At 42.3% G+C, this 72089-nt stretch overlaps 1 protein-coding gene across 3 annotated transcripts; it reads left to right on the top strand.

Moving 5' to 3' along the window:
- The first annotated feature begins 24135 nt into the window (after positions 1–24135).
- Positions 24136–69073, top strand: AK4 (adenylate kinase 4). Of its 3 annotated transcripts, none has more exons than XM_084852288.1 (6): positions 24136–24471; positions 25284–25434; positions 47956–48075; positions 57043–57215; positions 58784–58902; positions 62014–69073. In XM_084852288.1, exons 2-6 carry the CDS (start codon positions 25290–25292, stop codon positions 62126–62128), a joined length of 672 nt encoding a protein of 223 aa, XP_084708414.1. In that variant the 5' UTR covers positions 24136–24471; positions 25284–25289; the 3' UTR covers positions 62129–69073. The 3 variants fall into 3 exon arrangements, with proteins under 3 accessions (XP_084708414.1, XP_084708413.1, XP_084708415.1); XM_084852287.1 differs by lacking the exon at positions 24136–24471 and adding an exon at positions 24896–25057 and having other exon boundaries at positions 62014–69067; XM_084852289.1 differs by lacking the exon at positions 24136–24471 and adding an exon at positions 25051–25198 and having other exon boundaries at positions 62014–69067.
- The last annotated feature ends 3016 nt before the right edge of the window (positions 69074–72089 follow it).

Here is a 72089-nt window from a genome sequence, read left to right as displayed (position 1 = left end):
CGAGTAATCACGGCATTGTTGTCAAGGTGCTTCCAGATGGATTGCTTTATGATCTGCTCCAGAATTTTCCCAGGGATTGATGTCAGACTGACTGGTCTGTAGTTCCCAGGTTCCTCCTTTTTACCCTTTTTGAAGATAGGGACAAGGTTAGCCCTCCTCCAGTCATCTGGCACTTCCCCCGTCCTCCATGATTTCTCAAAGAGAATAGACAGCGGTTCTGAGAGTTCTTCTGCCAGTTCCTTTATGACTCTAGGATGCAGTTCATCTGGCCCTGGAGATTTGAACTCATTCAAAGTAATGAGGTGTTCCTTGACCATATGCCTGTCGATCTCAAGCTGCAATCCTGCCCCTTCAGCCTGTACTTCGCCTTTGCCAGGGGGGTCATAGACCCTCTTTTGGGAGAAGACTGAGCCAAAGTAGGAATTGAACACCTCTGCCTTTTCTTTGTCATCTGTTATCGTTTTGCCATCCTTATTTAATAGCTGAACAACCATTTCTTTCCTCTGCCTTTTACTATTCATGTAGCTGAAGAAAGCCTTTTTGTTGTTTTTAGCATCCCTCGCTAACCTCAGCTCGTTCTCCGCTTTAGCCTTCCTGACGCCATCCCTGCAATTCTGTGCTACCTGCCTGTACTCTTCCTTTGTTACTTGGCCTTCTTTCCACTTCCTATATGTGTCCTTTTTTGTTTTCAGGTCATCCCTAAGCTTTTTGTGAAGCCACATTGTCTTCTTCTGTTGTCTTCCACCTTTTCTCCTTGTTGGAATTGTTTGTGATTGTGCTTTGAGAATTTCCTTTTTTAAAAGTTCCCACCCATCTTGGACTCCTTTTCTCGGGTCTGGACTGACTTCTGCTGTGTGTGGATACACTCAGTGCTTGTTCAACATGGAGTGGCTATTATACTTATTTACTGTGTTGATATCCTGCTATTCCTCACAAAGGGCATTTCTACACCTACCTAAAATCCTGCATTTAAACTGTGGCTTTCTGCTTCCGTTTTAAATGCAGGATCACAACTGACTCCCTTTACATGTACTTCCTCCCCCCACCTTCTCCCCGTATCTGAGTCTTCCATTATCTTTCATTGATCTCGCTCCCCTTGAACTTTAACTTTAAAGTTAACTTTGCCACTTTAACTCTTTGCATGGAGGAAACTGAAGTGGAACACAACGGAACACAATGGGGTAATTTGATAGCTCATTATCTGTGATCTATTTAAAAACAGGACAAAGGGCATTTAGCGCAGGAGGGTCACGGCGTCATGTAAAGAGCCGGCAAACTTCCATGAAGGAGCAATCTCAATTGCAGGATAAAAGCTCCGTGTGCTGAAGCCCAAAGAGCCCAGGGTGGCTTGATCTGCCCTAGCGAAATGGTTTGTCCTGGGGAATTACTCTGGAAATGTATGGCATTACTGCCCAGGCCAGCTGACCAGGACAGCATGCAAAGTTACAAGCAAAGCACTATGGCTGAAGAGTGGGTGTCAATGTTGTTGTTCAGTCGTTAAGTCATGTCTGACTCTTCGTGACCCCATGGACCATAGCACGCCAGGCCTTCCTATCCTCCGCTGTCTCCCGGAGTGTGCTCAAGTTCATATTCTTTGCATCGGTGATGCTATCTAGCCATCTCATCCTCTGCCATCCCTTTCTCCTTTTGCCTTCAATCTGAGACTGATCAGGAACTCTTTTCTGTGTAAATGTAAAAAAGAAATAACGAAAGAAAACAAAGCAAAAGAAGACACGCCAATTATCTTTAAGAGATGGAAACAAGTCACATCAAACACACAATAATGTAGGACTGGATCATGATAGGAGGAGGGCAAGGACGAGTGGTCAGAAAGCAAAGACACCGAAAGGCTTTTGTGCCAATTGTGTTCTTATTTGTTTTAGCCTTGAGGGCAGTGTGCTCTGAAAGGTGGGTTAAACATATTTTAAATAAATAATAATTTGCAGATATCATTGCAGTCCAGCCTACAAACATTTATGCCATAATGCATTTTTTAGCCTTTAAGGTGCCACAAGACTCTTTGTTGTTTTCATTGTACAGAACTCAGTCCTTTATAGAGTTGCCATGGAAAAGAACCTTTTGTTGCTTTCCATTCTTGCATTTGACACTGGTAATTTAACTATAGTACCGAGATGAAAGGTAACAGTATCCTGTTCAGGACACCAAGACCTGTGTGCAGGAAGGATGAGTTACAGACCAGGTTGTGGACAGGTTTGCCCACTGACTAGAGAGGAAATGGCCTCCATTGCTCTACCCCTTTAATAGTAGTCTGATAAGCAGAAATCAGGAGAGAAACTTTTCATTGTAAGGCATTGAACTGCTAATTGCTGCAGAAATCTCTGTTAAAGGTACAAGGGACAGTTCAACCGTTGACAGCTTTAGGTATAGATCAGCACTTGAGGGCTGAAATTAGGGTTGTTGGATTTGGAACTTCAGAGGTCACTTCTGCCTTTAAGATTTGTGCAGAAATGAATACTACCAGGAACATCTTTTACATGATGCATGCTGGCTTTTCCTCCTGTGTCTATTTATTTAAATTGTAAACCTGCAGGAGGGGGTCAGATGCCTTTTCATTTTATATTGTACAGTGCCTTATCTCTTTCAGAACTTAAGAATATTATTAAATATGTAATGTTCTCTCTTCTATGCCACTTTTGTGACTTCTCAGCATTTGGAAGTGCTTGGTGGAACATGAGCTATATTAGTTTAAGGTGGGCTAAATTTACATCATAATGAATCCAGGTTGTAATGTTGCTCACAGCAGCCTAAGAACGCCCGTAAGATTATGGCGAAACTCTCAGAAACCACTCAAATCCATACTGACATATGAGCAAGATGCCATACCTTGATCTTTTTGTTTTTGCATTTGTAAGCTTGTTGTAATCTATATACAAAATGTTCAAGATCCGAGTGAGTGAAATTCGCACCTTTTCTTTTGTGGTGTCTTCAGCTCTGGCGTGTCTGCTGCCATGGCAGACCATGTCTGCAGCAAGCCTGCTTTTCACCAGTGAGGCTTCAGGTATTTTTTTTGTTTTCATGCTTTGCACCCCTGTAAGAAAACCGATAGCACTTCGTTGGTCCCTCTCTGCTGAATGAAGGCCAGCTAAACTGTATCTCAGACACTGGCAGCTTTTACTTCTCATCCCATATCATTACTGAAATGGTGTAGTATAGACTTCCCTGACCTGGTATCCTCCAGGTGTGTTGAGCCGTGCTGGCTGGGGATCATGGGAACTGTAGTCCAAACACATGCAAAAGACACCAGGTTGGGGGAGGTTGGTCTACTCTGTTTAAAAAGCAAACCTCCCCTTACATCCATGAACAGGATTAATTTGAAACTATGTAGCAAATTGTTATGATTGTTAGAAACAATGTTATCTGAATAGTCTAACTACTCAGCTAAATATTTTAGGTTGCAATCTTAAACACACTTACTAGGGAGCAAGTCCGAAAGGATATAATAGTCTTACTACGTGCATAGGATTGCACTGTCAGGCACCATATCCACAGCTTTTGCAGCAGAGAGATCTGGGAAGCAGGGCCCGCTCTGTCAGCTAGGGACCAGTTCTATTTGTCTCCTCCCCTCTCTGACTGGTCATTATAACAACTTTGTATCTTTAAGAACAGGTGCCTGAAATGGATAGCATGTAGCTGATCCTAACTTTAAAAAAAAAAAATAGTGTAAGCACACAGGACCGCATTCTAGATTGGGACCACTGGACGTTTGTGTGTGTGTGTATGTGTGTGTGTGTGTGTATGTTAAATCTTCCCATGAAGCTGCTTACAGCCCTCCTAAATTCCCCCCTCTTGTGTATTATGCCAATGGAGATGTTTTTTCCTTTCTTTAGGTCCTGCACTTGGGGGCGGGGGGCAGCTGCATGGGAATGTTTAACACCCCTATCCACATGTAGCAGTCCCATACCAGGTCAGGGACCCACATGCTTACACTAAAGTTAAAAAAAAGTTAGGATCAACAACACACTGCACATTTAATGTAGTGTGCAGTCTAGCCCAGCGCTTGCTTATTTTTCTCTTTACTCTCTAATTCTTTTTGTGTCTTATCTTTTGGATTGTAAACCTGCGACCATAGACTGTCTTGTTATTGCCATTACGTAAACTACTGGGACATTTTGACTGAAGAGAGGGTTAAAACTGCTTACAAATAAATAAAACAGGTATAGACCATAGCTTCACTCGCCCCACACATACACAACTCTAAAGTACAAATTCCTTAACCACGCTAACAATTACATTGGCAGCAAGAGAAACAGTAGTTAGGACAAAGCAGGTTTCCTGCTTAATCTAGGATCTGAAGCCAGCTTTAAACCATAGTTTTGGATCCTGTGTTAAATGGAACCTAGTTAGTCTTAATCTCAGTTAATGTTGCTGCTGCTTTAGTCTGGCACAGGAAATGTTTAATTCCAGAAGTTACTGAGGGGAAACAATATATTGTGGCTCACCCCAATAGGATAATCGTGGCTAAGCAATTGGCAGCATGAAGTCAGTACCGTACCTAACAAAATGCCTGCAGAGACTATATTTTCTTTGTTTCCACAACATGTAAAAAGGACACATTAATTTTAAATGACTGAATTTAAAATGTGTAAAATAGTCACCATGGGAAGCAGAGATTACTTCGAACGGAATGGCCACACTTTCAATGCTAGATCTGTATCCTTTAACAACTGGGTAGACTAGGGAACCTTGGCAGGTTCTGGTTTTCAAACTGTGACGTGTTGCACTTCGTCTGCAGAATTGTTAAAAGCTGTCTAATGTTGAAAAGTTGACTATTCCTAGTGTATGATGTTCATCTTCTGGAGAGGAATCAACCCCATCAAAGAATCACATTTATCAACTTCCACTCGTTATTTTATAACTTCTAAGAGAAATTCCAAATAGCAAAAACGAGTTACAACAGATGCGTGCCTTTTTTTCTTTCAAAATTTTATTGTACACCTAACCAGTGATCAGTCTCTTTCCTTAAAGTGAACTATTAAGCTACAAAATTATTAACATAGGTTTTCCAGCTTCAGTAGTGCTTGCTTTGGTTTTCATCAATAAAGCATAGCCAGCTTCTCAGAACAGAATAACACAGTTGTCTTTGATCTCCGCTTGTCAAGTTCCTGTGAAGCTAAGATGGCTGCCATCCTTCAGTTATCACAGTACTGTACCTTTAGTATAGACAGCATCAGCACAGTGATAACTGAGCCAGGGCAGCCTGTCAGTCATTGCCTGCCCCTACACTTGGGATAACTGTACTTCCATTTACTGGATGCAGTTTTTCCCAAGAGTCAAAAGGCTTTACCTCTCCACAGTTGTTGTTCCAAAAAGGTCACAGTGAACATTGGTGCTTGGCTCTTGAATGCTATTGCTGGGTTGACACTGTTGAATCTGACATAATAAATATTACACAGAAAGAAATGCTGCCTAGGAGTTTATTTTGTAAGTCATCCACAGCACTGCAGGCACTCTAGTTAATTGCGCATTGTATGACTGAACACAAACTGTCCAAGAAACCATAAATAAATAAATAAATAAATTGACATTGCGTTTATTAAAACAATAGTCGATAAATCATTCCAGAGAGAGTGTAAAAGCAAAACAGCACTGCAACTAGAGCTATTCACACACAAGACAATATAGCCCAGATATTCTTTGATAGCTCTGATGACAAGGACTAAGATGTTGGCCATGACTGAGTATGTTCGCTCAGCATTCATACTGGGCTTTATTATGCTATTTCTCTAAACAGCTTCTCAGACCAAACCATGTTTTACATAACCCCAATTTTAAAAAGCAGCTTTGGGGCTCAGAATGGGAACATCTTGGAATAAGAAATATGATACACCCTGTAGGAGAATGGGCCTCAGCAAATTCCCAACATGTCAGTTTCTGACACCAATTTAGTTATCTGGATTATTTATAGAGCAACAAAAAGTTAACCAGGAAGCTCACAAAAATAAAAAAGCCCAGTAAAACTACAATAAGCTAAGAATGTACCATAGTTTAAACTGCTGTTCCAATACTCTTACTATTCTACCTGGTACAGAAAGCAATTTCCTTGATCAAAAGCTCATCCATGAGTACATACTTCCAGCAATAATGAAGCAAAACTCTCAGGAAGCACTCCCAACAGAACTCAATCTTTAGCATTACTCTCCAAAGGAAAGCCAGTGTTGTTCAGCAACTGATGTGCTATACTTCGTATGCGAAGTGTCAATTCAAATCTCAGATGAGAGATCAGAGATAGTCACTACTCTCTAGCACAGTGGCTAAGGGTTCAATCCAATGCATGTTTAGACAGAAAGCAGTGGCTCAGGCATGCTGGGAGTTGTAGGACTTTTTTCTGCATGTATAAGATTGTGCCTTTAGAGGCTATTAATTTGACAGGTGACCTTAGGCAAGCTGCTATCTCTCAAGGTCCTCCCTCCTCACCCAATCTGCAACATGGAAAGAATAATAGCGACCTACCTTATAGGTCCACCATAAAGAGTACTGAGCTAAGGATGTAAAGGTGCCATAGAAGTGCTAAATAATATTTGCAAGTCTTTGGATCCATCCCATTTCACATGCCCCATTCCCTGGTGGGTGAATGGTGTGAAGAGGCTCTGGGACTGTAGCACACTTTCTATCCTAAAAGTGTTAGGCAGGGGTTGCCATATTTTCACTATTACAACTTCTACTGCTGTAATAGTTGTCAAGATTGGGTCCGTGCATTTTATTCCAACCTGCTACAGCAAGGGTGGACAACTTGTTCCCCTCCAGATGTTTTGGCCTACAATGCTCATCAGCACTAGTCAACATAGCCAATGGTGAGGGATGATGGGAGTTGTAGGACAAAGCATCTGGAGGGGTACAGGTTTCCCTCCTGCCCTACAGCATCCTGATATAGAAAATGCTCCTGCTGAAATTCTCTCATAGCAAAGATACATAGTTCTGGGATTGTACGGCAGAAGGAAAATGCATTCTGGCTTCTGCCATCAACCAGGGAACCAAGGGCTGCTGGGAAGTTACACCCCCTGCCTCCCTGAGAAACATCATGGCAAGGCCAAGGGGGAGACCAGCCTGATCCCACAGACTGGCCAGAGAAGGAGCAGCTGCTGCAGGGAGCTTATGCTCCGCTCCAACTGCTAGTTGCCTGGGGCTGTAGAGCTCCAGGGGAGGACTCTCTGGCCACAGTCACTGGCCTGGGGACTAAGCGCTGCTGGTGTGTGTGTGTGTATTATTACAATCTACTGGAAGCCACCTTGACAATCATTCAGTCATGTCAGGTTTTAGGCATCATGAAAGGGTGCCAAATTGTCAATATCATTATACATATATACACACACACACATATAAACTGCATCTGCTCATGTTCACGCCATGTTACCTTTGTCTCTCTCCCCTCTTACCTCCTTCCCTTTGTTGTTGCTTCCCTCACTTTTCTACGATTTTTGATTGGAAGCTTGTCAGGGCAGGGACCTATGCTTTGCTTATATTTCTCTGCAAAGCACCATGTATAGTTATGGCTCTGTATAAACAAATGAGCAAACAATATGTTCTTAATATGAGAAGGGGGTACTGGTGGAACTCCGATATGAGTTTATCTTAAGCCAGCTCTGCCAATCACCTGGAGCAGGAAAATTCAAAGGGTGCCTGCCACACTTGTTCCATTCACAAATCAAGACTGCGTCCCAGAGTACTCTGGACATCTCAGGGGGCTCAGGAGATATATTCTAGCCCAGAGATACAGAACCTCAGTCCCAGGGGCCAAATACACCTCTCCTGGGCTGGAGTAAAGCCATTATCAAATTCAACTTAACTAACATAGCAGAAACCAGAGGTAGTTCTGTCTCCACTGAAGACAGTAATTTAACAATGAATGGAATGCAAGCAGAATTGAAAAGAAGACCTACAGAGGAATTAAATACCATTTTATACATCAAGACCAAAGCTAAAGAAGACTTAATAAGAGTGCTTATATAAGTGGTGATTTAGGATGCAAACCAACCACTCAAATCAATGGCTGCTTGGCCATTAACTTCAGTGGGATGCAGATTGTAACCTGAGGCTACAATGTTCTTTGACATTTAGATCCAGAATATAAAATGCTAAATCAGTATCTCTAGAAAGTGAAGGAATTGAGCTGCAAATAAATAAATAAAAACTGTATCTGTATCTACAACTGTAGAAATGTAAATATCAGTGAATTTTGTACATTGCAATACTGAGATCACAGAAGTCATCAAGTACTACACAGAAATTCCTATACCAATTTTTTTTGCTTACGCACATCTTGCTTTAGAAAAACACACAAGAGGGCAATAAGGAGACAAAAACGTTTTGGAAAAATACTTTAAAAACAAATCACAAACAAACATTACATAAGAAGAGTCTTTTACACAGTGGAACATGAAGCTCCACCCACCCAATTACCCAATCTTGGTCACTTGAGACCTGGAGTGATTTGACAAATCTATTTACCCAGTTTTTCTGAGGACCTCCCCAAATGTCAATGTAAGAGGAGATAGTCATGTAACACAGTAGCCCCAATCTAGAGATCCTTCTGTATAAACAGCTATGCATGACCTGATAGATGCAGGTGTTTTCCTCACTCATCCTCACCATGGAACAGACAGGTGATGCAGTTCAGATAATGATCACCTATTGGGGGAGGAGGCAGTGACTATAATCAGTCCCTCATGCCAGCCCCCACCCTCAGTCAGTACTACATGCACACTTCCAGGTTTTCCTCTTGCACAGCAGTCTTGTGTTTATGCTGGTCAGCATCCAGAGGAGTGATTCACACATGGAAGGCATTTTCTATATACAGATTGTCCTTGATGAATCAGGGCATATGTAAATATGATTGCCACTTCCCTTAATACCAAACCACTGAATTTCAGAAAACTGGAATTCCTATGCAAATAAAAGACTGCATGGGATTGTTCTGGATCTGGCTAATTATTTTCTATCAGTTGCTCATTTGTATGTGCTTTTATTCTGATGTTGATACTTTCAGCATTTTTTTTAAACTCAGTGCCAACTTAACTGGATAACAACCTAAGCAAGTAAATAGGTAACTGATATTTTTTAATTTAAAAAAAAAATAAACCTCAGTAAACTATGATTCACTATGACTTTTACTATCAATTCCATCAAGTCAGATTGTCACCATTTGTTTCCTTGCATCTCGTCTTTGATACTGACAAAGTATATGAATTTTTGATGTCTATAATGATCAACTGCAAAATATACAAACTCATTTCCAGATGGTATCACAGACACTAGTATATGAGTTTCATGCTTAAGCATGGGTCAGAATATCAGCAGATTCTGATCTGAACCTTAATATGAGAGAAAGGAGAAGAAAACTCATTTACAAGATATGGCACTAGGGAGCCTACGACACACCTATGGGCAAAAATAGGTAAATTATTTTATGCTGTCTGTGAATAATGGACAGTAAAGCAAGAACTAGGTGAGGGGCAGAAGTATGGCTTTTTCCCCATTCCCTACCAAAAAGCTGCTGGTGGTAAACCCACATTTGCTCCTTAAGTCTTCACGTACCCTTTACTTTTTTAATGCTTTTTTTTTTTTTGTCAGCAATGGAATTAATGTTCATGCTTTTCACTGGATACCTCCTCAGTCATGCTACACTTTTTATAAATGCATCCTTTCTCCAAGCTGGTTAGGATTATGCCAGAAGATGGAAATGTTCAATTGGACTCAATGGTCTTACAGGTCCCTTCCAACCTTACTAGTCTATGAGTCTATGAATAACTGGATGGGGAAGAAGGAGCACTCTTATGTGAGACCTGCAGCAAGGGGGGGAAAAACCCAAAATACTGCCAGTAAAAGAGAAAGAGAGTGACATTTTGAATGAACTCACAGAAAGGTATAATTCACAACACAATAATCTGCAAATGAAATCTTTTGAAAGAAGAAATACTAATTCTTCCTGAAATCCAACTAAGCTTGCCAATTGATTTCTTCTTCCTTCCCCGCCCTCCACTTCACCTTTGCATTATCTAGTACATGTACATGAAGTATGTGCTGTGATTGAATCTTAAAAGCAGTTTACTGGTAAACGTCATATTCTGGACTATGTCAATTCAACTAAATTCAAGTGAAGAACTGAGTGTCTTGAACCTTGCCACTTAATGCCTTTTAGGTTGGAGAGTTAAAGCCTTATTGTCCCTCTCATTTTTCTTTCAAAATCAAAGTGCAGCAAACTCTGCAAAATGATGCAAAAAATATTAACTGCTTGCTGTAAAGAGACTACATTAAACAACACCTGGAGTCTTGAGAAAACAGCTGTGCCATATTACAGGTCAGCTACGCCATATTTCATAAATATAATTTCTTTAAAATAATGTAATAATATTCATGAAAACACTTCTCTTTATTGAAGTGAAAAACACATATAGTTTAGAAATGCATATCGTTTAGGAAAATGCTTTAATAGATACTGGGCCAGATCGCACTACACAAGAGCCCATCATGGATTATGTGAGGGTTGTTTAACCCTCCAATAATCCCCGCTCCCTGGTTCAGATGAAATGACAAGCCATGGCAACCCCCAGCCAGGGCTTGCATATTTAGGAAGGCAGGTTGCATGAGCTGCGGTGCCCCAACAGATAATTAACGCACAGCGGGCTGTTGTATTGTGAATCAGGTCACTGAAAATCATTATATAAAGATTTCTCATTACCAGTATTGTTATAAGGTCCTAGTTTATAAATGGCACTCTATTTTTAAAAAAATTAGGTGGTAGTACTTGTACTGGTAGACCAAGGTACAAAGTCTCATTCAGTCGTCGTCATCTTTCAGCATAGCCTAACTCATAGCATAGTTGTGTGTATGGCATGGGATAACCTCATAAAAACATAACAGCCCTGCTGGATCAGACCACAGGTCCATCTAGTCCAGCATTCTGTTCACACAGTGGCCAACCAGCCATTGACCAGGAACCCACAAGCCGGACACGAGTACAACAGCACCCTCTATGTATCCTCCTGAGCTCCTTGGAGGAAGAGCTGTAGTTCTGGGCCATAACTCAGTGGTAGAACACAGGCTTTGCATACACAAGGCCCCAGGTCCAGTCTCTGAGATCTTCAGGTAGGGCTGGAAAAGGCTCCTCTCTGAAACCGCAGAAAACCGCTGCCAGTAAGTACAAACAATACTGAGTAAGATGGACCAATGATCTAAGGCAGCTTCATACGTTCTTACAAATGTGATAAACTCTAATTGAGATGCTTTTTAGACTTCAGCTTCTATAATGCTGGACCAGGGTGGGCAGTGTCAGGGGGTCCAGGAGCCATTTTTGCTCCCCAGATGCCTCCCCCATGGGTCACACCCTGCAGAGTGCCATGCCCTCCCAAAAGGCTTTTTACAAAATGAAATGGCCATGTTAGCACTACAGTGTGCTAAACAAGTCAAATATAGTGTGTTTTGATGCTAAATTTGATCTGTATAGTGCTGCACAGTGGCTATGGAGTGCTATAAGGGTCAAATTTAGCTTCAAAACAAGCTAACTTTGGCTCATTTAGTACTCTGTAGTGCTAACATGGCTAGTTTTTGGTAAAATAAATTTTGGGGTGGCTGCAGTGGGGGCCACACTAGGGGGTGGGGTGGGGCACAGGCAGTCTGTGTGCTGCATATTGCCCATTCCTGTGCTAGACTGTGGTTTAGCATTATGTCAGTGACCCTCAGGCTCATGTGCTCTCCGTCCTCTCCTCCTCCAGTGCAGCCACAAGAACATCAGAAGCTGTCATTTCTGTTTTCAGCTGACCACAGCTTAGCATATGTCTGACACTCTAAATTGTGGTTAATCTTAACTATGATTTATTAAAACAAGCCAGCTTCATACAGTCTGAAGTAAAAGCTTCTGGTCCTCTTTCAGCTCCACTGGAGGTGTGTGTGTGTGTGGGGGGGGGGGGGCTCATGAACTCAAGGCTCATTCATAGATGAGCACTATTATCTCTATGAAGCTTTTAAGACTTATAAGGCATCCTCATTTTCCACATTTCTATTGTTTGTGAAGCCTAAAAAACATAAGACACAAGGAGCTGCCTTATACCTAGTCAGACTTTCAGCCCACTTACCTAAATGCTGCCTTCCCTGACTGGCTCTGGCTCTCTCAGATGTCAGGAAATCTTTTCCATCCCTGTCCCCTGCAAAGGGGACGTTCCTCTTTCCCTCTCAGGCTACAGAGTAATTCTTCTTCAGGAACACCTACATTTCTAGCCAAATTGCTGGTTCTACATGCTATTATTATAAACAATTAAATGGGCCAATGTAGAAGGCATGCATGCCAAAGATAAATCAATTTGCTACAAATGTGAACTGTTTGACTAGTGTTTGTTGATAATGTTGCTATAGTTATTATGGGAGATTAAAAAGTAACCACAACAAACGTTCTTACAATGCACTGCTTTTTTAAGAATTTAATCTTGGATATTCAACCTTGGAATCACCTTGGAGCCACCTTTTAAAACTTGATGAGAATCTTACCATTCTTTTTTACTTAAACATTTGTCCCTTCCTAATGAAATTTGATATAGCACTTCTGGCTGAACATAAGACGTATAAAGTATATGCTGTATCAATGATCTATGGCAGGGGTGGGCAGAAGGGAGATGTCCAGATGTTTTGGACTTCAACTTCCAGAAGCCCCTGCCAGGATGGCCAATGATCAGGAATGTTGAGAGCTGAATTCCAAAACATCTGGAGATCTGGTTTCTGCCCTCTCCTGAGGTATGGCACCCCCTCTAACTTTTGGGCGCATAATGTGCTGCTTCAACAATATGTTTTTTTCCCCATTATGTAAATTGCATTCACTCTCAAGCTCAGCTTGCTGCAAAATTTAGGTGTTCCTTTTCCACAGATGTGTGGATCTACATTTCCCTATAGCAGTGTCTGCTTGCTCAATCTTTGCGTTAACCAGTTTTTATACTTAGTAGAAAGAGATGCATCACAACCATGATTAGTAATAATTAACTGCCACCTTGATTAAAAATATTACGTACAATCCACTGCGAACCTGTGTGCAACACCTATTGAAATTAGTGGCTCTTTTCAACGAGGTTTGAGCAGGAAGGGTTCCTAGTGGACTGTGCTTGCTGTATGTAATTACCGCAAAAGCAGAACTCAATGTGATATGGCTACTATGAAAGAGAAAATCTATATATTTGAAACTGATGAATTAGTAGAGGAAGAAAAATGCAGATTTATCCACAGCAACACTGTAGTTCTGAGAACTAGACATTCAATAAGTGCCATTAAAGCCAATAAATTTTCTCCATAAGTTTAATGAGCCAGACTTCTGCCCTGTGTTTTCTTTCTAAGTTCCCTTGAATATTTTAAAGCATAGGCCTTCAACCTTTCTGAACTCAGGATTCATCTTTAACTGCAATCTTCAGTATGAGCCCACTTTTAATTTTTTCTTTAAAACACGCACACACACACACACAGTCTTTGTAACTCTATTTTTCTAGATCTACTTCTCTTTCTTCCCTTCTCTCTCTCTCTCTCTCTCTCTCTCTCTCCTTCCCTCCCTCCCTCCCTCCCTCCTTCTCCTTCTCCAGATGATGGTTGTGATACTGCTGGAGAAATGTAATTTCGGTAAGGCTGTGAACAAATTGTGTTTTATATCATACCAAATTATGATCAAGATTGCATAGCCCAAACCTATGCATGTTTACTCAGAAATAAGGCATGCTTGAATAGGATTGCAGCATTAAAATGGCTGTTGTCTTTGGCTTAAGAATTGAATGTATATAACACTGATAGCCCACCAAATCATACATACATCATAAACAAAATCTCAACAATGCTATCAGTCTGCAAAAGCCTTTTCTATATTCTTCTGTAGATATTGCTTGTGGCTGATTTTTTAAAAAATGCCATTCTGCTCTCCCTTCAGCCACACCAAACATCTGTTGGTTAGAAGTTTATGTATGAAAGGAGCATCGTCATCTACCCTGAATAACTTCTCCTGTCCAGAGCACCAAACAAATGAATAATTCAATGGACAAATCTCCCAAACATCTTTTTAGTTATGCATCAGTCATGGTTCACAGGCACGTAGTCTTGTAATTTTTTTCTGAAAAATTAATGGCCTGCCCAGCCCTTTCCAAAAAAATCTACAGGCACATATGCACAAACAAATGTAAGACCAGCAATATTACAAGCCATGCCCCTTGTAAAATCCAACCAAACAAAAAACCCATGTAGGATCCCCTGTTACATCACAGCTGTGTTGATCCTGAAACTCCTATACAGGGAACAGAAGGTAAAAGGGAAAAAAACAGAGGTTAAAAGTGTAGGGGAGGGGAGGGGAGGCACATTTTGTTCATAAATAAGTTTAGAATTACTTCTCGTCCAAAACCCTTACCAGTGCTGAAAAATAAGGAGAGGAGAAGCACCAACTGTATTTACAGAAAACATCTGCTAGGTTCACAGATGCTGCAATGATGGAACCAAGGCCACAACCCTGTACCTTTGTCACTTATTGGCCAGAGGGAACAAACACCCCTATATTTTGTTAAAATATAACCTAGTCGGTCACCGTGAAGCAAATGGTTGCTCTAGGCAGCATGACACTGGGACCGTTCTGTTTGTTCATATCATCATGGCCCTGGACAACCTCCTGTTTTGCTAAACAGATTTAAAGGATCCTGTTCTTCCTACAAAGCAAAGGTCCAGGATCCAAATACAGGTGCATGGGATTGGCAGTATAGGTTAGGTGGGTGAGGAAAACCTTGAAGCTGGGCTGGTGAGCAGCCAATTGACATGGGAGGCGACAGGAGAAACAAGAGAGAGGGGAAATGCCCAATGGATCCTGTGGGAATGACTTCCTAGTGACTGGCTATCTTCAGAGCTACCAGACGTCCCTTATTTTTAAAGATGCTACTTATTTTAAATGTTTTCCACATTAACAAAGCTTTGTATACACTTCTTATTCCTGGAATTCCAATTTCAGAATGGGCTTGATCTGCCCCACTAGATAATTTCTAGGAAGAGAGGCAATGAGCTCAAGTCTAGAAATCAGACTCCCATGTGGGAGTTGATGATAGCAACTCAGTCTACTCTGTCCATGCTCAAAGGCACTATGTTCTTGATCCCACGGCATGGACACTGAAAACAAGTCTAGGGTTAAGACTGCAATCCTACATGGAAACCCTAATGAATTCACTGGAACTTATGTCTCAGTAAACTGTAAAAGGGAAGGTAAGTCTCAAAGGGCCAGTGTGGCACACTAGAACAGTATTGGTTTCTGGGCAGTCCTGACCTCTGCTCAGCCATGAATCCGCTGGATGCCCTTGGGCAAGAAACTCTCTCAGCCTGACCTACCTCAGAGGGTTGTTATGAGGAGAAATGCAAGATGAGTGCTAAAGCAGCTTACATCAGGGGCATCAAGCCCATTGAGCTTTCAGGACCCTTGTCCTTCACAATCATGTAGATGAGAGAATTTTGGCTGATGCAACTTTTAACACAAACACACACCTGCTCCAGTGCTGATGTGCTAAACTTCACCTTCCCAAATCCCTTTGTTTAAGACAGGGGTGGGCAACTTGTGGCCCTCTGGATGGACTACAACTCCCAACAGCTCTAGAGCCAGCATAGCCAATAGTGAGGGATGAAAGGAGTTGTAGGCCAAAACATCTGGTGGGCCACAAGTTGCCCACCACTGGTTAATGCAAATATCAGATAATCAGAAAGTCCTCAGGGTTGTCAGCTCTCATGCATGGCCCTTAAAATCTCTTGTGCTATAAGTGAGGATGCAGCGACCGTGCCTCCTTTTCCATTCCTTTGAGGACTCCAAGCCAGTGTGGTGTAGTGGTGAGAGTGTTGGTCTGGAATTCAGGAGACTGGGCTCTATTTCCCACTCAGCTGTAAAGCTCATTGGGTGGCTTTGGGCCAGTCACTGATTCTCAGCCTAACCTACCTCACTGGGCTGTTGGGAGGATAAAATGGAGAGGAGGAGGACCGTGTAAGCCTCCTTGGGTTCCTCGCAAGAGGAAAACAGGCGGGACATAAATGTAATAATAAATAATACATTTCCTACTCTGGCTGCTTTAACAAGCAGAACTTTATTTTGCCCTATGCCAGCTGGATGAGAAAGGTGGGCAATGGAGCCAATGGAGGGATAGGGCGGGGGTGCAGAGTGGCGCCTCCTCTCATGTTTGAAGGGAGAGGCACGATCTCTGGGTTGACAGCTGCAGCCCTCCCTATAATTGGAAAGATGGCCCATCCCAAGGGCTCAAAGCTGTTTCGGTGCCAAAGGCGAAAGTATTTCTGAAATGCAGTAAAACACACACCACACTGAAGTACTGACAATTTGCTGCCCGCTGACAGCATCTTCTCCCCAGTGTGGTTGCCTTATGGCAGGGTGGCAGTTCTGGAGGCTGTCCACCAAACAGAAAAGGGGAACAATAAGCCTGCTGGGCTAGAGAAATGAAAGGCGGCGAGATCCATTTGTGGCACCGTAGCAGGCCAGAGGCACCGGATCGCCTGCTCGCCCCTGGCTAGCGAGCCAGGCAGGCGGCAGGCAGGCAGGTCGAGCAGGGGAGGACCGGGCGATCCCAGCAGCGAGGGAGCCCCCGGCGCGACTGTCTGCCCGGCAACGGCCGTGGAGGCGCTCTTCCAGGAGCGGACCTGCCCGTGACAAGCGCACGTCCCCAGCCGCGGCTTGCCCGAGCCTCCAGCCCCGCTCTAGCTCCTCCTTTTGGGATACTCACCCCAGCCAGCCTCGGAGCCTCCTCGCTCTTCCTCTTCCTCCTCCTTCCTACGCTCCTCCCTCCGGATGGTTCATGTAAACAACATCCAGGCTATATTTACAATCACTTGACTGGAAGCGAGCAGCGCCAGGATTCTTAAGGAAAATAATAGTGCGCAACATTTTAAAAGCCACACAGGCGCACACGCCCTCCGGAGCCGGAGCCGCTCTTCCCCCCAGCCCCGGCGCCCCCTCCCCATCGCCGCGCCGAAGGAGATCTCCCTCCCTCCCCGACGGAAACCTCCCCCCCGCCAGAAACGGTCCCGTCCAGCCAAAGGGACGGGGCAGCGCCCGGACGGGGCTCCGCTCTTCGAAAGCTCCCCCCTCCGCCCCCGGTCTGATCGCGCCTTCCCGGCCCCGAGGCGAGAAACGAAACAAAACCAGCCGGGAGCTCCCTCTCGAAAGTGCGCCTGCGGTCGGAGCGCGTGATGGTTAGAGCCAGCTGTTAGGGCAGGACGCGCGTAAATAAAACCCAGCCTGTCCAGCTGCGCGCCGCCGCCGCCGCGGGTGATCGCGTTGACTAAAGAAAAATAAACGGGGGGGGGAGAAGGGGGGGGAGAAGGGGGGGGAGAGGGATCCAAATCTCCCCTCAGCGCCTTCCGCCGCCCCTCCCTCAGTCACCTCGCCCGCAGACAATTCCCCGCCACGCAAAAATCCACCAACCTCCAGCTGGGCTTCCCAGGGCTGTCTAAAGGTGAATCGGGAGCGGACGGCTCGGGAGTTGGGCTGCCAGGTCGCGATGCCCTGCAATGAACATGCACCCGCGCGTCCCCTCCCCGCGCTCCCGCAAGCCACTGCCTTCTACCCACCCACCTTTCCAGCCGCGTTTTCTACCCCCTCTCTCTTTTTCTTTGTTCTTAGCGATCTTTGCATGAAGATTATCTAATGACGCAGCATAGACTCGCCACAACGTGACTGTCGCCATTTTTCTGCTTTTATTATCTCTCTCTCACACTGCCATGTGATAGAAATTAAACACACACACACACACACACACACACACGCACACAACCACCAGAGAAAGAGAGGCAGACAGACGCATACACACACAAACTTCCGGGTCTCATGACCAGAAAAGAGCAAAGCGGGAAAAAAAAAGGAGGGAGACAACTTCGGAGGGACGGACACGAAGTATCCGTGGTCTCTCTTCTATTCAAGCGAGAGAGTCTCAGCTGACAGATGGACCGCGAACGCAAGAGGCTTCGCTTGCTCCTACCCGACACAAGTTATCATCAGCTGCTGGAGAAAGTGCCCTACCGCTACCCCACGCAGGCATCTTGCACTTATCATCAGCACAGAGTCAGCGACAGTTAGGATGGTGCCAGAACAAAACTGGCTCTGCTTCATCAAATGCCTTCCGTTTCCACCTTCAAGGCTTTCTGCAACTTGGCGCCCTGGGGCACCACTCAGATATTTAATTTTACTGCCCCCAAAAATGCATTAAAGACTCTCAGCACCATCACTTGGCTGGTTTGTTTGTTTGAATTTGGAAAATCACCGATGTTGGAAGCACAATGCTGAAAAGAGGCTTCTTTCCTAAATGCGTCCCTGGTTTGGCAGATGCTTTCTGTTGTAAGATAACAAAAGTGTTGTGCCATTATGTTCAAGATAAAGGGCCACTTCACATGTGCTTCCGACTTCTCATCATTTTATGACTCATCATCTTTCATGCTCAGAGACAAATGCATGACATGACTCCATTGAAAAGCATTGAGATGCTATGTGTGGGCTTTTGTTTTTGATGGCTCATTCACACGTGCAGATCACCAACTGGGGCTGTAAGTCATTAAGCAGTGGACATGCATATGTGAAACCATCACAAACTAGCTTAACATGGCATGAACTTCTGAGGGCAACAGCATCTCCAATACTCATGCCAAATAACATAAGTGTTCTTTGTTTAGACTCTCCACAATTCAACACAACAAAAAGGTTTTAAGCCCCTCTGAGCAGGGGCCTGTCCTCTCATATGCTGTGAAGTGCCACGAACACTGATGGCACTATATAAACAAACAAGAACAACAGTGTCTTGTTTTTTAAATTATCTAGCACCGAGATAGCCAGTTTTTCAATATTAGAAATTCTGTCTGCTTAGCAGTAGTGTAAAAGATTATTTCAGAAAATGCAGGTTGTAATATCAGAATTTCAACAACTGAACACATTCAAACATCTCCTATAGAACTATAGGGTCCCTAATAATGAAAGGTTGGCTATCTTCATTTACCCATTCCTCTTTCTCTTTTTTTGGTAACTTATTTTTTATTGATCTTTTCCTAACAGATAATACTGAAATTTCCCTCCATACCTACAGATAACAAAAATAATTATGATTACAATTCCCTGCTGCCACTCCCAGTTGTTCACTTCATCTGATCTACCCATTTCTTACCCTGCCCTGACTGAACAATCTGTTTTGATACTGTTGTGTCTTACAGTGCAATATATGCATGTCTGCTAAAAAAAATATGTCCCATTGAATTTAATGGGGCTTCCTCCTCATTAAAGGGGACTGAGTATAGGATTGCAGCTTAAGTTAAGAAGCAGAAAAAAGTGCTTTAAGAAGCAAGCAAAGAATGGCTTTAAGCTATGCATATAAACAAACAAATAAAATGTCACAATGGTGAGATAGAACAAGATAAAAGGAAAGGGGAACTTTGGTCCCTTATTTTATTTATTTATTTATTTATTTATTTATTTACTTACTGTACTATTAAACCACTCAATAACCAAAGTGTTCTGGGTGGTGTGTACAATACAATTAGATAATCAGTGCAGCCATCAACTGTAATAACAAAAACATAACAAAATTACATTAAATAAGTTACGTTGCTTTCCCCCATCTAATAAAACCTCAGGCACTTGTCAAAGGGGCATACAACAGCAGTAACAGCCACACTAATGAAACTGAAACCCTCCATTGAAGGGTTTCTGAAAGTTTAGGCCAAGCTTCCTCTTGCAGGTTCAGGCTCCTTTTTCTTTTCCCAGTCCCTGCAAGGACACTGCACTGCACAGTACACTCACCTCTCAGCCCTATCTCTTCATATCTTGTATGACTTCTGCCAGGTTTATTTGTAGCTGGGGGTGGGGTGGGGTCTTACAAGAGAAATACTCAGCTGCAGAAATACTCAGTTCTATGAAGCTTTCATAGTTTCCTTTTTCATGAAGCTTCCTTTTTAGGAGAGTGTGCTGGAGTCTTTGTTTGCAAATATATATCATATTCTCTCTTTTAAGTGTCCCCTGCAACAAATAAACAAAACAAAGAATACATAGAATAAATAGGGAGGAAACAGCTTTTAGGAGTCAAACTATGTTCTTGAAATAATTACATTATTCTTGTATGCATTTGCTGAGCAGGCATTATGGATTTGCAACAGAAGCACTGCAGTGTTGTGGCAACATCAGCTTTCCCCAAATCTAACCAGTAGTGCAGAGTCACTAGTGGTGAGGTCATCAGATAAGGCACTCCTGGTGGTTCTGCATTGACATGCAGTCTATTTGAAGTCCACAAATAGTGTATTGGTTCCCCATCTATGGAACTCCCTGCCTGTTGATGTCAGGCAGGCACCAACATTGTTTTGTTTCCAGCACCTGCTGAAGACATTTTTATTTAAAGAAACTTTCTCTGACTAATCAGCCACAGTTCTATTGATGCAATATGATTTTAATGGTTTTAAGTCTGTATTTTGGTTTTTTCCCCTCCACTTTATATTGTTCACTGCTCAGATATTTTATTGAATGTAGAGCAGTACATAAATCTTGTAAATAAATAAATAATAAAATCCAAAGAGTCCTAAATCAAGCCATTAACAAATGCTCAGCCCTAATCCCTGTGGTTACATTCTGGATATACCATTGCCACTTTCAGTCAGCCTCTATAGTGTTAACAGCAACTTGATATGCAGAGATTAGCAAATAAACCTTGGTAGAGAGACAAATATTTTCAACTGCTAATTGTTGCAGTTCAAAGGCACAGCTACAGAGGCCAACTGAGAAGTTGGTTAACATAGCTGAATATCAAATTCTTTCCAGGTAGCTTGGGATAAAATGGTTTAGGGTGCAATCCTATACACACTTACTTGAGAGTAAGTCCTATTGAACTTAGTTGGGCTTGATCTGAATGCTAGATACTGAACTGAATTGATCCCAAATTGTTGTCATTCATTAGCAGGTAACAGCCTAGTTCAAGCAAGCTACAGGAGAAGATACCAAAGTGATGAGCAAGGGCTCTTACAATAACCAGGTGACCGTTGGTTTGCACAAAGCAAGCTCTTAGAATTTTCATTGCAGAGAAATATTTTTTAAAAACATGTTACTCTTCATTTCCTTCTTATGGCATTTAGCCACTGGCATTTGATATCTAGTATTTTTGTACCTAAAGCAGGAATTCATCACTCCTCCTAACAGCAAACTCAGCTGGTGAGTGCTGACAGGATTGTAGCCAAAACAAGGCCACTGAGAAATAAGAGGGAGGTATCAGCATGCTCAGTAGAACTCTGAGATTTGCAGAACTACATTAAAAAGAAAACAAAACCTAAGGGGACAAAAAATATCTGAAAAAGAGTCCAATGAGGATTAAGCATGCTCAGTAATCATGGAGTGTAGAATGTAGCTGAAAAATAAAAATGGATGGGAGAAGGGGAATGCAATGCCTTGCTTGGAGGGAATGGCTGGCTAGAACCCAGCCTGATCCAGTATGGTTCTTCTTATGTTCTTAACCCTGAACAGGAGCACTTATTTAAGGAGGGAGGATACACAGCAATATTGTTAACTAATGTTTAGGGTGTAACATATTCTGAGATATGTCAACTTGCCAAGTGTGTCTAGAACCAACACTGATGGTAATCTGTTGTCACAGAGTGAAGAAACGGCTCTTTAAATATATCTATAAGGGTTTGGTTCATACATGCTTTATGTGGGCAAAACCTAAATAGTGCAGATTCGGTGAATATGCACTTTCAAGACGAGGCTGGACAGCCATTTGTCAGGGATGCTTTGACTTGATTCCTGCATTGAGCAGGGGGTTGGACTCGATGGCCTTGTAGGCCCCTTCCAACCCTACTATTCTATGAATCTATGAATCATCAATACAGTTCTTTAGGTGCAATATTGATTGCACCCTCAGTGATGGGAAGCCTCTGAACCTGGAGGCATATGAACATCCTACGCAGGGCAGGAGGAGTGGCGGAGGCAATCTTTGCCTCCATGTTCTCCTGCCCTGAGTATTTTGCTAGATGGGCTTTTTAGCCTGTCCAGTGGGGGTGCTCTGGAGGTGGAGGGAAGGAGGCTGGTAGAGGCTCAGGACAGCTCATATCCTGCCTTTCCAGTCTCCTCCCTTGCATGCCCACTGGAATGCTCCCTTTCCCCCCTCTCCAAGGTCAATTTTCTGACCTCTGAGGGTAGCCAGCTCAATTCTTTCTGCACCAGCTTCCAGGGGTCAGGGCAGGTGCATCAGATCTCTGACTCCCCCTTCTGAGGTCAGAGCGCTGTCTCTGACCTTGGAGGGGGGAATCCTCAGTATCCTTTGGCCCCTCAGACAATGTCTATGGGCCATAGGATTGCTCCTCTAGTAACCTAGAGGGGGAGATGTGTACCCAAAGTTTGAATGAAAAGTTACTTATCTGTACTTTTATAGTACTATAGTTAACATATTAGTATTTGTTAATTGTCAACTAAGGCCACAGTCCTGAAACTACTTACCTGGAAAGTAAGCCCAAATGTGACTTATGTCAGAGGGAGACATTTATAGGATTGCACTATAAAAGGTAGGCAACCTGGTACCTTCCAGATATTTTGGATTAAAAGTCCCATCTGCCCCAGCCAGCATGAACAATGGTGAGGATCTATGGGATTGTAATCTAAAACATCTGGAGGGCACCAGATTGCCTATCCCAGAAAGAGCTTAAAATGGAACACAGATTTTGCTTTTGCTTTTTTCAAAAGATTTAGTGGATGACAGATGTGTGGCACTGAATATGGAGTTTCTTTGCATGTTTGTGCTTTCTAAGGAGAAACTGCTTTTCCTCTTTCTCTTTAATAGTTTTGCTGGTGTGATGTCTCAAATGGGTTGAAACTTTTGCTTTGTATTCTGGCGTTACTGATTTCTAGCTCTTGTCTGTGGTAGTAGTAGAATTGTGTAAGGATGGGTGGGCAAGTAGTGGTGTGAATGTGTCTGTTCATATATATCTAGGCATAAGGGGGTGCTGTGTTCATAGTTTTGATGTGATCTCAGGAACAGTGTGTCTGCATGGGTAGGAGTGGTATGCATGTGCTAGCGAAGTTGAAAGGTGAGGGGCTTCCCAGTAAAGCACATCTAAGGATAACAGAAGGCCTTTCTAAGTTGGAGCCCTTCTATGTAATAAAGTTCAGCTATGGGACTGAGACGTATTGGGAGGGTTGGACTGCATGTTCAGCAGGAATCAGTTCGGTGGAAATGGTGAACGGGGGGGGGGGGGGAGAATAGAACCTCTGCTTGCCCTAAGAAGGTTGTAGAAACTTTGAAAGAGAACATTAAAGAAATAGTAGTACTACTGAAAAAAAATGTAGCTGCAGAAATATACAACTTCTATTCATCTAAGTAAAATTCTTCTGGTTTAATTTTACAATGTCGCCCAGCGACATCGTATATTTGGGTAATCTGGAAATGGCTAGGTCTGCCTCTAAACTCGTAACTGTTCCTTAAAAATTCCACCACTGTAGGTGTACTGCCCCTCCCTGTATTTTGCAAAACTATGAACTAGCGGTCTCGATCGAAGCTTGTTTTTTAGTAAACCGTCAGCTTGTGTAATATGTGTGAAAATATAGGTTTGGAGCAGTCTCATAAAAATCAAAAGGGCTTAGACTTTACTTCCAAGTAAATACGATTCCAGCTGTAAACCTTTGCTCCCTATTAATTCTCATTTGACGCCGGTAGAGGGACCCACTTCCTTTTCAGTGCTGTATTTTCAACCTTTAAAAAACTGAGAATAAATATCTCTATATTTGAGAAATATATTTCAGGTTCCAACTAATTAAAAAAAAGCGTTTTGATAATATCATAACAACCGAAATGGTTAGGACCACCTCTAGATTCTGACTGCGTTGACTAAAAAAAGTCCACCACATTCCCTACAAACAGTCCCCTCCCAATATTTGGCAACATTCTGAAATAGCGCCTACGTCTCAAAAAAATCCCATTTTAAAAATCACACATTTCCCACTTACACCTACATTCCAGCTTATTCATCCAGTCCTACGGGAAGGTGGGTGGAGAAAGGCGGGACACAATCTACTTTCAGTGGGCTTCTGGGATACGTAGTCCAGAATTGACATGCAGAGTTTACAAAAGGTGCGCGGCAAAACGCAGTTCAGGACTACGAATCCCAACAATCCTTGCTTTCTAGGGGGCGGAGTTCGTTCGCTGTTGTCTACATCTGGTATTTCTTTTGCCTAATGATGTGCTGGAGCTGCTACTGCTGCTCTGTGCGAACGGGCTGAGTAATTGAGAACAGCAGTTTGCATTTGCAAGAGATTCGCTCGCTTCTCTTAAAGGCGCAGGCGGAGCCGTGCGATTGTCAGAGAGAAACATTGCAATCTTTTATTTTTGATTGGGCGAGGATAGATAGGTAACATGTAAAACAATCAGTTGAACATTTTTAAAAACGCCATTTTGCGGGCTTATTTTCCTTTTTAGGAATTTCCCCCTTCTTTTGTATCGCTTCAAAGAAGTGGTGAGTTGACTTCTTTCTTTTTCCCTTCTCTTCTCCTGTAACTGGGTGGCTGTTTAAATCAGGGTGTGTGCACTTAGGAACAGTTTATCTGAAAAGAATAGGCAGCGTTCTTTTGTTCTTTTCTTCTTTTTTACGATCAGTAACCAGAAGTTTGAGGGGAGGTTTCTAGGGAGCCCTAAGTCAAATCAGTGCTTGGGGATGTTTGGAAATGCGGTGCTTTGGCAGATGGCAAGCTTAGCCTTCCACTCTACTAGCGCCAGAGGAAGTTTTGTTACTGATTTCCACGGGTTCAGAACGATGCGCTCTCCTTTTGGGGAGACTTGTTCACGTGCAGAAACAGAAAAAGTGCACCGCGTAGTTCCAGTGCAAACTTTGCAATATTCCATCTCTTCCTCTCCCTTGCAGAGGCATTTTCCTCGTTTGGAAGGAAGGATCAGGAAGCGACAAACCACCATTCAGTTTCCTCCCCTCCCCTCCCCTCCCCTCCCCGGTCGGTGTGGGGAACATTCCTTTTTGTTCTCCTGTGGTGATGGGGGTGGGGCGGGATAGCGTTTTGCTAGATCAACCTTGTCAGAATTCAGACACGGTATGGAGCGTCCTCCTGGTTGTTTCTATTATGTGGTTGGGATGATTTGAAATGTGGGCTATCCATGTTGCCATATGGAGCTGTGTCTTGGAATAAGAAGTTAGGAAGAGTGGCAGAGAGGATTTGTTCTGTGGTTCTCTAGTAAGACCCAACGTGATGGGGGCTGTGCTTGCTTTGAAGGTTTTGTGGACATCGTGGTTTTGACGATGACTCTTTCCCTCGATAGATCACAATGGCTTCCAAGCTTCTTCGAGCTGTTGTCTTGGGTCCCCCAGGCTCTGGCAAAGGAACCGTATGTGAGAGGATTGCCAAGAGTTTTGGCCTCCAGCATCTCTCCAGTGGGCAGTTCTTAAGGGAGAACATCAGAGCAAACAGTGGTAAGTGGGTGAGGAGGGAGAAAGAGTTGCCCGCTGCTTGTGATCTAGTACGTGCATTGTTGCATGCACAGATCGTGTTTGGAACAGATTAGTTCTAGCAGATTGCATGGCTTGTGCAAAACAAAGTCTGTACGTCTGTAGCACATCTCGGAAGGGAATGGATGGCATGTTGTTGTCTGTGGCTGGTGAAGTGGGTAGCAGTGGGCGGTATCTGCTGTCTTACACAATTGAAACCTGCACTCCTCCACACTAAGCCATTTGACTGCTCACATTGACTTATGAGGAACTACTCCAATGTTTAACATGGCAGCCTTGAGTTTCCCACTGTCACATAGAGGATTCCAGCAAAAATTGCATTAGCAGTGCTAGGCAAAGTTAAGACTCTGTTGCACCCTGGAGCAGCCCTTCCCAAGTACTGCAAGGGTTGATGTGGCAGCCTGGTGTTTAATTAAGGCTGCAACCCTGCATCCATCTATCTGGGAATAAGCCCCATTGAGTGCAGTGGGCCTTACTTCTGAGTAGACATGTGTAGGGTTGCACTTATAAATGAAGCAATGTAATGGAATACCTTGAACTACATAGTTACATTTTTTACTAAAGTGAGTTTAGAAAGAGGGGAGGGTACACTTTCAAAGTTTGGTTGAAATTTCACACATTTATATTTGTATAGTGTTGTCGTTAACTTATTATTGGTCAGTGGTCTGAAGTCATAATACCTGTTTACCTGGAATTAAGCCCTATCAAACTCAGTGGGGCTTACTTCTGAGTAGACTTGCATAGGATTGTGGTAAAGATATTCAAAGCTGCTACTTCTGTATGTGATATTCTTTCTCCCCTTCCCCTGTTGAAAAGAATTCGGAACCCTGTCATGTCACCCATGAGGCAAAACAAATACAAAGCTTACTGGGCTAAATTCATTCAGCTCATGGGGAATTGTTTTAGGGACTACTGTGCAAATTAAAAGACTGCTGTTGCAGTGTTAAAGCTATGGCTTGTATCCACAATAGCACCCTATAGTGGTGGTGGTGTATTTCCCCCCAAATGTGTGTTTTTTTTTTTTACAATAAGCATTGTTAAGCTGCAATACATTCTTATGTGCCTTGGTCCCAGCCACTTATATCTTTATGTGTCTGCAATATTCTCATTGTGTATCATAACTGTCACGTGTTCACTTTGCCTTCATTGATTTTATGAGTAATTATTCTAGGCATCATCCATTGTTGCCATTTGATCAGTTATTGTATGTGAAGATAATCATTGTACGAAAGACATGCGTGCCAAGTGTTCAGATAAATAGAAGGGTTAACATTGCTAAACTCCCTAAAATGTGAAATTTTCTCTTTAAACTGTAGTGTTATGGTAAGTATGCTTCATGTGTTACACAGATTATGAAACAGCAGTTAGGGTGCAATCCTATGCATGTTTAGACAGAAAAAAATCCTACAACTCCCAGCTGGCTGGGGGAATGTTAGGAGTTGGAGGACTTTTTTCTGTCTAAACATACATGGGATTAAGGGACTGATCCTGTTGGTCTAACGCAGATAGCACAGAATCAAGCACCAGTAGCTGGCATTTATGTGTCAGGAAGTGGAGGGATCCCTGTACAAGGATATCTTTTGAAAGCAACTCTTCTTCTTCTTTTTTAAGAGGATAGAAGAACTGGCTCCTAGCTTTAGTGGAGGACCATAATTTCTAATGCTGAGGAAGTTTTGCGCGGTTTCTTAATCTCACTCGCATTGCACAGGATGGATGTTGCATCACAGCGTTTGCATCACAGCAACTTCAGAAGGGATAAGGTCAAGGTGCCTATCTAATCTCTTCCTTGTACATGTGCTAAAATAAAGCTGAACCAGTAACTAAAAGTTCTGACTTGTGTCATTCTACATATTATTGGTATTCGCTCCTAAGGGTTCCAGAGCTGAAACTCAGTATTTAAATATAAAGCGACCATGCTCCTCTCTGCTACCATGTCATTATTCAGTTGAATCATTGTGCCTAAAAACTAATGGTTAACTTTGTTTGGGGTTATGTATTATATATACTATTACTTGCCTGTATTGAACATAGTACTCCTGTATATGTAAACATGTACAAGGAAGAAGGTGGTGTAAATATTTGTCTTTTGATTATTTGTATGGCATTTAATAGTAGCATTATGAATAATGGCTTTAGTATAAATGGTATGAAGAATTTACAGGAAGTATAGCTATTGCTATACTATAAATGCCTTTCCCTGGATAAATCTGTTTCATTGAAGACAAGTGCAATGGAATGTTAGCACCTGTATATTGTAAAGCTGGGCTATGTAATCAGTTGAATCCTATACATTTTCGGGGGGGGGGGGGAGAAGGTAAAGGCCTGGGACCAGCTGTTGGCAAATTGTGGGTAGAAACATGTAATTGACATACTGTGCTACTCTCACTGTGCACATCTGCTTACACTGGAGGGAGATTAAGGGAGCAATCCTATGGCCGCTAGTCAGCAGCTAGATGACCATAAGATACGTCAGTTTCCAGGAAGCAATCTCAGAGCTCGCGCTCCGAGGTCGGTTCCCTGAGAACCGACCTTCTCCCCCTCCTGTGCTGCCTCGCAGGCAGCTCGGAATGGCCCAACGCTCCGTGCTCGGAAGAGGAATGTGGAGCGGTGAAAACAGGGCATCCCTGGGGGTGTTCCGGGGCGGGGAAAGCAGAAATGATGGTACCACACATCCAATGTGTTGTCTGGCAGCCAGTTTCCCTGCTCCGCCTTCCTGTGGCTAGACAGCCGAAATCACCTGTCTAGCCACAAATGCAGGATGGCTGAAGGGTGGAGAGGATGATCCCCTCTGCGCTTCTCCTGCCCTGCATTGGATAGGCGGTTGCCTCTGAGTTCGGAGGCGGCAGCCTATCCCGGTAGGATTGCTCCCTCAGTAATTTTTTGCGATATGTGTAAACCAGGGTTGCAGAACTGTTTCAGAGTGGGGGGATGGATTGCCCCCATCACACACCCTGCAGGCTGGCTGATGTCAGGGGGTGTGGCCCTGCCCCCAGAAGTCACTCTTCCTTTCTTTTTCTTTGTGCTGGAAGGAGACATGGAACTGGGCCTCCTCCCAGCATGGAGAAAGCGCAGACCTCCCTGCACGCCTGCTGCTAATTTCTAATTGGAGACAGCAGATAATCTCCGATTGGAGATTGGATATTTCCAATTGGAGAAAGCAGCAGGGATTCTGAGTGGCCTGGGCATTGGGGCTCACCTGCGGGCGGTGAAGAGAGCTTGTTCTCTCTTTATTTCTAAGTAAACAAAATGCCAGTAATACATCTCATCTCCCAGTGATAGAGTGAATTGCCTATTTACTTTAGGAAGCTAATACCTTCTGGCCTTTATAATTCAAACCAGATGTGTTACAGAAAAATAGCATACTACCGAGATCAGGGGTGAGGAACCCTAGGCCTGGGGGCCAGATCCAGCCATCCTGGGATCCCAGTCTGACCCTCCAGGTTTTACCAGATAGCCATGTCCCCTTCCCCTTGCTGCACCCCTTTCCCCCGATTACGTATCGTTTGGTGGTTTTCTAGCTTTTGTGCAGGTTCATTTGGTGGTTTTCTAGCTTTTGTGCAACCCCATTCTGAAAGGTTGAAATGCCTCTCCTACAGCTTAGATACTGGCAGGAAGAGCTTTAAGCTACAATATTCTGGTATCTTGTTTTTGACCCAAACCCCTTTGCCTTTGGCCCTACCTGCCATTGGAATGCGGCCCCTGAGAACTTCTCCAAAACTGGATTTGGCCCTTGGGCTGAAAGAGGTTACCCATCGTTGGCCTAGATCAGTGTATTATGACAGGTCTGTGAGGGAAAAATGCAATATACTGATGAATAGAGCATGTTTGAAATTCTGAATACTTGGTACTTTTTCTTTTCTACTCTTCTGTATGATAAGCTTGATTCCAAATCCTCTTTTTAGTCCAGTGCACTTGCTTTAAAAAAATATAGAGTTACTGCTTAGATGTTGATATTCAAAAACAAATATGTATTGTTTGAGGCCAGTGATAAAATTCAGGGACCTTTTGAAATTGCTGACAGCTTATGCATGCTGTGACATACACTGGTAAGGCTAGCCTCAGCTGTTTTGCCACCCAATAAAATGGCTGAGTTGCTCTCCAGCACCTCTCCTGTTGGCCCTCTCTTCCAGTCTCGGACCACTCCCAGATTACTTTATCCTTCAACAGCATGGAAGTGCCTCCAAGATGATACTAGACATGGATGTTGTGCAAAGATGCTCTAGAACAAAATTGCTCAAAGATGGGGGCTCCTTCTTCAAGATGGTGACCCTAACCATCTTATGAAACATATGTGCATGCCTGGTGCTATATTGGAGGCAATACCCATTGCTGTTTACAAAGCTCTTTTAAAGCTTATGAGGTGGTGGGAAAGGGGGCGGGGAGGTGGTTCTCCGGCAACCGACTTTGGAGTGCGGGCTCTGAGGTCGGTTCCCAGAAACAGACCAATCTTATAGCCTTCTAGCAACTGTCTAGCACCCGTAGGATTGTGCCCTAAATGACCTAGAAAAAAGAATTTGGTTTGTTTCTTAATTAAAAGACTTGATTACATAGTTGCATTTGATTACAATGTGTTTTATTTTTTTGTTTCAGTGGCTCTCTGTGGGGCCAAAATAATGAAAGAAAGCCCTGATTCCAAAATAAACTCTTAAGAATTGCATATTATTCACCTTTTCTCCTTTAGATGGAGAAACAGTATTGTGAAACTAAGTAGAAAACTGGAGAAGTCTTTTCTCCCAGTGCCAGCCAAGATATTTTCTTCATGCTGGGAGAGGCATAAGTATAAGAGTGTTGCATAACTAGTTAGAAGTGGTCAATCTTCACTCTTAATTTACCAAAAGCTAGCTGAAATGATGTTGTGTTCTAGTATATGGACAAACAATGTAAGGCTAAGAGCCACATACAGAAATTTTATATGACCAAAAGTCACAGTCCTTATCATTTTATCTCTGTCCCTTGCAGCCCTCATCTTGACACGTCTTTTTGGTCACTGCTCCCTTTCCAGCACTGCTTCTCTGTGGTGTCTGCGCCTCCATCCTAATCTCTCCCATAATCCTTGGGGTCTTCATAGGCAATGCTGCTGACACAACTTTTATTCCTTGAGACAACTACATCAAATGAGATTATTTTATTAACAAAATGAGGGCAGTATGGGTAAACAGTATGGATTTTCCATTAAGAACATTTTTTTTGGTACTGAATTACAGTGGCAATAAATTGGGACTTAATTTCATTCTGCATCCTGTATCTATTTCCTGTCATCAAAAACTGTTTTAGGAATTACCATCATATTTTGTAGCTTTCTGCAATTCTTCTCAATTAGCCAAGGTAGTAAGGTAAATGACAAGTATATAATGCTGCTGTCCATCATGCAATAGAAAAGTGGAATAACCAATGACCAAACAATGTTCATTGTTGTTTAGACTTCTAGGCATATGTATATATTCCAAAAGATTTCCATTTTGTTATTGTTGTAGTTGCTCCTTTGCAACATTACTGTCCTGACACTTGATTTCTTGCCAGCCCATTTAAATTTTTCATAATCTGCCATGCTTTCAAAACTCCCTCACTACGAATCACAACATTTAATTAAAAAGAAATATAATCTGAGCATGAAATCCATTTTGATCATACTAGACGTGGAAAATTGTAGCTTAAACAAATTGTAGTTTAAAAGAACACACAGCCATAATTACAATTCACCTGAGGTTCTCCATAAAACGAATCCTATGATATTTTCTTAGCTGTTCTATCTGCTATTATTTTCGACTTCACCTTTATGCTATCTTATCCCTAAGCTTAGATAAGCTCTTGTTAGCTCCAGCATTTTAGTGATATCTGAGCAGTGTCTATATTCTTAAATTCCTGCCTTTTTATGGCTCTTTATGGAACTTCTTAAAAGGACTGAAATCTAAATCACCATGATAAAAGCAAAGTTCTTTTTGCCTTACTAAAGTTCATATTACTTCAGAACTGCGCAGAGGACCCTTGTTATGGCTTCGGATGTTGGAAGAAGCTTATTTTGATAGTTGAACTGTAACCATCTTGGTGCATAATTTACTGGGGCTAGTGTTGAATTAACTTTGGTAAATATGTGTGTTTCCTCATTAATGTAAGAGTCTCTGGTTAAATCATTAGCTTTTTGTTCCTGTATTCTATGAAAATTAAAAGTTTAATCTTGACAATTTTGGCCTTGGTCACAATGGACAGAGTGCAGTTGACCAGTGAAAACATTTTTTATATCTATAAGAGGGTTGCTTCTGTTGCTCCAGCATGTATAAGTGCTGTCTGAAGAGAAGCCGTCTCATCTCTTTTGCTGTCTCTCTCCCCACTCCCTTTCACTCCCCAAAGCCTTTTCAGACATCTTATGTATGCAGTGACGTGGGTTTTCCAATGCAAATTAGACTCATTTGCATAGGAAAATTATCAGTTTACATATTTACAAGGATCTAATTTAGCATGTTTATTTTATTTGTATTTAGTAAACAACAAAAGTAAAAATGTACATTATATTGTTGTCCCAATAAACAACAAGTATTTGACATGAAAAATTTGAGAGAAAAAATTAAAGCACACTTGTTGTTCAGTTGTTAAGTCGTGTCTGACTCTTCGTGACCCCATGGAGCATAGCACGCCAGGCCTTCCTGTCCTCTGCTCTCTCCCGCAGTGTGCTCAAATTCATATTCATTGCATCGGTGATGCTATCTAGCCATCTCATCCTCTGCCGTCCCCTTCTCCTTTTGCCTTGAGTCTTTCCCAGTATCAGGGTCTTTTCCAGAGAGTTTTCTCTTCGCATTTGGTGGCCAAAGTATTTGAGCTTCAGCTTCAGTATCTGTCCTTCCAGTTATCAGTCAGGGTTGATTTCCTTTAGGATTGATTGATTTGACCTCCTTGCAGTCCAGGAGACTCGTAAGAGTCTTCTCCAGCACCACAGTTCGAAAGCATCGATTCTTCGGCGCTCAGCCTTCCTTATAGTCCAGCTCTCACAGCCATACATTGCTACTGGGAAAAACATAGCTTTGATTAGACGGACCTTTGTCGGCAAGGTGATGTCTCTGCTTCTTACTATGCTGTCTAGGTTTGCCATAGCTTTCCTCCCAAGGAGCAAGCGTCTTTTAATTTCATGGCTGCAGTCACCATCTGCGGTGATCTTGGAGCCCAAGAAAGTAAAATCTGTCACTGCTTCCATTTCTTCCCCTTCTATATGCCAGGAAGTGATGGGGCCAGATGCCATGATCTGAGTTTTTTTAATGTTGAGTTTCAAACCAGCTTTTGCACTCTCCTCTTTCACCCTCAACAAGAGGCTCTTTAGATCCTCTTCACTTTCTGCCATTAGGGTGGTATCGTCTGCGTATCTGAGGTTGTTGATAATTCTCCCAGCAATCTTAATTCTGACCTGTGATTCATCCAACCCGGCATTTCTCATGATGTACTCTGCATATAAGTTAAATAAGCAGGGCGACAATATACAGCCTTGTCATACTCCTTTCCCAATTTTGAACCACTCGGTTGTTCCATGTCTGGTTCTGACTGTTGCTTCTTGACCCTCGTACAGGTTTCTCAGGAGACAGGTAAGGTGGTCTGGTACCCCCATCTCTTTAAGAATTTGCCACAGTTTGTTGTGATCCACACAATCAAAGGCTTTAGCGTGGTCAACGAAGCAGAAATAGACGTTTTTCTGGAATTCTCTTGCTTTCTCCATGATCCAGCGAATGTTGGTGATTTGATCTCTAGTTCCTCTGCCTCTTCGAAACCCAGCTTGTACTTCCGGTAGTTCTCGGTTCGCATACTGCTGAAGCCTAGCTTGGCATGTGAAATGAGCGCAATTGTACAGTAGTTTGAACACTCTTTGGCATTGCCCTTCTTTGGAACTGGAATATAAACTGACCTTTTCCAGTCTTGTGGCCCCTGTTGAGTGGTCCAAATTCGTTGGCATATTGAGCGCAGCACTTCAACAGCATCATCTTTTAGGATCTTAAATAGCTCAACTGGAATACTGTCATCTCCGCTAGCTTTGTTGTCAGTAATGCTTCCTAAGGCCCATTTGACTTCACTCTCTAGGATGTCTGGCTCAAGTTCAGTGACCGCACTATCATGGCTATCAGGGACATTCAGATCTTTCCTGTATAGTTCTTCTGTGTATTCTTGCCACCTCTTCTTAGTCTCATCTGCTTCTGTTAGGTCCCTGCCTTCTTTGACCTTCGTCATGCCCGTCTTTGCACAAAACGTTCCCTTGAGATCTCCGATTTTCTTGAAGAGATCTCTAGTCTTCCCCATTCTGTTGTTTTCCTCGATTTCTTTGCATTGTTCATTTAAGAAGGCCTTCTTGTCTCTCCTTGCTATTCTCTGGAACTCTGCATTCAGTAGGGTATATCTTCCCCCTTCTCCCTTGCTTTTCACTTCCCTTCTTTCCTCAGTGACTTGTAAAGCCTCATCAGACAGCCACTTGGCTTTCTTGCATTTCTTTTTCTTTGGGATGGATTGAGTTGCTGCCTCCTGAACAATGTTACGGACCTCCGTCCATAGTTCCTCAGGCACTCTGTCTATCAGGTCTAATCCCTTAAAACTATTCCTCACCTCCACTGTATATTCATAAGGGATATGATTGAGGTCATACCTGAATGGTTTAGTGGTTTTCCCTACGTTCTTCAATTTAAGCCGAAATTTTGCAACAAGAAGCTCATGATCTGAGCCACAGTCAGCTCCAGGTCTTGTTTTTACTGACTGTATAGAGCTTCTCCATCTTTGGCTGCAAAGGACATAATCAATCTGATTTCAATATTGACCATCTGGTGATGTCCATGTGTAGAGTCGCCTCTTGTGCTGTTGGAAAAGAGTGTTTGCTATGATCAGCATGTTCTCTTAGCAAAACTCTATTAGCCTTTGTCCTGCTTCATTTTGTACACCAAGGCCATGCTTGCCTGTTATCCCGGTGATTTCTTGACTTCCTACTTTAGCATTCCAATCCCCTATGATGAAGAGGACATCTTTTTTGGTGTTAGTTCTAGAAGGTGTTGTAGGTCTTCATAGAACCGATCAACCTCAGCTTCTTCGGCCTCAGTGGTTGGGGCATAGACTTGAATTACTGTGATGTTGAATGGTTTGCCTTGGATTCGTACTGAGATCATTCTATTTTTTTGAGATTGTACCCCAGTACTGCTGTCCCCACCCTTTTGTTGACTATGAGTGCTACTCCATTTCTTCTAAGGGATTCTTGCCCACAGTAGTAGATATAATGGTCACCTGAATTAAATTCGCCCATGCCTGTCCATTTTAGTTCGCTGATTCCCAAGATGTCGATGTTCAGTCTTGCCATCTCATGTTTGACCACCTCCAGCTTGCCTTGATTCATTGACCTTACATTCCAGGTTCCTAAACAATATTGTTCTTTACAGCATCGGACTTTCTTTTCACCACCAGTCACATCCACAGCTGAGTGTCCTTTTGGCTTTGGCTCAGCCGCTTCACTCTTTCTGGCACTACTTGGAAATTCCCTCTGCTCTTCCCCAGTAGTATATTGGACACCTTCCGACCTGAGGGGCTCATCTTCCGGCATCTTATCTTTTAGCCTTGTGATACGTTCCATGGGGTTTTCTTGGCAAGAATACTGGAGTGGGGTGCCATTTCCTTCTCCAGTGGACCACATTTTGTCAGAACTCTCTGCCATGACCTGTCCATCTTGGGTGGCCCTGCATGGCATAGCTTATGGCTTCACTGAGTTACGCAAGCCCCTTCGCCACAACAAGGCAGTGATCCATGAAGGAGAAAGCACACTTAGTGTGATTTATATGTTACATTATGTAGACATTTTTATTGGAATATTTGTAGAAAGACAGTAGGATGTACTTCCCTTACATTGTTTACATTTAAGAAAAAAACAAAGGTACTAAAAACTGTTGACATACTAATTAATTTTATCAACCCAGAGAACTGTGCATAATATACTGACAACCACTCATCTATTTCAACAATTCAACCATCTTCCACTAAGGTTGTGGGCATCTTCAGTTTCACCGTCACTACTTATTATTTTCATTTCATTCTGAGACATATATGTATATCAATGGCATATATATTATTTCATAGACTTGCTAGGGATAATAAATTAAAAACATTAATTACAACTTTGAAATTATTGCTTGCCTTTTTGCTCATGAATTTCTTTTTTATGAATGAACTTATGGAATTGAAAATTTTCCATGACAAACTGAAGCTCTGGAAAATTTGCCAGAAATTTTTCTGCCCCACATCAGTATATGCATGTCCAATGAACACATATAGGGGCGGGGTTTGGTGGCAGTCACAGTTATAGTCACAGCAAATCATATTCCGCACAGCATGTCTTCAGGACAAAGAGATAAATAAGGTTATCAAGAATATGAAAAAAGGGAAAACATCAGGCCTTGATGGGTTTCCTGTTGAGTGGTATAAGATGCATTAAGCTCCTTTTCCTGTACCAACATGCCTTGGAAGTTGATACCACGTCACTCTTTGATAGCCATATCACAATAATTCAAATTACAACATGGAATTTGAACAAATTACGACCATTTTTTAAAATCAATATAGATACAAACATTGTAACAACACAGCAAATTTCAAAAGTTGGTGACCACCCTCCTTCATCCCAAATGAGTTGGCTTCATCCAGGGTGGGGGCAGATAACCTTCGATTGTTGTTGAATTTGGTAGCCTTGTACCACCAGACATCTGATCCAGCTGCTATATTGTCACTGGGTGCTGAAAAAGCATTTTATAAAATATACCAGTAGCTTATTACTATTAGAATTTGAGCTTTTTAAACTGTGTTAAGATTATCTATCTTTCTCCTAGATCACAAGTGGTGACCAACTGCTTATATATTGCTCATATACAGTTGCCTTCTCTCTTAATATTTGTTTTGAATAACTTCTTTGCACCATTGGACGAAACTAGGGCCGGCGGCAAAGGTAGGCATGTTTGGGCACCTGTCAAGGGCCCACACCCGAGCAGGGGCCACTGACAGGAGCTCCCTGGACTTGCTTCTCCTCTTCACCATTGCAACCTGCTTGTTCACCTGCCTCTCACTCTGGCCCAGGTGATGTGGTGGTGAAAAGGAGGACCTGTGTGTCAGGGGTGCCTCTGAGCATAGGCAGTGTCAGAGTAGCTCAGATTCCGAAGAGGAACCACAAAATGTGGGGGAGGAACTTTCCCAGACTCTTCCGGACAGGGAGAGACAGACTCCTCAGGTTTCAGTAGTCCAGCTGGATGGAGAGGGCCTCTCTTCACACACCCCTGTGAGAGACAGCGAACAGGGAGAGGTGGGGCATGGAGAGCCTGAATTCTTAGACACCAGGCGCAGACGCAGAGCCAAGAGAAAGATGGCAGGGGCGGAGCTTAGGCAATCTGCCCGATTGGCCCGACGAGAACAGCTACGCGTAGAGACCTCACAAGATAGAGGGAGATCCCCCCCTTAAGTTAGGAAAGCATGCCTGCCTTTTCTCAAACAGTAGGCAATTTTCAACCTTCCTAGCTTCCCTTTGAACTCCCTGAAGGCTTTCCCTTTGTAGACTGTGAGTTACTGACAATTTGCATCTGTATGACCGATTGAGGTAAAAGGATTAAAGAGCGCTGGAAAGAAGCCTCTTGTCTGTGTTTTGATTTGGGTTCTGAAATTTACAGCAGGGGCAAATAGGGAAACGTGACAGCGTTGATGCCACTGGCTACTTGCTCACTGGCTCTCTGGCTGTCAAGCAAGCATTTGGTGGCAGTGATTGGGAAGAAGATGAGGAGCCATAGCAGCTGGTGATAATGAATGAGAAGACAGACTCACTGATCTCTATGTACATGCCAAATTAATTATCTCAAGGGTCCCCAACCTTTTTGGGTCAGTGGACACTGAGTCAGTGACAGTGGAATTTTGAGGGTGTTGTGGGCACTCTCACAAAATGACTGCCATGGGGGCTTACCCATTCAGAGAATGACCCATGGTGGGCATGACTGGTCACAAAACAATCATTTTCCAGAAGGCAAACTAGTGAAATAAAAGAACAGTAACTTTTCCAGGAACCGAAGTACAAGATACAGGTGCGGTCTGAACTCCAAACCACAAAACCACTCTCATGAACCCAAATAAAATGGTGCTGGAGGGCAGCCCTTTGCTTTGCAGTATGCCAGCCTCCTAATTTAAAAAAAGTTAATTAAAATATCTTAAATAAAAACCAGGAGGGGCAGGCACCTGGCACGCACCAAGGGAGGTGTCCATGGACATGTTGGAGACCAAGCAATATAAAAATAGGCTGTAAAAATAGATGTAAAAATAGCAGGCCAGCCTTGGGGATGATGGATTGAGTATGGGATTTATACCCTTTACCAACTTATGGGACAGGATGGAGAATTTTTGCCCTTCTGTGAGTTACAAAGCAAATATCTGTCAAATGCGACTAATTGGTAATACTTAAAATTAAAAGTTGTTTAACCTCCATTTATCCCCCACCATCTCTTAGTGCTTCTGCACCACTACCCCAATGCTAGAAGACCTGATTGCTCTGCCACATACTATTAAAAGCCACAACGTAATTATATGTTTGTTGGACAAGACCAAATTTGACATACAGTTTACCAGAGAGGAACAGGAGCATCCCATACACAAACAGTGAGAGGATGTTCTTTCCTCTATATTTTGCTTCCTTTGACTTGAAACTAAAACAAATACAACAGATAGTTATTTTGAACGCACTGGACACCTTTATCATCTTTTTTTTAAAAAGTGTTCACCGTTCTCATTCATTGGGGTCAGACCCTGCTCCCACAATACAGTCTCTCCACAAACTGTGAACTACCAAACTCTTGTGGAGTTAGAATTAGCTAATTTTTAGTGAGATTGTGCACTAAGAAACAAAAAACTGCTAAGAGACATAAAAGTCAAAATAAGAGCACTGTAGGTAAGGCGGGGCTACTTGTTAATTGCCTTCGGACCAATATACTTTTCAATGGGGGCAGTTCACATGTTTATCTGAGCCCCGTGATGAGAAAACATGATGTCCATGTTTATTTCAGTCGGTCGTTACTGTGGACTAGTGAGCCTTTTAGTAAGTTTCGACCATCCCATTAGACATGCATTTAACAACTTTTGAAGAATAGTAAAGGAATTGGTTGTTTCCATTCTTCCAAAGAGCATTCAAACTGTAATTCTAATCCATTTTACGTGACTGTGAGGATGCTCAAGGTAAATCAGAATAAAATTACCCTCCCCTCCTGCAGACTGTTCAAGCAGAAAGCCAGTTAAAGGACACTTCACAGTACAATCCCATGAACTTGTAAATAAGTCCCATTTAAGTTCAATAGGGTTTACTTCCAAATGAGATGGCCTTAACTCTGGTCTTAAATGGGCAGGGATTATTTTTAATCATTGAATTGAATTAATCATTGAATTTCCTTGGTTTTTAAAAAAGGAAATTTATTATTACCGTGTCGTGGAAAAAAACAACTTAAAAAACAAAACACAAACAAGTCATTAACTGAGTAAATGTGTACAAATGAATATATATGTCCCTGTATGTTCAGAAAGATGAACTTTTGAGTAAGCCTGCGCAGGATTCCCGCATACCCTTTTCCTGTCACTTCCTATCCTCTTTACATCAGCAGTCATCAGTCAGTGAGAGTGATTCCCTCAGCCTTCAGCATTACCTCGCTCTTATCTCAGTTGACAGTTTCCTGCTACTCCTCCCCAACTGTCAGAATGCTGACAAGAGCACTGGAATTCCTCTAAAAACATTGGAGTACTGGCAACATTCTAGATTTAGAGTGAAACTGAGCATGCCTGACATATGTTTGCTAGCAGTTGCCACAATACGCTTCCATGAGGCAGTAAAACCTTTATAAACCTTTGAACCGCTGCTCATAACTTCACCAAACCAATGAAAGGTGCATTTCCTTGACAAAGCAGAATAAAGTACATCAGTAATTTTCACCAAAATGTGAAAAAAATATGCTGAATTGCAGCTAGGAGTAAAAAGTGCAAATGTGTTAATTTCCAGCATTTTTTTTAACTTGTACATTTGAAAATATTTATTGGATGGCTTTGAAATTTTGCACAACTATAGATCTCATTGGATAGGTCATGTATGCCAAGTTTAATAACATTAGCTAAACAGGTGTCATTTTTACAAGCAGTAGATTTTTGAGGCTTATGATGGCAGAACCTCGTGTTGTTTTTGTTGTTGTTGTTGTTTTACAAACCACCTTGAAACTCTAGAACAAGCTATGGATTTCAAAGTAGTTTGTAAACCACCCTAGCCACCCAGCCTCGCTGGATTCAGGTGTCATGACAACCTGTGTAGGGATGGCGGAGAATTCCGCCACAGACTCCAGTGAGTCCGTGGCGGAACGGAACACCTACCTCCGCCTCCCTGCAGAATCCTCTTCTGCCAGATCCTCCGGCTCTGGATTTCCAGCAATACGGCCACTATGCCATATCACTGGCTGAAGGGGATTTGACTGCATCCTGGATGCCATTTGCGTCCGCAGTCAAGTCCTCTTCAGCCAGCGATATGGCATGGTGGCCATATTACTGGCGCTTTGGAGCTGGCCAGCGGCTCCACGGAATCGCCGCAGAACGAAGCCGGCCTAAGAGGATTCCGGCGGGAGGAACGGATTGCCTCCCCCCTGCAGGCAGTTCCCCCACGGACCGGAAGGTAGGGAATCTGCCCATCCGTACGGTAATTATGTGGCTCGTGACTGCCATGCGCAGGGAGGGAAAATAAGCCACTGAAGCTTATTTTCCCTCAGTGATTGTACAAACCTGGTCACTGAAACTCCAGAGTTACTTTTTCTGCTCTGAATCTTTTGAAAATTCTGTGAAGTAGTTTCCGGAAGGTTGTTTTAATTAGGCTGTCTTTGCTCCAGATATAATTTCCTTCATTTTATGACAAAACCCATTAGATTTTAAAATAAACATAGTTTGTCAAGGATTCTAGCAGGAATGCTTGACTCTTTGCTTTTAAGTTGGCCTGAAAAAATATCAGTATTCTTGCTTTTCACTCATGCTGTTTATCAGAATTTCAGATTTATTGAGGACCTTTGCTTGCATAACTAAGCAAATATGGCTTGGCCTTGTATGGGGTTTAGATCTGATGAAAAATGCTTTTGCTTTATGCCAGCATGCCTGGGAAAAGGCTTGTGCACCCAGAAATGATTGCCTTAGTTCTCAGCTACCTGTTAGTTATGGAGATGTATTCTGAGAATATGAAACCTTGATTGTGGGTGGGGATGCTGTATTTTTCATTTTATAGAACTACATAACTCATGATGATGAAATTAGTCCTGATCGTCATAACTCCTTTCTGGTATTGCTAATTCCAAAAGCTGAGCAAAGTATTGGGCTAGAGAAGAGGACCGTACCCCATCTTTCACTCTGGCCTCTCAACATGTGTGCCTAATAATGGAGGATAGTACCAAGGCAGTTCTTCAACTTTCCTATAATTATTGAATCCATGGATGGTTCATGGTCTGCTTTTCTCTTCCTGGCCCTGCCCCCCTAAAGTGTCTGTTGCCACCAGGCTCAGAAAGGCGATTAAGGAATAGTTCACTTATCCCCACCTCCTAGATTGAAATGAAGATTGTGAAGCCTTGCTCACAACCCTAGAGTTCTTCTATCCCAAAGCCAGTTACTAGGATGTGTATATATTTGTTTTCTTTGTCATAGAAAGTGAATGGTCTCTAATGTCCTACTGTAGACAATGATTAAAGGAATGGGTGCTTTTAAGTGGGCAATAGAAGGTTCACTATTATTATTATTATTATTATTGAGGTCGTAGTGCTTTGCTGTAACTAAGCGGGCAGATCCGACTCCCATCCTAGATAAAGACACTGAAGCTTCAAAAACAAGCCTGAATCTGAATATAGTAAATACATAGCTGTACAAACCAGCTTACGTTAGCAGCTGTGTTGGGGAGTGGCTCTTCCTAGCAATAGTCAGTGCATTTGCAAGCTTTTAGCTAAGTTGTTAAAAAAAATTCCGATTGTGGAAAGGTGTTATTACAGGTCAACTGCTATGGTATATTACATAACTGTGTTTTGCTAGCTATCTTTAGGGATCTTAGCCAAGGTCGGTAAGAAGGTTGCAATGAAGAGTGTGTATTGCTACAAGAGGGAGATGAATGTCAATATGCATGTATGCAGTAATCTCATTAGTAAAAATTCCCATTGTTCTTCAGTGTCTGCACACAAATCCCTTGATCTGATTTTAGTGAAATACCGTATTTATTTTAACCAGCAACGCACTCTTTTGCAGTTCAGTGAATGAGCTTCTTTGTCTGCCACTCTCTCCCAGTGTGCCATTTTCAACATCAGTGTGATGATCCGGAATGTGCCGCATCAAACGTTTTGATACACTCTGGCAGGAAATTTTTTATTTTATTTTTCCTGCCAGAGGAAAAAAATTTCTCTGGCAGGAAAAATGGGGGCATTTCAGTGGGCGGGGAGGAGGTGGAAGAGGCCAGGATGTAAGGTATACTGAGGCCTCTCCAGCTTTCTTCCCTCCACCTCCAAAGCACTGTAGCTAGAAAGCCCGTCTAGCAAAAAATGCAGGGCGAGAGGACTGGGAGGTGAAGATCACCTCCGCTGCTTCTCCTGCCCTGCATTGGATGATTGGAAGCCTCTGAGTTCGGGGGATTGCAAGCATTCAGGGTGCCACCCATAGGATTGCACCCTAAAATCTTTTTATCCTCAATACAAATGAGGAAAAACTTCCTTTTGGGTCCTCTCTGAATCTTCACCAAGAGTACTTTTTAAAGTGTTTCCTCTGTGTCTTGCATGTAAGGTGAATTTACACATGTATATAAATCACTTGCTGGTAGAAGCGTCAAGTGATAACTTGCATGTATGAAATGGACAAACAGGCCAGCCTTTCCCAACCTTGGGTCCCCAGATGATGCTGGACTACAACTCCAGTCTTTACCATCCAGCACGGCCGGTGGTTGGAGATGATGGCAGTAAAAGTTTAACAGCTACCTGGTTCACACATAATGGCTAGTTATTATTTAACTCACAGTTAGTTGTGGCTGCCAGCTAATGTGGCTCCTGCATGCTCATCACTTCCACTTTCCTAAACAACCCAGAAATGCCCCGTTCTTGGGTTGTTGTTCTTATATCTGAGCCAGAAACTCTGGGCTTTTTAGGGGTTAAAAACTCAGAGTTAACCTGTGATTAGTTGTTGGGTACTTCTGGGTTGTTTAATAGCTAAACAACCCAGAGTTTCCAGGTTCAAGTGTAACAATAACCCAGGAATTGACAACTGTCTGTTGCTTTACAGGTCTAGCTAGTAAACTTCAATGCTGGCCTGACAAAGATTTCCTACTATTGACATGCAGGACTGTATAGAGCGGCATTTATATCCCTATGGGATTCATTAATGTTAAAGGCATGTGATCTCTTGACCTGTCTGTCTTGAGTTTAACTTTTCCCCTGTCAGAAAAGTTGTACAGGCTGTTGAATTTGGCATTTCTGTCAAGCACGCAGCATCTATTGTCTCTGAAATCAACACTTATTTAGATGAGGCTCCTGTTTGCTAAAGAGAGTTTATTGCAATGGTTCTTGCAGAAACTATTGTTATGAAGGAACCAAAAAGCTTTCCTTAGGTTGTATACTAATAAAAGTATATTTGGGAGAAGACAGGATGAAAGAGAAAGACCTCACATTTAGTCTTTCACCTAGTTTGAGAGTTGAGGACTTTTCCACTACATTCTTGAGTTAATCTGTAAATATATTGGTCAGCAGCATTGTTTAGGCTTATTGCTCAAGAATACAACATTGTTCCCTGAACTTTGTAAGAAAGGGTCTGCTAAAGGATGTTTATTAACTGGGCTACAGGTTACTTCACCTTTAGGCATCTGGACACTGACAGCACATTGTATACATTTTTTAATTACTTGTTTCCTGCAAGATCATATATGTAGTTTTTAATATGTAATATGAAAGCTGACTTGTGTGTTTTTGTGATATTGTGGTACATAGATAGATACCTTTTTAAAAATAGCTATTATTTCTCTGGGATGAAATCATCAGAATAAACCAACCAAATATATGTCTATCGTCCGATGTCTCTGCCCTGATATACTTGTCTCTGTGCTAGCTTTCCATAAAGAGAGGATCCAGTAGATGCCAGTCAGACAGCCTGAAGGACTCTAGAACATAAGAGAATACAATGAATGTTGTTCTGACAGATCCCAGCCCTCTACCTTCTAGATTTTAGTCCAATCAACTAGATTGCCACTGCTCTAACAACCTGTATGTTGGATAAAATAGAGTCCTAGGAGGTGGGGGGAATGTACTACATAAGAACCATTCAGGATTAGACCAAGGGTCCACCTAGTCCAACATTCTGTTCACACAGAGACCAAGCAGGTGCGTGTGGGAATCTCACAAGTAGGACATGAGTACAATAGCACCCTCCCACTCCTGTTCCCCAGCAAGTGGTGTATATAGGCATACCTTATCTACTACTCCTATTTGACATTCTTATTTAGTTGTTGTTTTTTGGCCAGTCAGGTTTCCGGCCCCTTTTAACTGCCATCCGCTAGTGCTGCCATTGAGTCAGAAAATTACTGGGCATTCAGGAGAACAGCACATGGTAGGGGATGCTTAATGGTTGGACCAGTCTAGTAGGACCTTGCAAGGCCAGCTCTACCATTAGGCAGAATGAGGCAGCCACTGCGGGCTTCTGATCTTGAGTGTCATGGAATGGCAGCAAGTTGTTGATTTTATTATTATTAATGATGATATAATGTTTATATTAGAGATCAAATCACCAACATTCGCTGGATCATGGAGAAAGCAAGAGAATTCCAGAAAAACGTCTATTTCTGCTTTATTGACTACACTAAAGCCTTTGTGTGGATCACAACAAACTGTGGCAAATTCTTAAAGTGATGGGAGTACCAGACCACCTTACCTGTCTCCTGAGAAACCTGTACGAGGGTCAAGAAGCAACAGTCAGAACCAGACATGGAACAACCGATTGGTTCAAAATTGGGAAAGGAGTACGACAAGGCTGCATATTGTCACCTTGCTTATTTAACTTATATGCAGAGTACATCATGAGAAATGCCGGGTTGGATGAATCAGAGGTCAGAATTAAGTTTGCTGGGAGAATTATCAACAACCTCCGATATGCAGACGATACCACCCTAATGGCAGAAAGCAAAGAGGATCTCAAGAGCCTCTTGTTGAGGATGAAAGAGGAGAGTGCAAAAGCTGGTTTGAAACTCAACATTAAAAAAACTAAGATCATGGCATCTGGCCCTATCACTTCCTGGCATATAGAAGGGGAAGAAATGGAAGCAGTGACAGATTTTACTTTCTTGGGCTCCAAGATCACCGCAGACGGTGACTGTAGCCATGAAATTAAAAGACGCTTGCTCCTTGGGAGGAAAGCTATGGCCAACCTAGACAGCATAGTAAGAAGCAGAGACATCACCTTGCTGACAAAGGTCCGTCTAATTAAAGCTATGGTTTTCCCAGTAGTAATGTATGGCTGTGAGAGCTGGACTATAAGGAAGGCTGAGCGCCGAAGAATTGATGCTTTCGAACTGTGGTGCTGGAGAAGACTCTTACGAGTCCCCTGGACTGCAAGGAGGTCAAATCAGTCCATCCTAAAGGAAATCAACCCTGACTGCTCATTGGAAGGACAGGTACTGAAGCTGAAGCTCCAGTATTTTGGCCACCTAATGCGAAGAGAAAACTCCCTGGAAAAGACCCTGATGCTGGGAAAGACTCAAGGCAAAAGGAGAAGGGAACGGCAGAGGATGAGATGGCTAGATAGCATCACCGATGCAATGAATATAAACTTGAGCACGCTCCGGGAGACAGCGCAGGACAGGAAGGCCTGGCGTGCTATGGTCCATGGGGTCACAAAGAGTTGGACACGACTGAACGACTGAACAACAACAACAATGTTTATATTGCCAGTACAAGAGGGAGGTGCTTGTGAGATTTTTTTGTTTGCTCAGGAGTGAAAATGACTTGGCTAGCCTTAGGTACTAACATGCACCTTGATTGCTGGAGTGTGGTGGGGGAATGAGGAGTGCCATGTGTTCCTCTGCCTCAGGCAGCAGCATGTCTTGGCCCAGCCCTGGGCCTTTGAGCAAGGACTGTTCGCTCTTGAAGGCACAGAGGATTGCTACCTCTGTCTGGGAGCTGCATGAGAGGCAAAATTCAATAGGCTATGCGGTAATGGAAGACATTGAATTATAGCTGTTGAATTAGAATCATAGAATAGTAGGGTTGGAAGGGGCCTACAAGGCCATCGAGTCCAACCCCCTGCTCAGTGCAGGAATCCAAGTCAGAGCATTCCCGACAGATAGCTGTCCAGCCTCGTCTTGAACGCCTCCAGTGTGAGAGAGCCCACCACCTCCCTAGGGAATTGGCTCTATTGTTGTATTGCTCTGACAGTCAGGAAGTTTTTCCTGATGTTCAGCCGGAATCTGGCTTCCTGTCACTTGAGCCCATTATCCCGTGTCCTGCACTCTGGGAAGATCAAATTGTAGACTGTCATACGGCTGTTTAAAGAAAGAAGCAAGGTCCCTGCCAGAAGTGAAGGTGAAAGGAGTGATCTTCATAAGGGGGAAAGGGGGAATCTGACGCTGTGTAGTGGCTCTTTTATTCTCCTTCCTACCAGTGACTTCAGTTTAGCAGAAAAGGGTGTTTCAGATAAAAACCTGACTTGAAAGCCTGAAGTACAGTAAAATAAAGGCTTGCAAGAATGATGGCTGCACACCTACTGGTTTTGTTTTCTTTTTCAGGGGTCCAGTTTCATCTACCAGCTACCTGGCTGCTGCTGTTGTGGGAAACCACTACAGAGATTTCCTCTGATTTTATATGGTTTAAAATCTACTTTTTCAATTGAGATGGAAAAAGAATATAAAGTAAATTGAAAAGAATATTTGCTTCTGGTGTCATCACACAAGCCATAAAATACTTTTTAAATGCATTCTGATTTGTGCATCTGTCAAAGATCTAGAAAACTATTGTACATGTTACTTTAGTATTTTAAAGATATGAATAGTTTGTTGAAAAGCTCTTCAGAGCACTAGTACCCATTTTGGTTGATTTCTGCAAAATTGGATGGAGGGCATGTAAGGTGCTTGCTTTTTCGGGTATGATTTTATTTCCCCCACTCCCCCAAAGCAAAGTTCTGAACTCATTTTCAAACATTATTCTTATTTTTGTTGTGAGTAAAAATAACACGGGAAAAAATACATGTTGTTACATGCCTAGGCTACTGAGTACCCAGAAAAGTGTTTAATTTATTCTGTCAGCTATTTGGTGAGGCAGCTTACTGTCACTCATCTTTTTGTTTACCTGTTTCCTCCTTCCACCCCTTAGAATCACTCTGAAGCTTCTAACTTCAGTCTTCAAACTATGAAGTTACCTCCTGGAGACAAAGGCTGCAATCCTAAACAGGCATACTAGGAAGTAAGCCCTACTGAAAACAGTGGGGCTTACTTCTGAGTAAACATGTATAGGATCACACTGGAAATACAGCTAGCTACGTTAATAATCAAAGGGAAAAAAAATCAAGGTGTAGCTAAAGTTGTAGACATGACCATGTAAGATGTCATCAAGGAAAATTTAACAGCATTTAACAAGATGCAAAATGTTGGGGTTGTGTGTGGAAATGTGACTATACAATAGGCTGCAGTTGAGTGTTGACCCTCATTTCCCTTCCCTATTTCCCACTATCTTAGCTCCACCAGTTCAGTTCTTTTTTTCCCCTTCCCCCCTCTTTTTTTTCACTCCACCTTTATTCCCATTGGTTTATGCTTTCTCCAGTCATCGTCTTATAGGCCCACTGCTTCCTCCATCTCTAATTCCCTTGGTTTCTGCCCCCTCTTCCATGTCTCCCTGCTTCTTCATCCTAGGCCTACAACCCAGCCTTCACCTGTGTTTCCTCCATATCTTCTTTCCTAGGCCACTCATGCATTCCCCTACCTTCTGTTCATTTTCTGAGCATAATAGGTTTCTTTTCCAAGGTATCTTGTAATGGTGATTTAAAATCCTCCCTTCTAGTGTCAGTTCAAGTGGCCTTAAGTCAGGCAGTTGTAAGATGATTAAGCTAGAGTTCATGCCATTTTGGTGACGTGGCAACTTAATAATTCGGCTAACTTGGCAGGTAGTGTTGGGAGTTGGAATTTTGCTAATGAGATTAGAGATGCGATTTGTATATTGGTTGGTGATGTCAAAAGGCACTGACACCTAAACACCCAGCCAGTTTTCCTGTGGTTTTTTCCTCTGTAGCTTCCTAGAGGGAAGAGACATTTGGGGGATTGCTCTGAGGTAGTACAGGGGCTCCAAATCCAGCCTATTTGTCCATCTAACCATGAGCATTGTGTTTTCTTTTCTGAATTGATGGAACAGTTCAGGAGGTGATAAGCTCATCAGAATATACACAGAGCATTATAGATGTCTTGGCTAAATGATAATAGATTTTTGTGTGTGTTTTTCTGAACAGATGTCGGTATATTGGCAAAGCAGTATCTTGAGAAAGGACTTTTGGTGCCCGATCATGTATTCACACGTGTAATGATGACAGAACTGGATAAAATGCAGACTCAGCCTTGGTTACTTGATGGTAAGAAGACTTTCTGTTTAAGCTTGAGTTCTAGCAGAAACAGTTATGCCCTTTCCATCTTCTACAGACCCTTTTGAATTTGGTTTATATAACATGCTATTCATGGAAGAGTAACATAGCATGGAAACAGTCAAGACCACACTGAGCCTTTCCACTATTTTTAACAAGGGGAGTAGGGAAGCAAGTGAAAGCATCTTGAGAGCTTCTGAGGACAGATAATTCATAGTCAAACCTTTGCCAGCTATGAATAGTGAATAAAGGTGTGAAAAAGTATGAGTTCCTGTCAAAAGGTGCATTTATTGGGAGGTGGAAGAAAGGTGACAACTGTTTAAGCCATCTTGGGTTTCTATGGGCTTGGGTCAATAGAGTTATTTGCCTGAGTACCTTCGGAGTGCTATGCTGGAATACTCCCCTCATAACTGCATCTACTTGCATTTTTGCTCAAGTGTTCCTTTGGAATGCCTGGAGTAGGCTTCCTACAGTGGACAATTGGCTAATATTGATTCAGTTAGCAAGGCCAGCACACAATTATTTTCTAGCAAGCAATTTTTTTTTTCTAAAGCTGAAATCTTGATAAGGGAAAGCATGAAAGACTGGTGTATTCTTTTCCCCTCTGAAAGATAACAATATTATTAGAGGGAGATAATCCCCTCTGTGTTATCCTGTGTTACACTGGATAACCACTGGTTCCACTTCCACCTCTGGTTCAGTCCTTATGAACTTTATGTGGACTTCTCTCTATACCTGAGTGACACACCACAACATGGCCTCCTTGATGATTCTATAGAACAAATGTCTTTGGTTTTTCAGGAGGCTAAAGAACACCTTGTATCAAAAGGTACACCTTTTCCACTTATCATCTCTATGGCTCTGTTAATTCTGGAGATACAAAGGAAAGTGTGCAGGTAGTATTCTAATTGCTCAGTACTCCCATCTTCCACTGTTATGGCCATTGAATGCAAGCTTTGGATAATTGACAAGCACTAGGCACTTAATGTTACAGCATAAGTGTTTATTTACAATTAAATAGTTTTCAAATATATTAAGCTGTGTTTAGGTTCTGGCTGTTTGCATGAATTCACTCTACCCACCTATGCATATTTAGGGTCCCTCCCTGCAAAACTCCTGGCTATACCATTAATGTAGGGGGTTTCGTTGTTTATTCATTCAGTCGCTTCCGACTCTTTGTGACTTCATGGACCAGCCCACGCCAGAGCTTCCTGTCGGCCGTCGCCACCCCCAGCTGCCCCAAGGTCAAGTCCGTCACCTCCAGAATATCATCCATCCATCTTGCCCTTGGTCGGCCCCTCTTCCTTCTGCCTTCCGCTTTCCCTAGCATCAGCATCTTCTCCAGGGTATCCTGTCTTCTCATTATGTGGCCAAAGTACTTCAGTTTGGCCTTTAAGATCATTCCCTCCAGTGAGCAGTCTGGCTTTATTTCCTGGAGTATGGACTGGTTTGATCTTCTTGCAGTCCAAGGCACTCTCAGAATTTTCCTCCAGCACCACAGTTCAAAAGCATCTATCTTCCTTCGCTCAGCTGTCCTTATGGTCCAGCTCTCGCAGCCATAGGTTACTATGGGGAATACCATTGCTTTAACTATGCGGACCTTTGTTGTCAGTGTGACGCCTCTGCTCTTAACTATTTTATCAAGACTTGTCATTGCTCTCCTCCCAAGAAGTAAACGTCTTCTGATTTCCTGGCTGCAGTCAGCGTCTGCAGTAATCTTTGCACCTAGAAAGACAAAGTCTGTCACTGCCTCCACGTTTTCTCCTTCTATTTGCCAGTTATCAATCAAGCTGCATAATCTTGGTTTTTTGGGGGTTTAACTGCAACCCAGCTTTTGCACTTTCTTCTTTCACCTTCGTCATGAGGTTCCTCAGCTCCTCCTCGCTTTCAGCCATCAAAGTGGTATCATCTGCATATCTGAGATTGTTAATGTTTCTTCCAGTGATTTTAACTCCAGCCTTGGCTTCATCAAGCCCAGCACATCGCATGATGTGTTCTGCATACAGGTTGAATAGGTAGGGTGAGAGTATACAACCCTGCCGTACTCCTTTCCCAGTCTTAAACCAGTCCGTTGTTCTGTGGTCTGTTCTTACCGTTGCTACTTGGTCGTTATACAGATTCCTCAGGACGCAGACAAGATGACTTGGTATCCCCATACCACCAAGAACTTGCCACAATTTGTTATGATCCACACAGTCAAAGGCTTTAGAATAGTTAATAAAACAGAAATAGATGTTTTTCTGAAACTCCCTGGCTTTCTCCATTATCCAGCGGATATTGGCAATTTGGTCTCTAGTTCCTCTGCCTTTTCGAAACCCAGCTTGAACATCTGGCAATTCTCGTTCCATGAATTGCTGGAGTCTACCTTGCAAGATCTTGAGCATTACCTTACTGGCATGTGAAATAAGTGCCACTGTTCGATAGTTTGAACATTCTTTGGTGCTTCCCTTTTTTGGTATGGGGATATAAGTTGATTTTTTCCAATCTGTTGGCCATTCTTGTGTTTTCCAAATTTGCTGGTAGGATACTTTTATTTATTTAGAGCACAGTCCTATTCTTGTTTAGACAGAGAGAAGTCCTACAACCCCCAGCATTCCCCAGCCACCATACTGAACAGGAATAACTCCCCAGGGGAATAAATACTTTCTTACTACCTCTTTATCTACGCTATCCATTTTAAATGCTATCCTTGCTGATTTTGAATAATTAATTTTGTACCAGAAATCGGAACTCTTCAAGTAATAGTAAAAGTTTATCAAATGTTTCCCTGGATCCTGTACAAATAATGCTATATTGTCTGCATATAAATTTAACTTAAATTCTTTGTTTTCTCCCCTGATCCCTTTGATTTCTGACTACTGCAGCCTTGGGCTCTGTGGAAAGTACTAACAAAAATGGTGTCAGAAGACAGCTATGTCTAGTTCCCCTATGAAGACAAAATGTATCTGATTCACAAATATTGATGCTGTTGGGCTAGTATAAATCATCTTAATCCATCTGATAAATTTACCTCGCATTCCACATTTATTAAGGACTTGATATAAGTACTCCCATTCTAAGCAATGAAATGCTTTTTTCTCATCAAGAAATAATAATCCAAATGGTGCTTGTGATACCCTTATGGAATGAGTTATACTGATTAATTCCCTAATATTTACTAGTGATTTGCAAGCCTTTGTAAATCCTGTTTGATTCTCATCAATGTATTTCCCTATTTAATTTAATCACTTTGTCAGAATACTTACCCATATTTTTAAATTTTGAATCAAGAGGGCTACTTCTTATGATTCTGGCTTAAGTACACTCTTGCCTTGTTTTGGAATTACTATTATGTTCACTTCTTCCCATGTTTTAGGAAATAAGCAGGATGTATTTTAAGGATTAATATGCCACCCTTCAATGTAAATATGTGTAGGGTAGCTTACAAATAAAATAATACATATGTGCCAATATCAATAATAAAGCAACAATAAAATCAAGAGATAGCATGTCAGCATAAAAGGGCACAGTAAAATTGCAAGTTAAAAAGCCTGGGGAATTTGCGTGGCATCTAAAGGACATAAAAATAGGCACTGGGTGAAAATACGTGGGGCAATAATTCTGCAGTTGGGGACCACCTACAGCAACCACTTCAGTTCAGAGGGCAAGGACACCAGAAGAGGGCCTCTGGAGACTATCATGATGAACAGGCAGACTCATGTTGGAGAAGGTGATTCTTCAGATAACCAGGCCTCAAACTATTAAGACTTTAAAGACAGGCACCAGCACTTTGAGTAGTGGCTGGAAAAACATAAGCCTTTAGCTCAGGGATGAGGAACGTGTGGCCCTTGAGATGTTGCAACTCCCATCACCCCTCATCTATACTGTAGGGGTGGGGAATGTAGGCCAAAATATCTGGAGGGCCACACATCTCCCATCATCCTTTACATTGGCTATGCTGGCTAAGGCTGATGGAAGTTGCAGCCCAGCAACATCTGGAGGGCCACACATTCCACCCCACTGCTTTAGCTTAATCTTGCCCAGTGAGAAGTGGCATATAGGTTTCTTGCTCGCTTTCATCTCCTGTGAGACTCCTTAATCTGCCTTCTGTTACATGAAACAGTGTGCTCTCTGTGTTGCTAGAGTATAACAAATAGCAACTGGTAGGTGGGAGGGAAGGAGCAGAGCCAAGATAAATCACTTATAGCAATTTCATCTGTGTGCTATGAACAATGCAAGCCATGGCTCACTTTTGCTAATTTACATATTGATTTTTTTTTTCCCCTCAAGAGAGACTTTTTATGGAAACCTTCCAAAGAAATTAGGAGGGCTGGTATTGTGAACTTAAATGCATAGGGCCAATCCTGACAGGCTACTGCTGTAGCAGCTGTGAGGATACAGATCTGTCTTGCATTGCATAATCAGTGAGGGCCAGAAAGGAATTATTTTCTGTCCTCCCTGCTGAGTGTCTCTGTCAAGAAATCAAAACTTGTTTAGCAGCTCTGGGAGCCTGATTGTTAATCCCTTCTATATTAATGACTAGGCCTGGAAAATGAATGTTGGGCTGAACAGAATTAATGTACCAAGGAAGCAGAAGTCCAAATTCTGCATCCCCAGTGAAGGTACTGAATAAACTGGACAAAAGAAGAACAAGAGTTCTGGCCAAAAAGGCAGATCAGATCAAAAAGCCTATTTTGTTCTGGCCAGGGACCTTTGACTAAAGAAACTCCGATATCAAAGCTAAGAAGGGCTTTTGCTACCTAGTGTAAATAGTACACTGGGCAGAAGTTGCATAAGGCACTTAATATATCCATATTGGACTGCAGGCTTTGTATGTGAAAGATTGTGGAAAGAGCCTCTTTCCTGTGCCTTTGGAGCCTATGTTCATGGCCCCAAATTGTGCAGGGTACTGGGTTATGTCTCACTGAATGAAATAGTAATTTATTTAATTACTTTTTAATTCAATACTTACGATGAACAAGTTTGTTTTATGACATCTGACACAACAATTACTTCCCCCTCAGGTTCACAGCATTCTTCCGGCCCTTCATAGTCATTGTGAATTAATAAGAGAAATTTCAGGTATAAACATTTAAAGAAATAAAATTTGGTATCAGTTAATCTGGAGTATTGTTGAAGTCAATGATTCTGGAAATAATTACTCTACACTCCAGTCTAGTAGAAAAAGACCAAGTGGCAGCATACTGTTGTCTACTTAACATACATAGAGGTCTCCACTTCAAATATTAAGTGTTGCGGCCACCATCACAAAATGGCTGCCAAGGGAGGATTTTTTTTTTTAAAATAAAGATAATTGGGGTGGGGGGATCAGGTGCAATGGCCTCGGAAATGGTCTGGGGGCACACTGGTAATCCCAGTCTTAACAGTAGCCAGTTAGGTAACATGTTCATTATCCAAGATACAGAGCCAGTAATAAACTCTTGAATACTTGTCTCATTGCTAGAACATCAGCAGAGGCAATTGTCTAAAAAGGAAACGTCATGAAGTGGCAGCAAATTGTTAGTTATTTAGGACACAATCCTATGGCTGGTAGTCAGCGGCTAGATGGCCATAGGATAGGTCCCGGGAACTTACCTCCATCCCCTCCTGCGCTGCCTTGTAGGCAGCGCGGATCGGCCCTGTGCTCCGTGCTTGTAAAAGCAGCATGGAGCAGCGAAAATGGGGTGTTCCTGGTGGCCGGGCGGGTGGAAGTGCTTTTCCGATGCTTCCTATGCATTGTCTGGCCTCTGTCCCCCGCCGCGCTGACTTCCCATGTCTAGCCGCAAATGCAGGGCGGCTGAACCAGAGAGGAGAAGATCCCCTCCACACTGCTCCTGCACTGCATTGGATTAGGTGGTTGCCTCTGAGTTCAGAGGTGGACGCCTATCCCGACGAGGTTGTACCCTTAATTTGTTATTGCTGCCAGGAAGAGGGAGAGGTGCTTGTCACCTTCTTTTGGGTGTTGGGCGCCAAAATGGGTGCTTAGAAGGATCTGATGCGTTCAAGTGCAAGAGTTATATCCAAGAGCTTCGACTATTGGGCGGTATAGAAATGTAATGAATGAACAAATGAATAAAAAAATAAAAAATAAAAAAGTGTTTATACCTCAGAGTAAGCTCTGAACATGAGCGTTTCCAGGATTTATACAAACACTATTTGCTCATTTTAACATGCTTGTGTTTTTTTCAATATTTGTCTTCCTTCCTTTAAAAACAGCAACGCTAAATTACAGATCAGTCGCACAGTAATATGAAGGAGGTGGTTTGCATAGGACTGAAACAGCCAGTGGCTTGAATAAATGTGTAATTCCTGAAGTCCTGCAGTTTGTGGAATGGGAAATAAATTGTTGCCAGGGTTCTAGAGTGTTCTGTTTTGCTACATAAAGAAACCAGTGTTGGCTTGAGGCCCCAGGCGCTGATACACATGCCTTGTGGTACTTCTGTGAAAGATCATGTTGTTTCCTTATGAATGACATGAACTAAAGCTTTACCTCTCTTACAGTGATGTTCGCTGTTTTAAAGGAAATGTATAGATGTAGTCAAGCCTGCTGGTAGAAAAAGAAAGCACTGTGTACTTATAAAAGGAGAAAAAATCCATTTGTTCTGTCGCCAGCTCAGTGCTCTCTGTAGTTTTACCTCTGCTTCACCACTGTGGTTCTTTCAGTCAATTCTTTCTAGTTTGTTGTCGTTATGCAATCAAAAAGTGGTATACCCTTGCCTATTGAACGTATGGGCCATTTCACACACGCAAATGCCAACCTGCATTTGCCACAGAGTATATACTTTAAAAGGGAGCAGCCAGTCAGTTTCCTGATGAGTGTGCCTGTGTGATTTACATTCACACTTAAAATGTATTAGATATTCTAGAAATGAAACATGTGAAGTGGCCCTAAATGTACTAGGAAAATCTTAACACCAAATATTATACGATGTCTAGCTTGGAAGGTCGGCAGGTCAGCAGTTCGAGACGCGAGTGCCGCGTGACGGAGTGAGCTCCCGTCTTCAGTCCCAGCTCCTGCCAACCTAGCAGTTCGAAAGCAAGAAATTGAAAGTAGATAAATAGGTACCGCTTCGGCGGGAAAGGTAACAGCGTTCCGTGCACCTCGGTGTTCAGTCATGCCGGCCACATGACCACGGAAGCGTCTTCGGACAGCGCTGGCTCTTCGGCTTAGAAACAGGGATGAGCACCGCACCCTAGAGTCGGACACGACTGGTTGGGGACACCTTTACCTTTACTAGCTTGTCATAAACCAAACGTCATGGTGGAAATGGTGGCAGAAAACCACTTGGGCTCCTTGGCCGATCTGGTCTGGGAAAAATTATGGTAATCAGTCAGACCCTGAGTAATATTAGAAATAGGAACATAGGAATCTGCTATATACCAAATGGTCCATGTAGCTCAGTATTGTCTGTACTGATTGGCAGCAGGTCTCTTAGAGTTTCCCAGTTCTACCTAGAGGTACCAGGGATTGAACTTGGGTCTGCTGCATGCAAAGCATGTGTTCTCCCACTGAGTTATGCTCTTTCCCTGGCATGTCTGGGAAATGAAACTGGGACCTCTTGCACCCAAAGCAAGAATCAAAGCCCTGGATTTTCGAAGGGTACTGGAGGCTCCGCAGTTCCAATACAGAACAAATAGAGAATTTAGACTAGCGTAGATTACTTAGCGTTTCTCTTCTGCTCTGAAGCAAATATCATCTAGAGTGCAATCCTATATGTGTCTACTCAGAAAAAAGCCCCACTGGATTAAATGGAAGTTACTTGCAGCTAAATGAGTACAATATTGCCACCTTAGATTTTTTACTGGATGTTGATAAATGGATCTTAGAGCCACGCTTGATTGAGGGCAATACTGTAAGAATATCCTTTCAGCTACCTTTTCCTTCTGAAGATCAAGTAGCCTGTGCAATAAGTGCAAACTTGTAGTTTTTATTTGTTTTTGTGCAGTAAGTTGTTAGGCCTTAAGGTCTATGCCAGGCCAAACTCAGAGGCAGACCCTAGCTGTCGTGACATAGTCCTCTACCTGGAAACCATACCTCTAGCTGGAAAAGTAACCTTGTGTAATTTAAGGTTGGATCTGCAGCAGAATGAAGTGGTAGAAACGAAATCACATGTTTGAATGCTCTCCTACATTGAAAATATCTCCAGGTAGAAAGGCACTACTGAGAGCGAGCTAGTCTAGAATCATTTTCTCCGCTGTGCTAGTTCTCTACTTGAAAATTAGTTTTGGGGTGTGTGAATGGAAGTGTGTGTGTGTGTGTGTGTGTGTGTAAGATGCAGAAACACGCCAATTAGTTACGCCCTCCCTGCATTCTGAAGTGTTACAGTCCAGTCCTGTCACCGCCTGCTGTATGTGTACGTCTAGTCTAAGATTGAGTGTTTAGGTGTATGGAAAACTGCATTCTGTTCTAGAGACAGATGGTTCATGCCTAAAGTCCTGTCTAGGTAAGGAGTACAACATGCCTCTGAACACCAGTTTCTGGGAACAACAGCAGGGGAAGGCTATTACTCTCGTGTCCTGCTTGTGGGATTCCCAGAGTTGGCCACTTGTGAGAAACAGGGTGCTGGACTAGTGGACGGATGCAACAGGACTCTTCTTATGTAAGAGATTTTGCATTTGGTGTGAGGATAGGAAAGGTAATGGATCATCTTTGAATGTGACATTCGTTTGAATTTGCTGCTCCTCAGACTGTTATGGCCAAAGTAACATACCATTGTTATTTGATTTACACATGACACAGGTCAAGATTCTCATGGTAATTCAAGTAGCCTGATACTTGTGTATTATGGTGTGAGGAACATCCATCATAACAGTCCATCCAAAGCTGGTTATGTTGTTTCTGAAGCCTATGGCCGTTCCGTAAACTGGGGGTCTTAATACCTTTTCAAGTCTGTCGTTATAAAAATGGGATCCTCTTTTGTTAATGAATCCCAAACTTGATCCAAACTTTTGTAAAAGGTTATTCTCTTTTGAATGTAGGTTTTCCGAGAACATTGGGCCAAGCCGAAGCACTTGACAGAATATGTGAACTGGATCTAGTCATAAGTTTGAACATCCCATTTGAGACCCTAAAAGACCGTCTAAGCGCACGTTGGATTCATCCAGCTAGTGGGAGAGTATATAATATGGAATTCAACCCACCTCATGTACACGTAAGATAATGAGTCCTGCTAGGACGATGTGACTTGATAAGAGAGAGCATGGACAATTCATCCATGAGTAGAGATGGCTTCTAGTTTAACCAAGAGAGCCAGCGTGGTGTAGTGGTTAAAGTGTTATCTCTAAAGTGTTGGCAGTTTCAGATTCTAGTCCCCACGTGGCCATGAAGCTGACTGGGTGCTTTGGGCCACTCACTGATTCTTAGCCTAACCTACCTCACAGGGTTGTTGTGAGGATAAAATGGAGAGGAGGAGGATCATGTAAGCCACCTTGGGCTCCTTGCAAGAGGAAAAAGGTGGGATATAGATGGAATGAATAAATAAAATTGGTGAATTAGTGCTTGTATTTTCTAGATAATATATAACTAAACAGGTAGTGACAAGGTTGCAAATTCTGGAGAAATAGGGGAAGAAAAGGCCAAGCCAATGGGTGCAAAAAAATTGTGTTTCCATACCGTTACGTAGTTCCAGTGTTATAAGAGTTCCTAATGCATTTCAGCATTGATCTTTATCAGGGGAAAAATTCCCTTGCAGTTCTATTTGCACATGCATGCTGCCTTGCATCCAGCATTTGGCAAAAGCAGTGAAGCTTGAGTTTCACTGCTTGAGTTTGGCTGGATTGTGCCCCAAGTTCCTAAACTCATATATGCCAGCAAGATAGGCTCAAAAGTGCCAGAGTTTTGATCTGAATGTTCGTTAATTTTTGTATGTGTTTAGTTCAGAGTGTGAAGAAGCTCTCAGCTTCCTTATTACTGCCACTACTCCTCTGTTCAACCCTAGATTTTGAGTGAGGGAATCTTCAAAATTTGTGGGGTTTTATGTCACTGCTGGAGGAATTCAGCCTCTTTACTTTCTGCTTCCCTTTAGCAAAGTGTGTAGCATGAACAAGTGACCCACAACAAAGAGGAATAATCCTTCGGTGGTCAGATTCATACAGTCAAACCCAGGTTCCAAATTTAAGATGCCTTTGTTAAGATAAGGGATAAGTGATGAAGAAGAAAGCAATTAGGGAGAAATGAAATGGTTTATTTCCAAAATTGCCTACACTAGATAGTCCTAAAGAGAGATTGCTGAACTTACATGCAAGGGTCATCCATGTTGCTCAGTTGAGTACATAATAATGGCCACAAAAATGATAAATTGCATAGGGAATAACCCCTACTTTTATTCCTGTAGACTCAGGGGAGGGGAAGCCACCAATCCAAAGTGGCAGGGAAGCTTGATATATCCAGCAAGTAGGCATAGAACATCTGAGGAGGTGGGCTATGAACAGTTTTCCAGCCCAGGAAGATAGAAGTAAGAGGTGTGAACTGGGACATATTTCCTCTTTATTTCTGGTAGATACAACCCACTAGAGGGAAATTCCCACCTGTGTACTAGGAAGATGTTTTGTGAGGTGACAAAACAGTTCTTCTATAATGGAGACTTAGGTCATTGGGCCAAAGATAGAAGATTTTTTAAGTGGCAGGCGTATTAAACTTGGGCCATCTCCACCCACAGTAACCACAATTCTGGATATATTACATGTTCTTGATTTTTTTTATTTCACTTTTGTTATACAGGGGATTGATGATATTACTGGTGAGCCATTGATCCAGCGGGAGGATGATCAACCTGAAGCTGTTGCTGCCAGGCTAAGAAAATACAAAGATGCTGCAAAACCTGTAATGGAATTGTACAAGTGAGTTGAAGTCCAAACTCCATATAAGCATATATTAAAATGGTTCAAAAAGGTATGCGGCATATCAGTAGAATTTTCAAGTTAATTAGAAAGTTGTTTCTTTGCCCAATTTATTAACTTCTAAAAGTATAGTCTATTTTGCTTGTTTGAACTTTGGCTAATGGAACTGCAGTTTACAACTGTGTATTTTGAATGAAAGAAGTATAATGGTTTTAGTTTGGCACAAGAGATCTGTCTGCACACCATTCGGGAGAAGTGCCCTACAGCCCATTGGTTTGGAGAGATAATCACCTTTTAAAATTCATATACTATTGTTAAGAACAACCTTGAATTTAACAACTTTGCCTGGTAGCCATAGGTGACGTGGAATTCCATGCAGGTAAGGGAGTTGGCTGGCAAAGGAGGGACAGATTGGCCTATCTCTCCTCAGTCAGCCTGCTTGGTTTCTGTGTTAGCCATGGAGGAAGGGAAGACGAGCACAGAAACACTGCGGACTGGCGGAGGAGGGATGGAGTAATTTGTCCCTTTTCCGGTCCACTTGGTAGAAGGCAACTTTTTCTTTTTTACTAGCTAGCTAGTGCTAGAAGCCTGTGCAAGCTAGTAAAAATATTTGCAGATTAGTAATATTTGCAGATTAGTAACTTTTGTGGGCTAATTTACAAGGCTGGTGAATTGTGCACAAGCTTTGAACTTGTGGAGTGGCTTTGTGGTATAACATGCCAGTGAAGCCTGCTCATCTCCCTGTGCAAATACTTGTATAAGTTTTTTAATCAGTAGTGCATTCAGTAGTGCAGTAGTGTAATCAGGTAATTTTAGAGTCTAGATCTAATGGACATAGGAGCCATGCTAGATCAGACCAAGGGTCCATCTGGTCCAGCAATCTGTTCACACAGTGGCCAACCAGCTGCCAACAGGAAACCCACAAGCAGGAAATGAGGGCAACAGCACCCTCGCACCCATGTTCCCCAGCAACTGGTGTACATAGGCATACTGCCTCTGATACTGGAGGTAGCACATAGTCATCAGGACTAGCAGCCACCAATAGCCTTCTCCTCTAGGAATTTGTCTAATCCCATCCAAATTGGTGGCCATGACTACATGCTATGGTAGCAAATTCCATAGCTTAACTATGTGCTGTGTGAAGAACTACTTCCTTTTATCTGTCCTGAATTTCTCACCAATTGGCTTCATGGGATGACCCTATTGGGTTCTAGTATTATGAGAAAGGGAGAAAACTGTCCAATGCCCCCACCCACTTTAGATGTACAGTATTACTTCACTTACGTCAAAATATTGCAAGCCAGCCCTGCTGAATTTGGGAGCTTCCTGCTCATCCTGCTGAGTGGGACCCTGAAGTTGTACCCCCAAATCCTGCCCTGAAGGCACAATTTGTTTTAGAAGATGTAAGTAACTGATGTAAGGAAGCAGCAGTGCCAGCAGAACTGGAGGCACTGGTGTAGTGACCCCTAATTCCCTGTTCCCTCTGAGCTTAGCTGCAATTCTTGCAGTAGCTTGAGGGGAAATTAATTTTTCTTGAGGGAAAATGGGAAATGAATTTTCCCAACAAAAATATATTGTTCCCTGTTGTAATGCAAAATATTTGGGGTGTTTTGGTCTTGAAAGGGCAATTAACGCCCCATTTGCTTCACAAAACCTATTTGCTTTACAAATGACTTGCTCCTAGTGGAGATGAAAACTGCTGGGACTGGTTTATCGATATGGATGATTCATGTGCCTGAATTTTTGGACTCTCCTTGGGGGTGTGGCTATGGGGGTTGCCAGGAAGAGTGGCTGTACTTCAAAATGTACCACTACACCACTGACCGGCGGGGGGGGGGGTTCCCTGCCCCTCAAGCCTTCAAAATCTCGGGACAGCTGGGAAGCCTTCTGGAGCAGTTTTTCCAGTGATGCAGGGGATTGCAGAGGGGAGGAGAGAGTGAGAATGTTCCACCATGCTAGTGGATGCCCACTAGTGCGACATTGGATTTAACCCTAGGCCTTTCCTTGGATGGTAGACCAATTAATGTACCCAGAATATCTCTCAGTGGTTGCTTTTACAGATTTTCAGAATATATCCTAGTATTTCTCATCTGTTTAGAACCTGTCAAGTGAACCTGAAGAAGATATAATTCATTCTAATAGCATGACACTTGAGTAGCAATTTTTGTTACCTGCTTTTGGTACTATAACTGTTGTTGATGAGCATTTTATATAGTACTTCTAATATGCCAAATACTTTATGATCATCATTTTGTCTGTCTCCACAACTGTTCCCATGTTGAAGGTGGAGTACTGAGGCTGAGAGTAATTTCTCCCAGACCTTCCACTGACATTCCTTTAGATGTTATAGCAGGCTTATGGAAATTGCTTTTCTGTGGGCTCATGCCATGTGTCCATTCCACAAGTAAGAACCTATGGAAAAGGAACTTCTGGGCTACTTCTGTGATGTCTAAAAGGCATCTCAGTCTGTGGCTGAAATGGGATACAGCTCTTGAGTTTCCCGAGTCCTTGTCCAGCAGAATTGAATGGAGCAGAAATGAAGTAAGGAGGGGAGAGACTTCACTATCACACTGGTTTAGTCCTATTGATTTTTTTAAAAAGACCATATCAGTATAAGTGGCTATTTGTCCCACTGTATAGCTGTTGTATAGGAGGAAATGTTTATGTTTGTGTTAATTTTTTTTCATTTAGCCTGGAAAAACAACTCCTAAGGGTGGGTTTCAAAGCCCTGGCATAATCAAACAATTTCAAATTACCCCATTAAGAAACTCCTTATCCTTTTTTTTTTTTTTAAATCACAAATATGAATATTCCTACTGGAGTGTTCTCCCACACTGGAGGCCTTCAAGACAAGGCTGGACAGCCATTTGTCAGGGATGCTCTGACTTGGATTCCTGCATTGAGCAGGGGTTGGACTCGATGGCCTTGTAGGCCCCTTCCAACCCTACTGTTCTATGATTCTGTGGAAAAGGTATACACTCCAAAAGGTGTGATGTGAATCAGGCCTGCTTTCTCCCCTTATGCTTCAGCTAGAGAACTTTATAGAACTGCATTACCAGGTTTTCTTTAAAATTTTCATTCACTTATACAGATTTCTATTCTCCCTTTCAGAAACAGAGGGATCCTACACTCATTCTCTGGGACAGAGACAAACAAAATCTGGCCTTACGTATACACTCTGGTGTCCAGCAAGATTCCGCCAATCCAGGCTGAAGAAGCAAACTAAGCATCTCCAAAACAGGAACAAGAATTAATATAGTCAATTTTGGTTTTGCTTTGTTTATGGTATGCTGTATCTGTGTGCGGCCCTTCTTAGAAAGCAGCTGTTCTCCCTGGTTTTACTGGAGAATAGCTGTGGAAATGCATCTTCTTTGAAATATTGCTATATGTGGAATGCTAGTTCTCGGTATATAAAGTATTTGTGCATAGACTTCAAGTAATTGTAATTGGCTATGCAGAGACAGATATTCCTTAGCAGGTCTATAGAACCTGTTGCTCATTCCATTTTTCCAGACACAACCTCTGCTTCTACATATGCAATGTGCCATTTTATGAATGTTTGGAAACGTTTTCATTGATCTAACACTCCACGGTGATTTAAAAATAAACACACTACTCTAAATGTTTGTGCAATGCAACAAGCACTCTGGAAAATATATACATGATACAGGTCAAATAATAAATGTGTGTTTAAGTATTTGAAAAATGGAGAATGAAAATCATGGCGGTTTAAACGTTTTGGTTCTCAGACGAAACCGACATTAAATAATACCTATGATAAAAATGCTGCTGTATGACGATGGAGCTAGGGTTTCTTTTTTTAATTTGGTAGCTTGGCTTCAGGCCATCCTGTAGACCAGGTTTGTGGAGGTGGCCTATTCTGGATCTAAGAAAAGTTGCACTACTTGATTAATACTTCTATAGCTTTAATATTATACAATACTGCAACCTGTCACTAAAGGTCAGTGCAGCCTCTTATGATTTTTTGCACATGCAAAATTGTTCCAAGCAAATGATCATGCGGTCAAACATAATGTCAGATCCTGGTGATCACTGACATAGTAAACAGCAAATTCCCATTACTACAGAGGCTAGGAAAAGCATCACTGCAGTTTTGTAAATTGCTGCTGACTTAGATCTGTGCATGTTAGGTTTTTCCATGTAAGTCATGTCAGGATTGCTCATATGTGCGAACAAGTATTGCATACACTGAGCCAAAGACTTGGGGTGCTTCCAGATAAGGTTTTTATTGCACCATCACCCGGCCCCATGGAATTTTATGGGGCCCCAGAGGACGGAATCTGTTCATAGCCCTACCACGTTTTCCCACTGCTTCCATCCTTTTTCCTACCATGGAAAGCTACTTAAGTAAGAAAAGATGGAATAACTGCACAATGCTTTCTGATTGCTAGCAGCAGAACACCTCCGTCTGGGAGCACCCTTCATTCAATTGGTCTTTTTGTTTGCTTGTTTTATTTACCACCTCTGTAGAGGATGACTTATAACCTTTCTCTCTGTGAGTAGGGGCTACTTGGTTTCACAGTTTCCCCTTTTGTCCAGCTTTCAAGGATTACCTGGTCAGTTTTTGACCACACTGTAAATTAAGAGTAGTGACCTCTATGACCTCATCCTGCAGTTCTAATATATTCTCCCTTTCCTTGTACACTGCAATATGTCATACACCAGAATCAGACTCAAACTGAAGGTAAGCAAGCACTTTCTCACTATGAATGAAAACAAAACTGTTTACTATGCATATATTCTTTGATAGCTGTTCTGTTATTGAAATATTGTTTTTGAGGTTATATACTGCTAAGTGTGCAGCTAATGGGATCATTGAACAGATTCCTGCCAGATAATTCTAGAACAGAAACATTCCATTTTTAAAAAATAGAAGTTTAAAACTTCCTTTACTGAATTAACCAATTCTGCATTGAACTGACTTCTGATGAATGTCTGTATCTCTCCTTGCACGTTACATAGGATTCTAGGTTATCTTTTGGTGCATATATGAGCACTAGCCAGGCCTCATGTGCCTTGGTGTTGCCCCATGCAAACAGAGGCTGCACCCTAAAATCTACCCAACTCACTCACAGTCTCTCCTTTTTTCTCCCTCTCGCTGACTGTGCATTGCATGGAAGATCAGTAGTGATTGGCAAAGTGTTTCCATTACCATGGCACCTGTAGTAAGCTTTCAAAGAACCCCAGAGATTCCCAGAACACAGTTGGCAAACCACTGTTGTAGATTCAACCTACCCGATCAAATTGACTTTGGTTATATAACCTTCTCCCCTCACTCTCCTATGTATTGGGTTGGATCCAGAGCAAGTTACTTGCACTTAAGTCCCATTGAACATAAGAGGAGCCATGCTGGATCAGACCAAGGGTCCATCTAGTCCTGCATTCTATTCATACAATGGCCAACCAGCTGTCGACCGGGCACCCACAAGCAGCACCCTGCCACCCATGTTCCCCAGCAATTGGTGTACATAGGCATACTGCCTCTGATACCTGAGGTAACACACAGCCATCAGGACTAGTAGCCATTGATAGCCTTCTCCTCTAGGAATTTGTCTAATTGGTGGCCATCACTATATCTTGTGGTAGCTATTCCATAGTTTAACTATGTGCTGTGTAAAGAAGTACTTCCTTTTATCTGTCCTGAGTCTCCCACCTGAGTCATTCATGGGATGACCCTGGGTTCTAGTATTATGAGAGAGGGAGAAAAGTGTCTCCCTATCCACACTCTCCACACCATGCATAATTTTGTACACCTCATTGAAATCAAAGCAAAACGTTAGACAGGACTAACTTAAGTACCATAGTTTTCACTGTGATCTAAGTGCAAGTAACTCAATCTCTTCATCCCTTTCACTTCCTATGTTTTGCTTTCCTTTCCTCTAGCCACATTCTGTAGTCAGAACAGTAGTAAAGTCTTGCAATCAGTTAAGAATTAAAAACTATTTTATTAAATGGATGAAGCAAAACTATTTAAGAGTTGTCCATATTTTTAAAGGTCATAAACAGCTATTTTTAAAAACTGTCTCTATTTTGCAATAGCCAGAGTTTGTATGGGGGCTTTCGTAAACTGGAAGTCAATACTGTAACTTTCGGAGCAATTCTAATTCACCACTGGACCCTACCATTGGTGGTGTTTTCACCAGCAGTAGATCTATGTCTGTGGAGCTTTCTGTGGGCACAGTGGGGGCTGCTGGAATAAACCGGAACCCCCATCCCATCCTCACCACCCTCAGATGGCTGTCTGAGAGGGGTTAGAATTACATTGTTTGTTTTGTGATATTTGACAGGAGTTGCATCTTGATCCAAGTCTCCAGCTGCCTTATTTTATACACTCTTAAAGGGAAGGGAAATGAATTTTTGAGAAATTAATTTGAGTTGTACTATATAGTCCCTCCCTTAAACCATGCTGATTTAATAACCAAATTATGCTGACTCAGCATCTTTACTCAAAAAGCATAATTGGCTCTTGACAGTGGACTTCTGCATTAACTGCCATACACAATGAAATAGAACAAATGCTTTTAACTTTAATAGTGCAAGATTGGAGGTTAATGCCCTTTTATACACATACTACATTTGGTGCTACACAAGAAAATCTGGCAATGTAATCACTATTTGAACAACTGAAGCTGCTAAGCCCCAATGTAGTTAAGCCATGGTTAAGAGACTGAGAATGTTGTTATGTGTACACTCAATATTCTTCTCTATACTTGGACATAGAGGCAGGTTGAATTGGTTTTTACTTTAGTGAGAGCTCTGTTTTTACAGAAAGCATTTACAGGGAGATTTAGGCTGTAATCCTATATACACTTACTTCTGAATAGATACGGACAATATTGTTAGTTTGTCTTTATATGGTTTAAGAGAATGCTTTTTTGCTATCTGTGGATGTTAATATTCACCCAATTACATTTACTTGGGTATACAAATGGAGGTTAGTAAGTCATTGCCACACTTGTCCCTTCTACCCGCTGATACCAGTTGAGTTTTGATCGAAAACTTTATGTTCCACTCTCACCTGCATCAGAGTGGAATGTCCTCAATCACTGAAGTAAATAGGGAAGCCTCTGCTTCCACAGAGCTATGCATGTGCATCCACCCGAGCTGTTGATCCGGGCCATGTCAGAATTGTAACACACTGAGTTACAAAGTAGGTGTCTTACAACTGTTTTGGTTGTTGGACACACAGCCCTATTACTAATGATTTTCATATTTTATCAAATCATACATTGCAAACACTGAATGCTTCGAGATGAGGCTTTTACGGCATCACGCCCTTCCTCATGGAAGTTTATGGCGATCCAGATGACATACTCATCTACATGGGATGCTCCTGAGTTTACTTACTGCTTCTTCCATCTTTTTCCTTAACACAGAAAAGCCGTTAAGGGGAAAGAGTTGGAACAGCTGCACAATGCCTTCTTACTGCTAGCACTATGAGTCCTCCATCTGGAAGCACCCATGATCTCTCTAGTATATTACCGACTTTGTATCCTCCTTTACAGCCGAAACCCTCAAAATGGCTTACAAACATGAAATACAATTAAGTTTAACAATCCAATTAAAATAAGTTTCCTTGTTTTGCTTATCTGCCCTCCACTGTGCAATATAATTGTATGTTATCAGTTACAAACATTCTTTGGTGTTCGTGATTTTTTTAATTTTAAACTATTGAGTGCAAACCCATATGTATTTTATTACTGTGAGAAGGCATCCAATACGCATCTTTTGCAGAAGATTCCACCAAATAAACACTCTTCTCCCTCGGATAAGGCTGTATCCAAGATAGGAGTTCCATATAAACAAGTGATAGTTTTTAATTGAAGAAAGAACATGCGCTCTGAATCCAGTCTGACTTTTTCAGATTGTGGTGTTGTAGCACACAGTAACAGGAATAGGTAAATAGCAGAGTGGAAACTGGAGTCGGGCTGCCGGTTCCTGTTCTGTGGGCCTCTGCCCCAGCCTGAAGTTGCAACATTCCATATACAATGATACTGCCCAAGAACTGGGTTTTGCCTAGCTGTTTTTTTTTTTTTTTACTTTCTGCATTTTTATGAAAACAAACTGCCCATCACTGCACTGGATGGAGATAAAGTCACTCCTACATCCGTGCTTCTGAAAGTTGACGGCGGGCCTTTCAAAGATGCTGTAACATTCTCCTGACACAGTTCATTGTCAAAGACCACGAACGCTGCACTCTATGATGTCTAGTACTGGAAGTCTCAAGAAAGAAGACAGTTCTATAAGAGGGTTTGAAAATCCTGTATTTAGATACTATGGAGTCCCATGTTTGGAGCCTACACAATCAGCAGTGTTTTCAGATAACCACATGATCTCTCACTACTAGTATTGAGCTAAGTGGGTATCCATGAATAATGTACAGAACATTCAAATGGTCACCCCTTTGTCATAATTTAAACTTTAAAAACTTTGCTGTAGGCAGATTTAAAATAAAAGGGAATTCATTTTTCATGTGATGTATAGAATTAATATGAATTGCAATGTGATGTATACAACAAAGAATTAGATATCAGTGATGGGAATGTATTTTCATTGCTTTTCATATAAAAGGAAGAAGGTTAATCTCTTGATCATGCTTAATATCTAGTATAGCTAGAGGAGGAGGTGCCAAATATCCTCCATTCCTGCCTTCCAAGGTATGGTTGGGAGAGGCGGTTTCAGGAAACCACCCCCTTCAGGTGTCTCAGCAATGGTTTGGAGGGGGGCCTTGGAGGTATGGGCAGGTTTCTTCACTCACCCAAACTTCAAGCACTCCAGTTTCAGGGTGGAAGATGGGTATAGTGCTCCCTAAACTGTCAGCAAGGTTTGTTCAGCCTGTGGCAGATGGGAGGAAGCCTCTCATTACTCATACAGTTAGAATTTTGAAATGAATTCTAAGGGGTTATGTTTTATGTAATTTCTTTCACTTTGCATTTTAATGCATTTTGGCCTAAGTTATTGTTCTGTCCCAAACTTTTCCTGTCTACTTGTACATCTACAAATTTATGGCAATTGGCCTGTATGAGCAGGATGCTGGGTTTCTACATCTCTTCTGTGCCAGAGGGTGAGAGTGAAAACTGAGGACAGATGATGCCATAACGTTCCATATTCTTCTGAATTATTATTACGGATAATATTAATATTCTTCTGAATTATTATTACGGATAAACAGATGACGGATTATTAATTTGGTCCATTTCTTCCCTCCATTTTCTTAGGCTACGACTATGTATTTAACCAGTTTTTGCTGCATGGCTTTAGAGTGGTTGGAGAACATTTTGGAGGTATCCAAAAATCGCTCCACTTCTGTCACAAGTCTGTATATCAGTAGAAATGTGGTACTTGTAATTGACAGGTATTTTTCCCCCTTTCACAGTTCCTTCTGTCTGCTCATGTCGAGGTTGCAAGCCACTTTGGGCAGGGCATGGCTTGTAGTTTTGTTCTTTCTGTAAAGTACAGTGTATGTTTAAGTGCTACATAAATAAGTCAGGGGACCTTTCAGAGATGTCTGTAAGGCAGCATGATGAGCTGTAGTTGGAAGCCCCATGCCTGCATGGAGGAGCTCTGAAGTGCTCTTTTGTTCCCAGTCTGAAACAGTTCTGAGAAACTTGTCTTGTAAAAACTATGGAGGGGTTTCAGCTCCAGAACTCATTTTTGTAGCACGTGGAAAAATGCTCTAGTGTGAAACTACTTTTTTGCTGTGTGATTTTTCTACAAATATGTATTTAAATATGTACAAATTTGTTCCAAGGTTGAAACGCCTCCTCTTTATTGCTCTGAGTAGCTGAGCAAAAACACTCCATACAGAGGCTATCCAGATGTTACTGTCTATTGTTTTGGTCGTAGCTTTTTCCCAGAATCATGATCTTCTGTAATGCACCACAATTTTCACCTCATGATGTCAGCACTTTACTGTGAACCTGATACATAATTTTTAAAATTATGATCCTGTTTTTGTAATGACTGTATCTCACGAGTAAAGGGGGTTCTCTGGTTAGCCAGTTCTAGGGAACAGTTTTTGTAAGTATGTAATGTAATTGAGGGAGGTGGGATGTTTAGTTCTTTCATTTTTAATAGTCTCTCCTCCCCCCACCCCCATTCCATAGCTGTATTACCATTTGATATATGTAAATAAAGTTATCTTGGACTTATTTCATGTCTTCTCAAATGTGTTCATTAGCCAAATTCTTTGGTGGACTCTAATTCTGAAAATAATAAAGATGGCTTTCTCTTTTCTTAGAAAAGGTAAGTCTACTTTTCTAAACTTCTGTTATCACATAAGTGAAGAGAAACTAACTTTCTCTCTCAATGCCAGAATGGAGGAATGGGACACAATGAAGAACAGTGCTGTCAGAAACAGCAACCCTGTGCTGGGTTCATCATTCTCTTCCTTGTAGAGCGCAGTAATGGACATGTGTGGCATGATGTATTTCTTTATCCTAACCCCCCAAAACAACTGGTAGCCAAGGATGTGGAGGGTAGTATGTAAACCACATCACATCACACTCTCACTTCATTCATCCATTAATAAGTGCAAGAGAGGAGAACGCAATGTGGGGTTGCCATGGGGGGGGGGCAGAATTATGTTTTGTCACGTATTACCCATCCTAAAGAATCTTTTTCTTCCCATGGATTATATTAATACAGTGCCAACATCTCCATAAGAAATTGACACTCAATGTGTTTATGATATGTGCAGAGAATGAACATGTAACAGAACTATGGGTAGGTACCAATTGTTGGAAAGTCTGGAGTGGCTTACAGCAGAGTTGCTTTATATCGAGAAAGCATGGCAACACAGCATTTAGTCTTGGAGGCAATAAATGCTGGCAGAGCCAGTTTAAAAGAAGTTCAAACCAACTTATTTTATTTAGTGCTTGTATATACGTCATTAGAGAAGTCTATCTAACAACGTTTAACTACAAGCACCCCCTAGTGCTGGGGATGTGAGTGTAAATGATCAAAGGCATGAGATATAGTTACTTGCTTTCTTTAGGGAGAGAATGCATGGTGCTAGCTGCAGAGGAAAGAAGAAGGAGGGAGGGAGGGAGGGAGGAGGAAATAGGAATTGATCTAGACAGGACATTATCACTCCCCTAGTGTCTGGAAGCATGCAGAGTTGCTCCTACTACACAACACTGATTCTCATTTGCTAAGTGCTATTTACAACACAGTTAGTTAACTTTAACATTGTGCCAAGCATATAGGAAATTTTTTATCACACACTAGATCACCAATGTATGATAAAATGCTGATCTGCTTTCTAGGTGTGCATGAGACAAAGGAGCAAAGGAGCAGGATATACATATATACAGTTCTCAGTGGTGTAGCTCGCAATCAATTTATATAGTGCTTGCCATATCACAAGATATCTCTGAATGGTTTAGAGAAACATTAAAATACATCATAATAAATACAAAAACTAATCAGTTAAAATATTCAAAACAAAAGCTAAAAGCACAATAATAAGCAGACTAACTGGGCAACACAATCATTCCATGAAGGCTTGCATAAAGAGATGGGTCTTTAACAAGTGCCTAAAACTGTCACAGTTGATGCCTCCCAGATACCAGGGAGCAGGGGCATTCCATAAGGTGGTCACCACCATGAAGAAGGCCCACTCCTGGGTTGCTGCCAGATGGGAACCTGCAGGAACAACTAGCAAGTCTTCCTCCAAAAATCTTAACACAGGCCAGTGTGGTGTAGTGGCAAGAGTGTTGGACTAGGAGCTGGGAGATCCGGGTTCTAGTCCCCACTCGGCCATGGAAGCTCACTGGGTGACTTTGGGCCAGTCACAGACTCTCAGTCCAACCCACCTCACAGAGTTGTTGTGAGGATAAAATGGAGAGGAGAAGGATAATGTAAGCCGCCTTGGGTTCCTTGCAAGGGGAAAAAGGCGGGGTATAAATGCAATAAATAAATATCGGGGAGGTGATTTGCCAGATTAGCAGGGATGCTGATGTTATTTGCCACCCATTCAGAATCCCCTAGTCTCTGAGTTTAGCTGTAATCTTAACAGTCACTAGGGGGAAATGAATTTTCACAGCAACAATATAGGGTTGTGAGCTATCCCTGTTGTAATGCAAAGTATTTTGGGTCTGGAATGGGCAATTAAGACCCAATAGCATTATGGAAGATCTGTTGCTATTGAGATGAAAATGGCTGGAGTTGGTTTGCTGACACGGGTCAACCTGGCTGCCCGCATTTTTGGCCCCTCTTGGGGGGCATGGTGTCAGGGTGGAAACTGAGCCCATAGAACCCCGGAGCAGTTCTGATTCTGAGGAGGAGCAGCAATCCATGGGAGAGGAGCCCGCTCATCCCTCACAGGCACAGCAGCTGGCAGAGATTCCTCCTGCCAGCATTCCTGAGATAGATAGTGACCCTGGCAGTGAGGGGAGATAGACAGTGACCCTGGCAGAGCGCTGGAGGGGGCTTGCTGGACGCTCGGCACAGACGCAAAGAGCGATGAGCAATGGAGGGCGCAGAAAGGAGGTATAGCGCCCGTTTGGCACACGAGCTATGGCCGCCTCCCGTGGACTCAAGGGAAAGAGGGAGGATCTCTCCCTAGCCCATAAGTTCAGGGTCTTCAAGTGACTGTCCTTCAAACGGGGATCAACTGCCTACTCGGCGCAAAGGCCACTCTGCTGTTCCTTGCTTAGTTGCTGGTGATTAGCACCTGAAGGAGTCATTAAGTTGTAAAAGGATTAAAGCCTTGAAAAGAATCCTTTAGTCTGTGTCTTGAGTTGGCTATTGGAGTCTACTGAAAGAGGCCGCTAGGGCGCTCCTGACACATGGCTATGGGGACTGTCATGATGAGTGCTTGCACTTCAAAATTTATCACTGCACTGCTGACAGGTTTTGTGTGTGCTTAATCCTTTGCTTCGCTTGTGTTGCACTTGCACCTACCTTTCTCTGCACAACAAGGGTGTCCTTAAGGGATGATTGCCACTAATTATGTTAAGGTTATTTTCCTTCTATGGTGACACTTCTTTGTATGGCAAAATTAATCTGCCAGAGACCCAGTTCTCTATGTAACATGCCACCATTTGAACGGATTTCTTAAAGACATGCTAAATTAAGAGCTGGATCTGTACTGAAAAGCTCAACTCACTTCATTTTTTGCAGTTCATGCTAACTAAAAGAAAAATAACCCAGCAAAATACGCC

Source organism: Heloderma suspectum, chromosome 4 (assembly GCF_057233095.1).
Source record: "Heloderma suspectum isolate Gila_16-S chromosome 4, 16-S_ref, whole genome shotgun sequence".
In the NCBI taxonomy this organism is placed as follows: domain Eukaryota; kingdom Metazoa; phylum Chordata; class Lepidosauria; order Squamata; family Helodermatidae; genus Heloderma; species Heloderma suspectum.
The sequence above is the reverse complement of the archived record's forward strand: the minus strand, read 5'-3'. Positions and strand labels throughout refer to the sequence as shown.

Coding starts and splice junctions, on each gene's coding strand:
- AK4 (XM_084852287.1), top strand. CDS start 25,001: ATGGGGGTGGGGCGGGATAGCGTTTTGCTAGATCAACCTTGTCAGAAT. Junction 25,435..47,955: donor GAACATCAGAGCAAACAGTG/GTAAGTGGGTGA, acceptor TTTTCTGAACAG/ATGTCGGTATATTGGCAAAG. Junction 57,216..58,783: donor TCAACCCACCTCATGTACAC/GTAAGATAATGA, acceptor TTTGTTATACAG/GGGATTGATGATATTACTGG.